The 68,779-nt window shown below is 37.7% G+C and overlaps 6 protein-coding genes, 2 long non-coding RNA genes and 2 pseudogenes across 10 annotated transcripts; 7 read left to right on the top strand and 3 right to left on the bottom strand.

The window, feature by feature from the left end:
* Positions 1 to 4,855: 4,855 nt before the first annotated feature.
* Positions 4,856 to 6,096, top strand: LOC126596822 (guanylate kinase 2, chloroplastic/mitochondrial-like). Its single transcript, XM_050263478.1, has one exon. The coding sequence runs from the start codon at positions 4,931 to 4,933 to the stop codon at positions 5,810 to 5,812; it is 882 nt and encodes a 293-aa protein (XP_050119435.1). The 5' UTR covers positions 4,856 to 4,930; the 3' UTR covers positions 5,813 to 6,096.
* Positions 6,097 to 9,560: 3,464 nt separating this feature from the next.
* On the top strand, positions 9,561 to 12,738 carry LOC126596817 (uncharacterized). Its single transcript, XM_050263474.1, has 2 exons — positions 9,561 to 11,960; positions 12,158 to 12,738. The coding sequence occupies exons 1-2, from the start codon at positions 9,864 to 9,866 to the stop codon at positions 12,596 to 12,598; spliced, it is 2,538 nt and encodes an 845-aa protein (XP_050119431.1). The 5' UTR covers positions 9,561 to 9,863; the 3' UTR covers positions 12,599 to 12,738.
* A 151-nt stretch (positions 12,739 to 12,889) lies between these two features.
* LOC126596818 (uncharacterized) lies at positions 12,890 to 19,108 on the bottom strand. Its single transcript, XM_050263475.1, has 15 exons — positions 18,863 to 19,108; positions 18,705 to 18,778; positions 18,048 to 18,129; positions 17,685 to 17,788; positions 16,928 to 17,054; positions 16,454 to 16,548; positions 15,761 to 15,884; positions 15,466 to 15,546; positions 15,243 to 15,341; positions 14,731 to 14,889; positions 14,567 to 14,627; positions 14,404 to 14,477; positions 14,221 to 14,265; positions 13,745 to 13,915; positions 12,890 to 13,648 (listed from the first exon to the last, which is right to left on the bottom strand). The coding sequence occupies exons 2-15, from the start codon at positions 18,740 to 18,742 to the stop codon at positions 13,154 to 13,156; spliced, it is 1,755 nt and encodes a 584-aa protein (XP_050119432.1). The 5' UTR covers positions 18,743 to 18,778; positions 18,863 to 19,108; the 3' UTR covers positions 12,890 to 13,153.
* A 4,567-nt stretch (positions 19,109 to 23,675) lies between these two features.
* LOC126596831 (uncharacterized) lies at positions 23,676 to 24,865 on the bottom strand. The gene is made up of 2 exons (XR_007614035.1): positions 24,305 to 24,865; positions 23,676 to 24,097 (listed from the first exon to the last, which is right to left on the bottom strand). It is a non-coding gene; the product is annotated as an uncharacterized LOC126596831 (long non-coding RNA).
* Positions 24,866 to 26,963: 2,098 nt separating this feature from the next.
* LOC126595272 (uncharacterized) lies at positions 26,964 to 29,301 on the top strand (annotated as a pseudogene).
* Positions 29,302 to 37,398: 8,097 nt separating this feature from the next.
* Positions 37,399 to 39,412, bottom strand: LOC126596830 (uncharacterized). The gene is made up of 2 exons (XR_007614034.1): positions 39,086 to 39,412; positions 37,399 to 38,965 (listed from the first exon to the last, which is right to left on the bottom strand). It is a non-coding gene; the product is annotated as an uncharacterized LOC126596830 (long non-coding RNA).
* A 2,974-nt stretch (positions 39,413 to 42,386) lies between these two features.
* Positions 42,387 to 46,668, top strand: LOC126597535 (glutamine synthetase leaf isozyme, chloroplastic-like). The gene is made up of 14 exons (XM_050264327.1): positions 42,387 to 42,551; positions 43,587 to 43,856; positions 44,013 to 44,052; positions 44,144 to 44,247; positions 44,332 to 44,380; positions 44,476 to 44,582; positions 44,793 to 44,880; positions 45,010 to 45,138; positions 45,242 to 45,316; positions 45,442 to 45,495; positions 45,578 to 45,615; positions 45,717 to 45,876; positions 45,987 to 46,047; positions 46,220 to 46,668. Exons 2-14 carry the CDS (start codon positions 43,603 to 43,605, stop codon positions 46,357 to 46,359), a joined length of 1,299 nt encoding a protein of 432 aa, XP_050120284.1. The 5' UTR covers positions 42,387 to 42,551; positions 43,587 to 43,602; the 3' UTR covers positions 46,360 to 46,668.
* A 614-nt stretch (positions 46,669 to 47,282) lies between these two features.
* LOC126597173 (membrane protein PM19L-like) lies at positions 47,283 to 49,769 on the top strand. Its single transcript, XM_050263941.1, has 4 exons — positions 47,283 to 47,469; positions 47,624 to 47,843; positions 48,161 to 48,206; positions 49,366 to 49,769. Exons 1-4 carry the CDS (start codon positions 47,343 to 47,345, stop codon positions 49,456 to 49,458), a joined length of 486 nt encoding a protein of 161 aa, XP_050119898.1. The 5' UTR covers positions 47,283 to 47,342; the 3' UTR covers positions 49,459 to 49,769.
* Positions 49,770 to 53,821: 4,052 nt separating this feature from the next.
* On the top strand, positions 53,822 to 57,601 carry LOC126596915 (protein ABCI12, chloroplastic). Of its 3 annotated transcripts, XM_050263615.1 has the most exons (8): positions 53,823 to 54,258; positions 55,143 to 55,259; positions 55,437 to 55,673; positions 55,878 to 56,042; positions 56,187 to 56,262; positions 56,737 to 56,801; positions 56,885 to 57,059; positions 57,147 to 57,601. In XM_050263615.1, exons 1-7 carry the CDS (start codon positions 53,929 to 53,931, stop codon positions 57,035 to 57,037), a joined length of 1,143 nt encoding a protein of 380 aa, XP_050119572.1. In that variant the 5' UTR covers positions 53,823 to 53,928; the 3' UTR covers positions 57,038 to 57,059; positions 57,147 to 57,601. The 3 variants fall into 3 exon arrangements, with proteins under 3 accessions (XP_050119574.1, XP_050119573.1, XP_050119572.1); XM_050263617.1 differs by lacking the exon at positions 55,143 to 55,259 and having other exon boundaries at positions 53,822 to 54,258; XM_050263616.1 differs by lacking the exon at positions 57,147 to 57,601 and having other exon boundaries at positions 53,822 to 54,258; positions 56,885 to 57,060.
* A 1,088-nt stretch (positions 57,602 to 58,689) lies between these two features.
* Positions 58,690 to 64,385, top strand: LOC126595271 (uncharacterized; annotated as a pseudogene).
* Positions 64,386 to 68,779: the final 4,394 nt, after the last annotated feature.

Raw genomic sequence — 68,779 nt, 5'->3', positions numbered from 1 at the left:
ACTTCATGTAAAAATCCTTCTTCCTCATACATTTGACAAACTTGCAAACAATTAGTCCAGCCACCTGGTATCTTTGAAGATGCTGCACAGTAAGAGTGCAATCCTAAAAATCACAAACATGCAAAATTTGAATCAAATATGTAAGTCGTTTAGCATTTTATTCATAAATGACTAACATAACATACACAAAAAAAAAGAAAATTACTTGAAATTGCAACCGTCCTAGCAGCAAATGAACCAAATTAATCTGAATAAAAAACAAACCCCATTAACTAAAGGTTCTCACTTCTCACTGTACAAGACAAAGAGGAACCAGTCCTAACTTTTTTGAGACCTCAACAAAAAGTTGCAAACTTTCAACAGCTAAATAATAAATATTAAAATCAAAAGTCTCATGAGGCATTTCCTTTAAAGATTCCCAGTTCTCAACCCACCAATTTGTTAGGCAACACACTAATTAGATCCAATTGGTATATATGATATACGGCCTCTGCCATGCAAATGGTTTGTTCCACTTATTTTCTCCAGTTCCCAAATCTATAGATACGACCGTAATAAAACATACATGGCCTTCACACAGTGCAACCCTCTAGCAATCTAACAAAGAGAGATTTATGTCAAAAGAGAAAAAGAAAAAGAGCTTTAAATGCGAGTTGTTTGTTGTGGTTTTCGTTTTCTCTTCTTCTCTTATGGACTAAGCATACACCTATCCATCCATCTTCCCTTTATTATAAATCTATTTGCACACACATATATTCACACACACATATATACACACACATATATTTATATATACGGACAACATTGAGTTCAATCCAAATCTATAGTCCTAACAATGTACTTACCACATCAGAAACATAAATCCAATGTAGCTACAAATGTCACGTTGTTTTGTTGCCATCTTAATTGTTGCTTTGGAAAAGCAAACATAGAGCAATAAAATATAAGTTTCCCATACGCCCAAGTACAATTTTCCTTCTCTTCAGGTGCCTTAATTTGTATGGCAAGCCATTATATATATACATACTAATAATAAAAAAAGAGGTATTCAGAACTGCTTTACAATTCTATCATGTTCCAGTTACAACTTCCTATAATTATTGTAAAAGTATTAGAGAAAAAGCATTCTCATGTGCACTCAGAGAGTCAGAGTCCTAGTCCAAGTCAAGCCACAAAGAACATTGTATATTAATATGAACATAGTCATTAGCTAATATCAATTTAATCAGAAATTTTTGTGTTGGCAACAATGTCAAGAACAAAAATCAGAAGAAATCATCTTAGAAGTTATACCCCCTTGTAAAATGAACATAACAAAGTTCAGAATCCCAGAGAATTATAGCATTGAACAATTTAGGCACCAGAGGGACTGAACCAGTAACAGTGAAAGCCTACTATTAGTGGTTTGCCATAAGGAAGAATAAAAATAAATAAATCATACCATAGTGCCTTCGAGATGTTATCTCTTTTCACATCAGAGTACTCATCGTTCAGCTGAACAATGCATAGAGGGGGAAAAACAACATATCACATACCAATGCAATCAAAGAGTCTAAGATTGTAAAGAATTGAATGGAAACATAATGGAAGCAGCAGCCCACAAATCATTTAAGAAACAAGGGCAGAGCAAGCAGACATTCAAACAGAACCCTTATTATCCATTGTCTAGGGCAACCAAACAAAACCCAACAAATCTCTTCAAATAACAAATGGGAGCTCATTTTTTAGGTGATTTGTTGGTTTTTATTTGGAAGCTTAATCAACTGGGAATTTGAGAAAAATGAAAAACCCAAAGCTAATTAAATCCAAAACCAACAATCCACAATGAAAGTGAAAAACTTGGGGAGATGAAATACCAAAAACCCACCTAATTCAAAACCTAAGTAAAACCCTCAATCGAACCCCCAACTAAAAACCTGAATTAAACCTTTAATTAAACTCCAAATTAAACTATTAATAAAACCCAAATTAAATCATCAATCAGGAAAGATAAGAATACAAAAGGGAGTTTAAGAGGTGTACCTGTAGTGAGTAAGTGAGTCAGTGGGTAAGTGATGTTGTGACTGTGAAAGGCTGAGAAGAACACAGAGATGGGATCGAAGAAGATCAAGGATCTGCAACAATGGCGCTGAGATCTCCACTCTTCCCTTTCATTCTCTCATTATCGCTCTATCTCTGACTCCCTCTCTCCCTCTTCATCTCCTATCTCTATCTCTATCTCTATCATCATGGCCTCCCAACTGCGAAACCCTCAGCGAGCGATCCTTACTCCTCCCTCTCCCATTCTCTCTTTCGCGCTGTCTACCTCTCCCTCGAATCGTACACCCCATGTGACTCAATCTGCCTGCAAGCCGCATGCCTTCCTCTTACCAAATCCCTATCTCTCTCCCTATGTGTCTTTCTTCTCTCTCTGCTCGCTCGGTCTCTCTCTCCCAATGGCATGGTCTCACTGAGTCCCACTGCAGCTCAGAAAGAAAGGAAATGAAAGTCTCTAACCCACCCAACCCGTTTGAAACCTTACAAACTAAAATGACCATCGCACCCCTGCCTTTCCACGATCATCAACATGCGGCATGAAGATCAGCATCAGAGAAAGTCAATGGCAGCCTCGTAAATAAAGTGAAATTCAGCTCCAAAGACTATTCATTTGTACAGTGCAATTGAAAAGCCTTCTTTAGACTAAAGTAATTCCCACCTAGTGGGAGTTTACTTAATTTATAAACTAAAATTTAAATAACAATTCAAACGTAATTTAAATAACAATTCAAACGTCTGCAGCTATACCGCTATAACCCAGACTCACAAATGGCTTTCGCCTACGACTCGTGGTTTCAAGATCTATTTGAAAACACTAATTGTGCCTTCGAAAGGTTAACGAATTTTAAAGATTAATTACGAAAATTCAAACCGAATAACTAATCAGTTTAATTCTTAAAACTAACGGAGTTAAAATTAACTAATGAAAATAACATAAACGTGAAATACGAATTTAAATTACAAGATACGTAATGAATAGTGAATTTCCGGGGACGGGATTTCACAATTTGACAAGGAAAAGAAAATCGATGGGAATCAAACTCACTCTATAAAAAAAATAAAAAAAGTATAATTTGATTTATTATTTATATGAGTATTTTTGGTTTAAAATTCTTGGGAGTTTTGCACGTCGCCCATCCGTAGGAAAATTCTTGGACTCACTGGCATTATTTGGTAGCTCTTCCGAACACCTTCAAGCAATCATTGGTTTTTGACATTTTGTTGAGCATGTTTACAAGAACAGACCTTTCTTTTTAGGGAGGTTCATGGAGGCATTGCATAACAACCAGGGTCGTCTTTGAGATTTTAAGGGTCACGTGTGAAATTTATAAAAGGACCCCTTCTTAAGATAGGTTTTTAAGAAAAAGTACCCATGCATCAAAATTTCCTTGCCAAGCTACATGAAACAGATTTTCGGAAGTCCACAAAAAAATTATTGCTAATTGCCTAAAATGAGAAGCAAAAATATTTTGATAAAAACATTCCTTAGTAATATCATCATGACTCTTGAAGTCTTGTGCGATAGCAATACCAAATTAAATACGACGAGTAGTAGGGTCCTAAGCTAAGCCTTGGAAATATTAATGTCATAATGCCCTTCAAATCCTCCTAGTCATTATTCTACTGCAATAATTATTGCTAAGAAGAACGCAAGACAATGTACTGATGCTAGAAAGCAATAACTTAAATAAAAACAAACTTAAGACTCACTGATTGTAAATTTATAAATATCATTAAATAATAAGTAAAAGAAATACAAATATAACCTTCAAAAACTCTAACTTCAATGTTTCACTTGAATATATAGCATTATTATTATATAATAGAATTGAAAAAAAAAATCGTTTTTAGGGTGTTGTTATTAACACTTTAAATATCTCATTGTACACTACAAATTTTTATTTTTAGAAAGAAAAAAAAATTTATACTTACAAGGAAATGCATAATGAGATTTTAAAGTGCTAATAAAAGCAATTATTTATTTAATATATAGCATTATTACATATAAATTTTAGATGGAAATTTTTTTGAGGATTTGGGGCCTTGTGCGATCGCACATTTCATTTCCCCTCAATGCTACCTCTGATAACTACTTTGCCATTAATGGATAATGACACATGACGCAATGAGAGTGGTTGAAAATATAGTTGTACTAGTAATCGTTTTTACTCTTCCAAAATGAGTGGACTTGCACAAAGACAATTACTGTTCATAGTGAATAGTAAGGACAATTTCAATGCCTTGCCCTTACCCTTGCCTTCCTAAAATGAGTAGACTTGCTCTTACGAGAAGAGAGATTCAAAAAGAAGATCTCGAGTGCATAAGCGAATGTTCTTAACCAACTTTAACTACAAGCCACTTGCAATTATTAAAAGGAAAACTAATGAAAAGGGTTTGAAAACTTTGAGTTTTAATGATAAGGACAAAATAAAGGGTAAAGTGAATAGTAGCAGGTTTGACTTTTTAGTGTAAAAATGTGGTTTTTCGTTAAAGTGAACAGTACCGTGGGCTTTTCGTTAAAACTCCCATTATTAAAATCCATTAAACTTCGTATAACAAGAGTAACTTGTATAGATGAATTTACACTATCGTAGCATATCGTTTCAATAAATTTCATATTTTACTAAATTGAAACACCAGGTGATAGTGGACATCTTCCGTATATTTCCTTTTCTCTACACAATACATACCCTTAAATTGCACGGTGCCGCCGCCTGCCATCCTTTCGAAGGCCCCAAGGCCCCAAGCCTTGTTGGTGTTGGTTAGGCTCAGCCCAAAAAGGGATCATATCTACTTTAACCGTTAACCTCAGAGCTTCGATTCCATGCTCTGCTTCCCCAACCTCATATAGTGCACCCCCATCTACCTTCCTCCCTTCTCTCTCTCCCTCTCGATGTTTCGCAGATTCCTCACCTCCTCTCTCTCTCGCTCTTCCCCTCCTCCCCTCCTCCTCCTCCGCCCCAAAATCCTCCCATCCCCCAATTCCCTCCACCGCCCCTACCCAAAACCCACCCTCTCACTTCCCTCCAACACCCGACCCTTATCCTCCCAAATGGGCGACGCCCGTCGACCCGGTTCGGTTCCCATTCCCCACATCGAAAAAGCCGACCGCTCCGAGCTCCTCCGCGCTCTGGAGTCCTCTCTGGGATCGGCCTTCAGCTCCGAGCCGCTCTGGCCCAGCCCAATCCCCCTAATTATCGTCATCAGCGGCCCCAGCGGCGTCGGGAAGGACGCCGTCATAAAAAAGCTCAAGGATTCCAACGAGAACTTGCATTTCGTGGTAACGGCGACGACCCGCGCAATGCGTCCCGGCGAAGTTCACGGCAAAGATTATTACTTTGTGAGCAAAGACGAGTTTTTGACAATGGTGGAGAGGAACGAGCTTCTGGAGTACGCGCTGGTGTATGGAGACTACAAGGGGATTCCCAAACAGCAGATTAGGGATGAATTGGGGAAAGGGTACGACATCGTTTTGAGAGTCGACATCCAGGGTGCTCATACTCTGAGGAAGATTCTTGGGAACTCGGCTGTTTTCGTATTTTTGATGGCGGAGAGTGAGGCCAAGCTTGTGGAGAGGCTGATTGACCGGAAAACCGAGACGAAGGAGTCGCTTCTTGTGAGGGTTGCGACGGCTAGGGAGGAGGTGAAGCACGTTAAGAATTTCGATTATGTGGTAGTGAATGCGGAGGGGAGGTTGGACAATGCGGTGAAGTTGGTGGAGTCCATTATCGACGCGGAGAAAGCTAAGGTGCAGCAGAAGAGTTCTGTGATATAGCTGTGGAGGTAAATGTGGTAGCGGGTCGAATTTGTGTTTTACGAGTTTAATTTTAGTTATAAATTGTTCAATTTGAATGGATTAGTTTCGCGTGTGGCAGAACGCACGCTATGATCCAAGTTCTAATGGTTTATAGGAAGTTGTTTATTTTGTAACAATTTGAATGTGAATTTTAGAACCTAGGAAAATCAACTGCTTTAAGTAGTTGCAGTTCACAGAATCACAATGTGCTGTTCAAGAAATTGGAAGCAAGCTATTATCTTTATCGAAGTTATCTTTATTAAGCATGTATGCACACCAATGATCCTTGAGCACACGGTGTTAGATATGATCGAATTTGATGCCCTAATTAGTGGAAGGTATGTTGATTATGAAATATTCGGGTTCATTGGAGATGTTTATGGCACAAACTTTTAGTAAAATGAGTTCGTTACGAGATAAGCAATAAGAAGTGATATCTTTTTATTGCTGTACAACCCTTTGATAACCATTGTGCTCCATACTGAACCAAAATGCTTCACTTCACGCTGGCTTTGCTAAACGTTTACAGATGTCCTGTCTTTGTATATTAGCAGGACATTTAAACAGGTGAATTAGAGAAATCGATCTATGTTAGCTTTGGCATGTTTAGAGTGAAATCTGGTTTTGATCTCCTTGCTATCAGATATCATCTATGGCCGTCTAAATGCCGAACCTGTCTGCTCAACCTGCCTATTCTGGTATTCCCCATCTTATGCTCAACTGGTTCAAAGAATTATCTGGTTTTGTTTGTCACTTGAAGGCTGCAAATATTTACTGAACCATTATGCAAATTCTGTTAGTTAATCTAGTGGCCATTGACATGGATCTGTTGTGTTGTAGCTAGGCTTGTTAAACATGCATAAAGTTCCTATTTTTATATAATTTCTGCTCATGGGCTACATAGTTTTCCCAATTCATAACCCAAGCTGCTCACCGGTTGGATTTTCTTGGTCAGGTATCGATAGTCCAGAATTAGATTTTGCATCATACATTTAATTTTATATTTTCCAATGTATAGACTGCTATGTTTCATGATGATGTTTAAGTGGTTAAGTTCATAATTCAATCCTACCCCATTGTCATCTCTTTGTTTGTCTTGAATTCGTATAGATTAAACGCTGATGTGTGTTGACGTTGACTTCCTCTTGCCATCCTATAGCTTAATAAGCTTCGAGGCACACTTCAGTTTTTGTTTTCTACTTTGAGCTGGAATTTAGATATGAGAGGGACCTGAAGTGCTTAGTGTTGCTTGTTTTTGCTGTATTCTGTTTGTTCTGAAAATGCCTGAGAACGTTGGTATATGCCGCTATCTGTATTTTTTTTCGTATGTCAGCAACTGTTGCTGCTATTCTATATAGTATTAGTCAGTCTGAATTGAAGATTCAATTTTATGTGATGAGTTGATTTGGTTGATAGTTTCGAACTTTCGATGCTGCCCCTCGGGAAGATTGGTCATGACCTGGCTTAGGTAGAAGAATTTGATCAAGTTGTCTAAAATATGCCTTCCTCCCTAGCACAGCCAAATTGTCTTACTCGAGCATCTAACCTAATCCATAGGACTCATTCAACACCCATGACTTTAAACTCGAAGTCTACCCAAAACAGCAGACTCATTCAATACCCAATTCTAAAATGTTGCTTCCACCACTCATTCCACTATTATGGAGAGATTACCTAAAACTTAGATACAGCTGTGGCGGCATCCCAAAACAATCAAGTACTGTAACTATTTGATTGGTTAGGAATACAACTACAGACTACAGTGGTGTAGTATCATTACGTAGAGGTGTTCCAAATAAACCGAAAATCATGTAACATGATTTAATGAATTAGTAGCATCACGTAGCTGTGTTCCAAATAAACCGAAAATCACTCGGCTCGAGACTTTCTATGTACGTGGAATTAACTAAAAGGAACCAAGTTTAGAGCCAATAAAGATCAAATGCAACCTTTATTAACTAAAACTAAAAGCCACGGCCTTTGAGGCTTATTAGCTGTTGCCCAAAACACTCTTCCACAGAAATTGGATCCGTGCACTCAAACTCAAAAGGGATTGTAGGAAAGCAGGGAGCGGGACCCATCTGAGCCTTCAACTTGACACAAATGAACTTATAACCCTTTTATGCAAGATTTGATCCAGATAGAAGCGTTATTATTCTTTAATTCGTTTAATTTGACAGTTGAAAATTAAGAGGAATGTATCAAAAGTAAAAATGAATGTCTAGATAGAACTAATAAAAACCTTTTTCTGCAAACCATGACCAACTAATTTGCGAATCCTACACATAAGAGGAATATTCTTTTTAATATATCACTATCTTTTTAATAAATTGATCTTAGAGGAACAATTATGCTGGCTTATGCATGTATATGATTAGATGGAGTTTTGAATTATTATTCTTTCTTTTTTTTTATAAACGATACCATAATCTATATTAAACTATAGGAAGGGAGATTTGAACACGAGAAGTATCGGATGTAAGAGCAAATGCTCTGGAGTTTTAAATTAATTAATATGACTCAAATTTTGGTTAGTTTAAAAACATTATGTCCTCATATCCTAACCATTATCAGATGCTTAGTTGGCATAATATATTAATATAGCATTTCATTGGAAAGTTTATCTAATAAGAGGAAGATTAGGAGGAAATTATTGATTAGGAGCTACTATTATATAAAAAAAAGACAGATGCGGATATCTCTAAGAATCGTCAAAACAAAAGGAAAATACTCAGGTCCTTCTTTTTTACAGCTGTTTGACGTGCATAAAATTTCTTTTATGTTTACTAAATTGTTTTTGTACATGGATCAGACTGTGATTTGCAGAAGCGATTTTTTGGAAACATAATGTCTATAGAAAAAAACAAAAAAGTATAAGTCAATGTCTCCAGGCTACGAGACATGGTAAAGTGGAAATTTGAGAGAAAAACACCATGCAAATTCCACCCTTTCTTTCTTATTGGTTTTCTTTCAGATAAAGTGAAAAGTTATATATAAAGGGCACTTTTTGCTTATTGAAAGTAGGTAGGCTTCTCTGTCTATTAGTTGCTTTTATCAACTTTATTCTAATATAATGCCATGTATACAAAACTTATGCACAATATTTCGGAAGAGGATCTGTTCCGGATCTTAGCGTTCGGAACCTCCTCATCAAGTAATTTGGGCCGCTGATTCGTGTGCAAGTAAAATTAGTGCCGTCGGTTGTGTGTGGTGGACCAGAAAAATAAATTAATAGAAACCGTTGAATTTAATTTATGCAGTCCAGATTGTTTGATGAGAAGGCGGATCCTCTTCCCAATATTTCATGATTGGAACAAGACATCATACCAATAGTATCATCATGGTATGAAAGTTATTCTCCAACTTAGGAGATTCAACATTATCACTCACGGTTCATCTTTTCTTCTTCGTTTTCTCTTCAATTCTTAAATATTTCAATGTAGTTAGTATCGTATCAAATCCAGATTGTCCTGTGTGTGAAGCACAATGATCACATGTGCTCCACGACACCCAATTTGTGTTGTCCATGTACTAGACTTGAAAATTCACCATATATTAAGAGAATTGTTAGAATGGATCTCGCATAAAAAAAAAAATACTACTCTAACCAATTTGACTACGATGCTAATCAATAAACTAATTAGTGGAAGCAAGAAAGAGACGTTGAATCTAAGGGAAGAAGAGCAAAAACTGAATTTCCAACAAAACATAACAAACTTAGGAGTTAAATAAGGAGGAAAATTACAAAAGCAAAATATGACGTTCACTCTTTCCTCTCCATTTCCACAGATTAAACGTGCTCCCCAAGCTCATTTTCCGCCATCCTTGTTTATAAATCCATCCCCTCATCCTTTTCTACGGCTTCAATTCTATCATCTACTTCTGCAATACAATCATATTTGATCGAAAATCGAGACCGGGAGAGGAGGAGAATCGGAATTGAGGGTCACGAGTGTTTCCGCCATCTAGAGGAGCTAATCTCGCCTAATCTTCTACGTTTGAAAAACTAGAGAGAGAGAGAGAGAGCAACATGGTTGAGCATAATAACTCAGGAGAAGGTGAAGGAAGCATTCATTTGCAGATTGACGAGCTTCTTCATCCCCGCCTCAACGAAACAAGCAGCACCACGATCAACACAGTGTTCGAGCCTCAGAACAGCATTGAGAAGACAGACAGCAGCGCTACAGCTTCCGTTGGTCCTCCAACTGCACAGCCAGTCCCAGCACCAGAGAAAAAGCTGACCCTTTTCGCGCTCCGTCTAGCAGTGCTCGAAAAGACAGCAACCGGCCTAGGAACCCTCGGTTTCATCTGGGCAACGGTGGTTCTGCTAGGCGGTTTCGCCATTGTATTAGACAAGACCGACTTCTGGTTCATCACGATCATTTTGCTGATAGAAGGGACAAGAATTTTCAGCAGGAGCCATGAGCTGGAGTGGCAGCACCAGGCCACGTGGTCCATAACCGATGCTGGTATCAACAGCTTTCGCGAACTGCGAATCAGCTCCAGTGCCGTGTTCCACAGCATCAGAGCATTTTTCAGGCCTGTGCAGAAACTTGCAGTCAGGAAACAAAGTCAACGCAGCAGAGACATGACGAGGACTAATGGAAATTCAGAGTCGTCGCGAAACTCTGATCTTCAGAGGAAGATAGTCCGGACTTGGACTAGCTCGGAAGTCCCTCTCCTGCCTTACGCGCAATGGATTTTTCGCGCAAAGCATATAAGTAAGCTGCTCTACTGGCTCCAGCTCCTGTCCGCCTCATCATGCGTGGCTCTTTCGCTGGTGAAGCTCGTGAAGCACAACTATGGAGAGGTCGCAAAGGGGGACACTGACAAGAGGAACAGGCAGTCTGCTCTTATTATATTTTATTCGTTAGCATTGGCAGAAGCTCTGTTGTTTCTTATGGAGAAAGCTTACGGTGAGATTATGATAAGCTATTGTAAATTGTTGGAGGAGGTGAACAAGGAGTGTGATTTGGGGCCTTCGGGGTTGGTTTCGGTTAGGAGGTTTTTTTATGATGCGTATTCGAGGTGTGTTGATGGAAGCATTTTTGATGGCTTGAAGATGGATATGGTTACTTTTGGAATAGACTTGTTGGGTTCGAATTCCCCCGATGAGAAGCTCATTGGAGCGAGAATTCTTCGACAGTTTTCAATGAACCATCGGTATTCAGATGATACATTGCAGAAGATTGGTCTAAATATTGCGGTGATTGAAAGATTGGTTGAGATTTTGAATTGGACAGATCAAGAGGAGGAGGAGATCAGAAGGTCAGCAGCACAGATTTTGTCAAAACTCGCTGGCAAAAATCAGAACTCCATTCGGGTAGCTGGAGTTCCCGGCGCAATGGAATCAATCTCATCTCTGCTCCAAACCTGCAGGAGCTCAAGTGGTGCAGCTGACGAGATCAGTGAAAACAGGATCATTTCTGACCACCCAAACTACGGATTCTTGACATTCAACCATTTGGGATTACTTATTTTGAAGAAACTTGCACGTGTTCACGACAACTGTGGGAAGATTGGAAACACAAGAGGCCTCCTGCCCAAGATCATAGACTTTACACATGCTGACGAGAGGCTTCTAAAAGAAGTGACTGATATGCCACACGATCAAATACTGACGCTGAAACGATCACTCCAGTTGGTGAAGAGGCTTGCAAGCACAACCGGAAGCACGGGAAAGAACCTAAGGAGAAATCTTTCGGAGATAGTTTTCACAATCAGCAATATTAGAGATATTTTGAGATATGGAGAGAAACATCCAATGCTGCAACAATTGGGAATTGAAATCTTAACGAGTTTGGCGCTGGAAGCAGATGCAACTGAGAGAGTAGGTGGAACAGGTGGAGTTCTTAAGGAGTTGTTCAACATTTTCTTCAACAAGGGAATGCTGGAGAATAATAAACAGGTGAGGACCAAAGCTGGAGAAGCGCTGGCTATGCTGGTGTTAGAGAGCAAGAATAATTGTCTGCGGATATTAAAATTGGGAGTACTGGAAAACCTCATTGAAGCTCTTGAGGTTCAATTGCTTCGTGTAAATGCTGCTAGGATTCTTAGGAATCTGTGCACCTACAACGGCTCAAACTGTTTCCACCAGCTGAAGGGAATTACAAATGCAGCACCTACAGTAAGTTCTTCCTTGCCACATTACCTACCTCTACTTTTATTCGGCATTAACATATGTTAAGTACGAGTAATGTTTTCTTGCCCAAGAATCTGATATATATATGTTTGACAAATCAACAATAACATGTGACTAGAGTCGCTGTAGGTTTTTTTTCTGCACTAGAGACTCATTTCTTATGCATTTGGCTTCGATTGCAGGTGCTTAGAGCAATCACTTCAGACGAACACAAACTGCAGGAAGCAATGGTAGGACTAGCAGCACCGGTTCTTACATTCTTGTCTCCCGCAGAATCAAACCTCATGTTTAAGAAAGCCGGAATCACTGAGGGAGAAGTGGCAAATGAAATAGTCCAGATTCTGAAGAAGTACAGGTATCCACCGATCAAAGTTCCAAGAATAAGGAGGTTTTCCATAGAGCTGGCAATCTGTATGATGAGAGACAAACCGGAAAACGTCCGAGTTTTCAGGGATTTGGGGATGGAAAAGGAGCTGGATTTTGTGCTAGAGACAACCGCAGAGCTCGAAAGCTTCAACATTTTCTCTGGTACCGTAGGAATGAGCCGGCACAGCACGACGATCCATTCGCTGGTAGAGACTGCTTTGGGGTTGCTAGCTGAAGGGTCAAATGATGCAGCATAATGCAGTATCAAATTCATCACTTATGTTTGCCTTTAAATTCATCAAATTCACTTAAACACATATTTGAACTCCGTTAATTTTTTGGAGAAAGTTCTTGTACTGTAAATTAAACCGTAAACACGATGCACAAATTATCACCATTGAAATTTCTACTTAACCGGAGGAAGTTGTTGCCATATTTCACGACATTATCAATAGCATTCACCCTTACACATGAAGTCCTGATTCCGTTCACCAGCCATAACTTGTTCAAAATTATACGTGGTACATATGAAAGGAAGACATCAGAACACCGAGAAAAACAAAACAATATATTCATTTGTGTTGTAGACACTGAATAAGAATCTGGAACCAAAAGAAACCTTTTTTTTATGTTACAACTAAAATCAATACAATTTTCACAGCAATCTTTCTTTTCTTTTCCGTTTTCCGGTTCGGGTTTTCCTTTTCCAGACGAGCATTTTACAAATCATGAACCCTGATATTTTAGTTACAAACAAATGCAATCATATTGTCTGCGGACAAAACGAAAAAAAAAATAAGGAAAAGAGTCATCTATCGACTGTGGTTGTTTCTAAAGAAGTTAAAATCCCAACGCCGTATCAAACCATCCATGACATTGCTTGCAGGATTTTTTACCACCGTTACTGTGGCTGTCGTCTTGGCTGACAAGTCACTATCTGATGTTCTTTGGATGCTTTCTGATGTATCGCTTTGGCTAGATGGCCCCGCGCTCCCATCCATTATGGATAGAGGCGTTTGTGATGCAGGTTCTGTTGTTGGAACCCTTGTAGGAGTTTGATCTTCAGGGGATTTACTTACTGAAGTAGAAATAGATTCTGTTTTCGAGGATCCCAAGTGCCCAACTGAAGTGGAAGTAGATTCTGTCTCCAACAGCTCTCGCTTCTCTGCAGTAGATGCATCATCAGGCTGGTCATCTTTTTGCGACAAATTTAAAGAATCAGGGGTATCCCAGGGCGGTTGTTCATCTGCCTGAGGGCCTCTCATTTCTAAGTCTTTTAGTGATAACATCACTGCTTCCATTAACATCTGGTAATTTGGACGAGTTAAACGTTAATTCAAATTCAGCAGTCATTCAAAAAGGTCCTGAATCCAGAACTCATCTAGATCAACTATATAACTCACCCTTTCTTCCTCATCGACATCACTTGGAAAACCTTCCAGGTCATCAAGCTGGTATTCTACATACTGATCATCGTCCATCGTGGTTGGAACATGGGGCCCACAAGGACTGCCATTAGCAAATTCAAAGCTAATCATATCAGAAGATGATGGGCCATTATCAGTTTGTCCATCCTGCACCACCATATATAATCAAGACATTTAACTCTGTTATGTTTATAGTTAACAGATAGAACCAGACATGATGACTTCGAACTACTCTGGCACCAATGCACCATAAAATTTGTGAGCCACAACATGTACCAATCTGTCACAAGTATCAGCTACAGCGGCACAAAGGTTTTTTTCTATTAATTTGAGTGATTATTTCAGAATACTGATCAAGTGACCAGGCATATGTCATGTTACTGCATCATGTTAATTACGAGGAAGAAAATTTGGGATTTGGAAGCAGTTTCATAAGAGAAAATGCAAAATACCTTGGATTCGGATTGGCCATCGGTAGATGAAATGCCAGAAGGAACCTGAGGAAAAATCATAGAAGATAAAAAGAAAAAAAATATAGTTAATCCACCTGCAGAACAGTAAACATCATTCAAAATGCTTTATTCTGGATCGTTTTTCATTTGTGCAAACAAATTAAGAATGAACTAATTACTAACCTCCATCCGACTCATGGGTCTTCTTGAACGGAGTTGTCTAATGGCATCCTGTTGGCCGCTGCTAGGTGGTGCTTCTGCAGGTAAAAGTAATCGATAGGAGATTAGCCAAATAAAGAGCCTGTGCACTTGAGAAGTTAAAGAGAAAATAAGGCACTTTAATCACCTGTAGCAGCAGTTGAACATCCGTGATCATAATCAGCTGTGTGCACACTTCTCCAACTACCCTGCAGGTACAGCAGTCAACATTTGAGAAGGGCTGTGAACGCTAAATCTAGCAATTCTTATACAATAGAAACTTACAGCCAAATGAATCACAGTTTTTTTTACCTTACCAAAGGTCTCGTGTAAAGTGTCAAAAAATGTTTCCACAACCTCATCCTCCGGGGGTTGCAAAACATTGTGGAAAAAGATGTTTATAGAATCAAAGTAGAATTGAGGTCGTGGAGAATTGTGATCTCCCTCAAATTTGATGATGTTTTTGTCTCCCTGCAAAGTTCTCATTTACATAAGGATATTTGGAAGACAGAATGATGAAAACCAAGGGAGAGTAGAAGCAGGAGGCATCTCCTTTTATTATTGGGGAGGAGAATCTAACTTGGGAGCTCTTCTACAATTGGATATGAAATACCACTAGACTAAGTGCTAGCTGGTTTGTGTAATGATACCAAACTCATTAGACGTCACAGAAAATTGAGAGTTCTAATTTGTTTCAACTCCATGTAAACACTGTGAGACACTACACGCACCCAAACATTGTACGAGACACAGATTCACCCATAAGATGCATGCCAGAATGTATATCATGCCAAAATTATAGTAATCACATTATGGATATTTACCATATACGCCTCAAATATACGATCTGAATGATGGGGTTGTATGAAATCATCATCAATGGCATGCCCAAACAAAGCTGGAACAAAGCAAGAGCTTGCCACCTAATAAAAAAATATAGTCAACCAGAAATTAAGAGAATGAAATATCGTGACAAAGAACATAAATTTGTGTTTTCTATTCCAATGTGTTTTGTCTTAGATTCAAAAACATTCATAGATAAGGTACCTTAATGGTGTTCAGGTTCATTATGTCAAATTTTGCCTTTTTCTGGATAGCTCTCCGCATGTATTGGATTGCAAACTTCACCTAAGTAAGCGAAAAAAAAGGTCAAGGTCAGAGGTTATAACAGTCATGACTCAGTATGTAGCTACAACTGATAAACAACAAAACTTCATTGCCCATTATAGGCGAGAACTGATAGCGACCATCAGAAAGGCTTTAATTAAAAGCAATCTATTCCCCAATATGCACCAAAATTCAGTTGCAACATCCCAGACAATCAGACATAGGATCTACTTACAGTGAACTTAGGCAAACGAATTTTGTAAGTGTCCACCAATTCCATCATCAAATCAACCAAATCAGAGAATGGACTGTCAAGAACCATTCCTGCTATTGAAGGATCCTCAGCTCCATACAAAAGACTGCCAAATATGTATATGGTTAAAAGCAGATACGCTAACCCTCAAGTAATAACAAAGATCCAAGTATTGATGCAGAGCGTACATCTGGTTTCATATGGTTCATATACTAAAATATCTTATCACCACCTTGCACACCATAATCTCTTCACTTGTTGTTTAACCTAATGGACTCTTCAATTGTTGTTATTATGGTCGTCAATGTTACCCGTATTTTATTATACAATCAGTTGAGGAGGACAATGGCCGCATGCAAACACTTAGGGGAATATTACATATAATACAAGCAAAAGTACAGATTGATTAGATAGTTTCAAAACCACAGGTGCCATGTGAGGCTTTGCAGCCATCAAGTTACGAGCTCATGAAATGGTCATAACTCTAGCCACCATACCAAGAACCAGAAGAAATGATGAACTAATTACTGGCCATAAAAATCTTCCAGAAACATCGATACGCCTTTTTTGTGTTTCAAAATTTATTCAACCTTTAATACAATTAACTGAAAGATCTCCTACATCTACATTCATATATGCACGTTTACAATTAAGCAATAAGTGAATGAGCAAAACCTAGTAACAGCACCCATTGAACGGCCCCACAAACCAATCAAAGATACATTTCCATCTGCTCGCAAATAATCAACCACAGTCTTCAGGTCGTCCTTCTGAAAAATAGTTAGAAAGTCAGGTGCCAATTCCCTTGATTCAGAATGGTAACTACATGCATAAATAAGGAGAAACACAGAAAATTTCATAAAGAAGTTAGCATTCATCTTCACAAAGACGGTTTTGACAAACCAAGAAAACGTATGGAGCACCCTCAACAATATATTAACTACAATTTTGGATACTCAATGGACCAATTCTTAAATTAGTCTCTCTTCTATGTGGGCTCATTATTACACCTTCCATTTCAACTTACAAATTCTTTAAGTCAACAGTAGTCGTCATACAATATAGAAATAACGTGGAACAAACCCATTCCACGTTGTTGTGCTCCGGTCGTTATGATGAATCTGTTACAAATAGTTATTGAGTACTTACTTCATTCCACCCTAAAGTCACATGATCTCCTCCGGAGATTCCGGACCCGGAGAAATCAAGAGTGAAAACTGTAATATTTGATGGAAGCAAAATAATGGCTGCTTCACTGGCATCAGCCCTGCACCCACTGTCAACACAATATGCTGCAGTCAGTCACGTTATATTCTATGGAGGAAAAATAAAAAGGCATAAAATATCATTTAGATCTGAGGGACATAACAAGCATACACATGAGTGATGACATAGCTATGAAGTATGCTTCACACGTGTGATATGTGCAAATAATATCAGTAGGGTTGCTGAGGACCATTGAATCCCAGAGCCCATGTAAAGACAACTAGGTTTTCTCTTTTGCACGTAAACCTCAAGAGAATAACATAATTTTGTATTATATTCTTCTACAGTGAATCATTACTGGTATAAGATTGTGACTGGATGTACTCTTCCAGGCTATATTAATATGAAATTCTAAATCAAAGTGACCATTACGGATAAACATCGCTTGCATATCCTAGGGTTAAAAAGAATGTGAAACCAGAGGTAACTATGACCTTCAGTATTTGTCGAGCAACCTCATTTTCTTGGTGAAGATTAAGGGCATTTAGAATTGTTTCATTACTAGTTACTACATGAAATCCATATTTTAGCAGTAAAATCACAATCTTCCAAGTTCTGAAATGTCAGAAAGGCTGTAAACACTGGATGAAACGCCCATGAAATAAACAATGAAACTCAAACTAAGCATAAATTTTCATACCTGTTTCCATGACAGTATATTACACAAGGCAAAGGCTTTTCTTCTGGACTAACAATGGGCGTGTAATGGCTACACTTCAGGACATCTCCCCGACTATTTTTCAACTGCAGGATTTTCAAACACCATTATATCAAAAGGTGACAAGTGACAACCACAGGAATTCTCAAGTCATAAGCAGGCAGAAAGTGAACATCATTCAGAAAATAATGTGCAAGATAAAAAAATTCTGAGACAAACAATCACAAGGGTTGCATATCCAAAAGGTTTTTACGCCCTCCAACAGGACGTACACTTGTAAGTTCAGAAACTGAAATAAAATACTTAATCTACCTTCCGTGGACATACAGAATATGGAAAGCTTACCTCCACATCTTTTCTTTGGTACCATTTCCCTTTCAGTATGAACTCTTGATCCAACAAATCATTTTGTGGGTCGTACTCAGCCCTGAAACCAAACACCCGTAAACTCATATACTCTTCAAACAGTTACAAATCATTTCGGTTTCTAATTCTGAAAGGCAAAGAAATCACTCAAAGTATCATGTTCAACAAATAAACTTCACAAAATCTTAAATTAACACCAGAACAAATATGGGACAGAGAAATACCGAAATTACACAAAATGATCTTGCTTTCCAACATACGAGGAAGGAGAAGAAAAACAGAAACAAGGTTCAACTCCATCTCTACCATAAAAAAATACGCTAATCAAATCAAATTTCAAATCATATGCTTTCATACTCTATTTCTTTCTACTAAAAAAGAGGAAATAGTAGAAAATTATGAATTCTAAATAAACAAATAGTTGAATTGGGCTAATTCAGCAAAAGGGTTTCTTTTTCCTTGAGAACCCAAACAGGAAAGCAACTAAAGATTCAAACTTTCATCTCCAAATCCATCTTTCTCAGCAACCAAACACAGTAAAAACAAAAACCCATCACAAAATCTAATCCCAAAATCCAAAAAATACAAAATCTAAGAGCTACAGAGTAAACTGAGGGCTAAAGGGTAATTGTTCACCTGGGAGGCCGAATAATAAAGTTGACTAGCTGTTCCATCGATTCAAAAAACGATCTCCCTCTCCGAGCTGTTAGCTGTTCTTCCACAGATTTTACTTCTTTCAGCAAAAAATACAATAAATATTACAAAAAAAAAAATTAAATTACAAAAAATAATACCTGAAGAAACAAAAATTGAACTTGATGGGTGATCAGGAGTTGCAGAGACCAATAAGAAAACAAGAAGAAGAAAGGACCCGCCCGGTGCTGTTGGGGTGGAAATATGAGAAGAATTTTGTGTTTGCTTCCTTGCAAACAAGAAGAACAAAAAATACGTATTTATTTAAGTATTAATTATTATTATTTAATTAATTTGATTGCTGTTGTTCTTTCCTTCCGAGTCCCGACGCATGTCTCTCTCTTTGCCTCTCTGGCTCTTCTTCTTTTCTTTTCTCTAACCTCCCTCGCTCCTCGCACGTGTTACGCATACGTCTCCATTTCAGAGCTGGAACCGGGTAAAAGGGTCGGGTTTTCAGTGCAAATGTATTGAAATATATGCGATGAATTATTAATAGAAACTAATTAACTGTATTTATTTTAATACAAATGAGAGATAGTGGTTTCCTACTTATAATTTTATTTTGTTTTTTTTTTATTAACACCCCACTTATTGTTGAATGCACTTCACATAAAAGTTTATTGCTAAGTGGCTTATATACCTAATATAAAATGACTATTTAGGCCCAAAAAATTTCTAAATACACCCTAAGTTAATTTAGACTTGTATTCTAAGATTGCTTTTCTTCAAGCTCTCAAAGTCACTCACGTCCTTCATTGTAGAACAAGACTCTAACTACTAAAAGCACAAAACGTGGGAAAAGATTATTTTTCATCCTCGTTCTGCAGATCTTTAATTTGCTTGATTCTATGATGAGAGAAATTTTAGAATTGGAAAAAGGAAAAGGAAATTGGTCAGTTTAAAGCCAGCAATACATTTTTTTTACTTTGTAGGTGCAACCTAGAAGAACAACTGATATAATAAAATGCAATGTGTTCACAAATTTGGCTTTGACCATGATAGAACGCCAAATAGTTGTGCATGTGAATTCATATATATTCGGACTGAGAATGAACGATACAATCTTATATGCAATCCAATTATCAAATAATAGATCGGCGGAAGGTATGGGCTATTTAACCCCACCGGATGACAATGTTATAAATTGAATAGAGAATAGGGAAAAATTTGTTTCATACTTGACTCCAGTTCCTTTACTTGTTCATCGCCTTCTTCATTCTTCGTATTGATGTGGGGTTTAAGTAGAGCGTATGGGGTGTACATATAGAATATGGGGTGTGAGGATAGTATTGGAAAACATGTGGGGCGCATTAAGATAAATTTTGATTTAAAAAGTATATGTGGAATGTATTAAGTATGTGGGGTGTAGTTAACAAAACGTAGGATGTGAATAAAACAACCATTTTACTTTTATTTTTATTTTTAATCTGATTTTGTTGATATAAATTCCAATACTATTTCTCTTTTGAAAATAAATTTTTAGAGGATAGTTAATTGTTCAGTTGTTTGTGCGGAACACTCTTTTTTTCCTTCGATCAAATTAAAATTCCTAACAAAATTTTTATCGAGAACTATTAAGAACCATATCCACATCATTTATACGGTATCTCTCCATTCAAAGAATATCGTATCATTTCTAAAAAACCACAAATGCAAATGGATTATAGCTTACGTAGGGTATTAAATTAGGACAGCTTCTGACTTTTTTAATCAAAGATTGAGTAGATAAAGTAAAATAGGTAATGATAACGACCAATTACCAATGTTGGTAATTCATGATGTGAAGTAGCACCCACCTTACCAAATGGTCTCCCACTTTGTGTCACGGGATCATCCATTTGCCTTCAAGTAATAAGCAAATCAATCACTCTAGTAACCACCTTGATCACTTCGAGAAATGATAAGACCAGTGGTCCAAAAACTACAAAAAAAAAAAAAAAAAATGTTAAGAGTAGCTAGTCATTTAAAGGGTCGAATAAAATATGTTAAGAATAGTCGTTTACTCGTACATAAAAGACTAACTCAAGCATAACGATTATTCTCATGTCCAACTCCGACAACAAGAAAAATTTGTCACACAAATAATTGGGACTCGTTTCGAAGTACTTATAAAATGATTGGAATCGTTTTTTGTGAAAATATTTTTTAAACTAATCTTTAGTAAAATTCAAGTGTATCATAGAAAAACACTTTAAATATTTGATACTTCTTCCAAAAAGCACTTAGTGTTTTTGGAATCAAAAATCAATTTCACTAAAAACCCTTTCAGCTATTTTAAAAGCACATTCAAACGAATCTTTAGTTTGTAGAAGATACAAATAGAAAGAAAAAATTAATTGTTATAAAGGAATAATTAACAATTGGAGATTTTGTGTAATCATGTTTAAGGTAAGTGATGTCATGCACATAAACACAAGTATTGTTATTTTCTAGCCCATCATCTGACCTAGTTTGTTGGATTCGTAATCGGATCCTCGCCGAATCCTCTTTGTGAAGATTTCGGAAATCCGTGAATTATATCCGTTTATCGTACATCGTGCTGTCATAAATTATTTTACATATTTTTATTTAAAATTAAATACAAACAATATTTGATAAAAACATTATGTACGATGAACATACACGGTTTACATATTCCTAAAATCCTCACCAAAAAGATTTGGAGAGAAATTAGATTCTACAACTTTAGTTTGGATTTTGCAGATGAATAATTTGGATACAAAATATATATTTTAGAGGTGAAGTCACTTGCCAAATAATGTATTGGCCACCAAAAATAGGATACAATTTAAGGCCAAAACCAACAAAGGTAACGGTCCAATTGCATCCTTTAATTTTAGCTTTAACAAATTATATAAGGGTGGGGTACTTTACTCCATATTGTTTTGTTTTTTCTTCTTAAATAATAGTAGGGTAAATTACATAGTAACCTCTCAGGTTTGAGGTCTATTACAACCCCATACAACATCTTTAAAACATTTCACTTTCATACCTCACGTACTGTTTTATTTCAAAATAATACCTCCGTTACATTTTCCATCCATTGATCTATTAAGCGCTGACATGGCTGCCAAATGTGTGCCACGTGGCAAAAAAAATATTTAAAAAAAAAACCTGAATCTTCTAAATTTTTTTTAAAAAAAAAAACCAAAAACAAAAGCTGAAACCCAGAAAAAAATAAAATAAAAAATAAAACCCTTTAGTTCGTCTTTCCCCCTCCTCCTCCCTTCTCTTCTCCCCCATATTCATCTTCTTCCCCCAACCCCCCACCTGCAACCCAAAAAAAAAAAACTCAGATCCCTTTTACGCTAGGTTCGTGAGGTGAAGATGGGAGGAATGGGTGTTGGATTTAAGGAGTGGGGTGTGTAGAGGAGGGAAGAGGGTGGTGCGGAGGGAGAGATGTGGTTTTCTGAGTGTGTGTGGGGGGCGGGGGAATAATTGGCGAGGTCAGTCACGAAAGGAGGGGGAGGGTAGGGGTCAGTCGACGGAGGAGGAGGAGAGGGGAGATGAGGGTGGGGGGAATAATCAACAGGGAGGTGGGGTGGTTTTTTTCTTCATGGGTTTGGGGGGTTGTGTGTCACATCCCGGCCCGGGGTCCACCACATCCCGGGCCCGCTCCACCACCGTAGCGCGATATTGTCCGCTTTGGGCCCCGACCATGCCCTCACGATTTTGTTTCTGGGAACTCATACGAGAACTTTCCAGTGGGTCACCCATCATGGGATTGCTCTCGCGCGCTACTCGCTTAACTTCGGAGTTCCAATGGAATTCGAAGCCAGTGAGCTCCCAAAATGCCTCGTGCTAAGTAGGGAAGAGAATATACATTTAAGGATCACTCATCTGGGCGATGTGGGATGTTACATTGTGGGCATTTGTTTCAGCTTTTGTTTTCGTTTTTGTTTTTTTTTTTTTAAGAAAATTCAGTTTAAAAAAAATTTTAAAATTATTTTTTTGCCACGCAGCACACATTTGGCAGCCATGTGGCACAAACGTGGCAGCCACGTCAGTACTTAACGGATCAATGGATGGAAAATGTAACGGATATATTATTTTGAAATAAAACAGTACGTGAGGTATCAAAGTGAAATGTTTTAAAATGTTGTATGGGTTGTAATAGACCTCAAACCTGAGGAGTTACTATATAATTTACCCATAATAGTAATGATAATGTCATCCCACTTCATTGTGGCCCATTGGAAACTAGACCCTACAAGAAAAAAGAAGAAAGTCCAATTTCAAAATATTCACTAGGTTTTCTTCGTTGCAAGACATGATAGTCGCGGAATATGAGTAACCAATCAACTAATCACTCATATCGTGCAACCATCCTGTGTTGGAAAATGACTTCTCATCGCAGAAAAGATATTACATGAACACTCTTAATAAGTTATTTAGTGCAAGAATATGAACATGAGTTTTCGGTGAACTTGCATTAGCTATTTGGACCGATTAGTCTAAGAAAGCCTTATAGGAAGATGAATATGAGTTCTTGTTGATAGAGGAGTCTATCATAGTGGTGAACTGATATAGATTAGGAGACATAAGTTGTTTCCTACAGGGATTTTAATAGGGAATCCTTATTGGATTAGGAGAGATATATGTCTATATATATGTTGTAATCTTTGCTCTCACAGATACACGCTCGATTAAGAACCAAGTCCTATTCTTAGTTAAAGCATTAAGTAATCTGACAGAGAGGGGAAGAGTTGCAGTGCACTGAGCTTGGACAGCAGCAGCCATGGCGTTTTCCAATGGAGGTACATCAGGTTAGTGTGATTGCAATAGTTTACATGCAATAGGTTTTGTGCTTTCTTGATTGTGATTACTGCAACTTAATCTTGTTCTTGGCTATATAAATCTTAAATGTAGAACATAGAAGAATGAAGTACATAGAAAAAAAATGAAGCTAAGATAGGTGAAAAACGAGAGAGAGAGGTTCATTTAATTAGAAGTAAAGGTTACATCGATCTCACATTGGATCCGACTAGTAAGTCACTTTGGGCTCGTTTTGAGAATAACTTATTTGTGCTCAAAATGTCACTGTGACGGTATCTCAAATCAGTATCAAATTATCATGTGACAAAGTTAGACACATTAAAACACCATCACAGTAACGTCTCAGATGTAAGTTTCTTTCCATTCAACCAACATATTAAAGTAACCTATTTCCTAAACCAAAATGGGCGCGCACATGTACTACATTATTATCACATTGGCGTCCAAATTTTTTAAACTGTTTTGTAACTTAAAAAGCTGAGAGCTTTGTTGGAGATTCAGAAGTGCAGATGCTAGCAAGACTAATAAGAGACTCTCCCACACTACCACACAAAGCTTGGCTGGAAAGCATGTGAAAAACTCAGCCAACAGATAGCAGCAGATATGATCTCATTCGATCGAAGGAATCGCATTTGAAATGTGCATCTCAAATCTCTATATAAGACACACCATGGTCCCAAAAGTGTAATTTTCATATTGTCTTTTTCTCCAACAAACATTACCAAGCATTTGTTGGATTATTCGAAATGAAGAAAAAGAGGGCTTACTCCTTATTATATATCAACGGAATTGATTTCGTCGTGTTTTGCTGGTTCCTCCACGCAAATCATACTTCCAAACTTCTTTAGGAACCCATGCAATTGGTTCTTCCTTTTGAAATTGGGTTGAATCCAATCAGCGTGTTTTGCTGAAATCTCCATTGTATATCGCCGCGGCGGCAGAGGGATGTGGTGGTTTTGGTGCGGTTTGTTGGGTTGCAACTTGATAGAAAGTTGGGGAATGGGAGAGGTCGGAGAAGCAAATTGTTTTTTTTTCCTGCAAAACCGAGAGAAACCAAACAAAGAAAGATTTAGAAGGATGGATTTGTACCTTTAAATGCTTTGTTGCTTTCCTTTGTCGTGTATTCTCTTCTCTATTTGCCTTTGTCTCGTTGAATTTCCGCAGCAGTTCACTTCTTTGATTTCTCTCCAACTTTCTCAAGATCTCTGCCGTTTGTTCTTCTCTGTTGTCTCTCAATTTCTGCAGTGTACCTCCTCCTATTTTTTTTTTTCTATTCTCCTTTCTTACTGCAGCTGATGCCTATTTATAGACATTCTAGGAGGGCTGTAAAGTTTTTTTACGTGGGGAGATGGAGGCCATCTCTTCCGCCACTTTCTCTTAACCTCTCCCACTAATTGTGCACTTTCTCTTAACCTATCCCACTAAATGTGCAATCTTCCACGTCTTGCATAAAAAAAATAGGAAGCCCTTGTTCCACGTTACTTTCCCCTTTTTGTAGGAAGAAATACATATTTTCTTTTTTCTTTTTTTTCTATTTTTTATTTTCAGTTCCCGTTTCTTCTCCTTGTAGACTTGGATTTCCAAGTCTAGGCAGGACTTCACGTGGGTGGCAGCATTCCTATTTTCTTTTGAGAAGTTTGTTTGCTGCAAAACTCTTTTTTTTATCTAGGGGTTTATCTCATACTAGGTGACTAACAGAGAAGGCAATTCAAATTCCCCCATTTTGGTAGTTTTAGATAAATAACATTCTTCAAAACCTTTTTTTGAATTTCTTTTGATCAGTTCTTCCGCACAAGCTTCTCCCGCACCGTTGTTTTACTATTTGTTATTTTCTTTGAAAAGAAGAACATAACGGTCAGTAAGGCTTCATTCAATTTTTTCCGTTTTGTTTGGATTTGAATGAATATTCCACAAGTTCATTTTTTTAATTCTTGATTTGTTGCAGGTGTCTTTTGGTGGTGACTCTTTGCTTTGGAAGCTTGCCTGATATCTTCGTACAAAACAGTGAGATATTTTTATCTCTTTGGTTTTGATGTGCAGCTTTACTTCCATTCATCTTTAGTTTTTTTGTTGTTCAACAAATATATTACTTTACAATGCAATATATAACCTTGACCAAGCATTAAAACTAGGGAACTTTAACGAAAAGCACATGGTACTGTTCACTTTAACGAAAAACCACATTTTTACACTAAAAAGTCAATCCTGGTACTATTCACTTTACCATTTATTTTGTCCTTATCATTAAAACTCAAAGTTTTCAAGCCATTTTCATTAGTTTTCCTTTAAAACTATACTTTATTTCCTTGCCTTACATATGCCTATCATAAATATTCACATAATCCAAAGCCATTTTCTTGGAGCCTCTAAGACCATCTCCAACGTTGGGCTAAAAGCCAAATTTTTTAGCTCGGACAATTTAGCTTTTAGCTCAGAAATAGTTTTTCTACTTCAACCCTTCTGGTCTAAAATTTTAGCCCGGGATTATTAAAGAATGAACTTAGGCTAATATTTTTTCTTAAATTTACTTTAAAAAAAATTATGTAGACTATTGTAAATTAATTATATGAACATTTTAATCTAAAAATATTTAAATTCCGATAAATATTGCAAAATTACTACATCCATATATGAAACTCATGAAACACTATGGAAGAATATGAAAATCATGATATAGATGTATAAACACAAAATTTGGAAATGGTAGAAAGAAAAATTGGAATAATTGTAGGAGAAAAGTGAATTTTGTATGGATGTTTGAACAAATACATAGGTATTTATAGAGTTTTTTGGTAAATTTTGAGTTAAATAATTTTTTTTAATTATTTTAGTCTTTGGATTTAAATTTGGGCCGTTAGATCTTTTTTTTTTTTTTTACCATTAGATTTGATTATATTCGATCTCAGCCGTTGGATTCAATAAATATATAAATATAAAAACAAAAAAAATATAAATTTGAATCTAGGCCGTTGGATCAACCAACGGCCTATTGATCGCGATCGTCGGATCAAAGTAGCCGTTGGGACGCCTGGGAAAGGTGGCCGACAGGCCCACGTGGGTGGGGCCTTGTCTGTCTAAAGGGTAGAGCATCGCGCGCGTCAGGCGAGTGGGTGGGGGGGGTATTGGTGCACAAACGCCGAGTTTCACTCATTTCGGTGAGGCCCACATCGAATCATGGGCTAAATTTTGGGGGGAATTTGGCTTGGGTTTGGCTTTTAGCCCAAAGATTTGGCTTGGGTTGGGTTAGGTTAGGTTTGGGAGGGGGGATAAGGGGGAATTTGACATTTAGCCCATGGTTAAAAATGGTCTAAAGGGACAAGAAACTATTTTCCTCCACCCATCCGCAACCCTATCGGCTAAGGAAAGGCCAACAAATCTTTTTTCCCATCACCCACTTTTGTTGACCCGCATTTTATATTTCAGGGAATGAATGCAAATGGAAAAATTTGTATCCAGCAAGCTGTTGACAAGGACGGAAAAGAGTTTGCCACGGGTCTAGAGTATAAGAGTTCTTCTCCATTGGCTTCACTTAACTACAATCTATCTTTTGGTGATCCTCCCACTTGGTTTCTCCCTTCTAAAGTGAACTCTAGTCATCTTGACTTTACTTAAGAAGATGGTGCTATCAAAGTTGCTCGGAATCAAGGCGACTTATTTCAGGCCTATATTCTGATGAAAGTGAACAATGAGGCTAATGGAGACACCAAGTTTAAGGTTGACCATGATTTTTTTTCGCTTCTACACAAAATGATTCGGGAGAAGACATAATAATGGGGTTCCGATGTCAAAGTCACAGGTTGTGCTACTTTTCAGGTTGGTGTGCTAGAGTGGACAGAGGCTACCCTATGAACTTATGCAAGTGTGCTGCGTCAAGCAGATATTTATGGCGTTGTGGCAGTGTCTTGTTAACCTTATGGATACTCATCCAATGTATGGAAAGCTTTTTGTGAGTTATAGGGTCCTTTAACCATCACCTTCCATCAGGGAAATGGAGAGATGAATATTTCATTATATGATTTGAAGGTTATAGGTGGTTCACCAATTCTTGGTGCTCCTTACGAAGAGTTTATTCCTCCAAATCATGACTTGTGCAAGAAAGAGTGTACTCGTCTACTTTTTCCTAACTCTTGAGAGTTTATTTCCCAACTGTGCAAGTTTTATGGGTAGAAACAAAAATTTTGGGATCAATGGTTGGCTCATTTTTATCGAGGAAAAATAATTTATGTGGGTTATGGTGAGGAAAATCAACGGATGTTCCCGAATGAGCAAAAGATTTTTAAGGCCCAAGAAATCCCACTGGAAGTCACGAAACAAGGGGCCTTGGCTGCATTTTTAACATTCTGGCTTTGTAGATTTGTTTTGCCATTAAAGGGCAGTAGAATGAGGCTCGAGACTTTCCCCATGGCTTGTTTGATGGCACAAGGCTCTAAAGTCTCTCTTGCGCCCACTGTTCTTGGCTATATTTATCATGGCCTTGGGAATATTGCTTCTTGTCCGAGGGGGCCTGGATCAACATATACTTCCATGCCGGTTCACTATATTGTTGGCTGGTTAGGGGAGCATTTTCCATATTTATACCGACCTCGTCCTGACAGTGATTTTCCTAAGGGTTATCCTCCCTTAGCGAGATATGCGGGTATTGAACCCAGGAAGGTTAGTATATCTTATGCAAGGTTTATTTTCCTGAGTGAAAAATCGATTATTTATCGCTCAACTGCTTTTGTGGAAGAGAAAGGTTGTTCTTTGATGGATAATGAAGACTTATCTGATGACCATTTTGAATTGTTGGTCTATGTTCGCACTGCAAAGGTTCTTGTCAAAATTGGTGAACACCTTTGGATAGAACCATATTTTCCTAATAGGTTTGCTCGTCAATTTGGCTTCGATCAAGGGGTTCCAGCGAACAAATTAGCATTTGGTGTTTCTAGTAGACAAAATTGTAGTGTTGAGGATATGTTCGAAGCGCAGGTTGTGCTTCTTAGGAGGAACACTGAATCTCTTTTTTATGTTCCACGCTCAACTCATCAAGGAACCTGTACATATTGGTATTGCAATTGCAAGTGGTGGAGGACCTCTTGTGCAACATATCTTGGGATTTCTTTGACCAATATTTACGCTATCTTCAATAAATGTCCTTTTAATAAAAAGACAATTTTTATTGTGTCAGTCTTGAGAGACATATCCCCAGGTCTGAGAAAAGAAGTTTTGCTTTCTGAAGTGGGAATTGAGAAGTCTCCTAGCTTGCGACCAGTTGGTGAGAGTCTTAGTTTGTGACAATCTGGTCAGAGTTCTGGTCTTTCTAAAAACAAGAATGCGATAGCTGACAAGAAGTGCAAGGTTATCATCTTTTTCACCAAAGTCTTCTTTAGGGAGTAGCCATGATGAGAATTTTAAGCATGCTCATTATGAGAAACTTGATGATCTTAGTGGTGTGGATATTGAAACTGTAGTTGTTGCTGATGCAGGCAATTTACTTCAGAAGTGATGTCTAAAAATTCGATTACACCATCTTTACATGCAAAGGTGATGAACCAACCTTACGGGGAGAAGTCAGTTGCTTATGTGTCAGATGAAGTTGTCCCATCATCTTAGGCAATGATATATTATTAGTGAAGTAAAGAATATTTTTGTCAAACTTTCCTCTTGCAACTCACCTACAAAAATTCTTGGTTGTCGTGATGAAGTGAATCTGGTGTTTGATGTTTTGCATCCCATTATTAACCTTTTGGAATCTGGTCGAACAGAGCTTGAGTGGTTTGTTTGAAGGGATCAAGCCAAATGTAGTTCATTCCTTGATTTTGGGAAAATAGTTTTTACGACTGTATCTAGTAATAAAACTAGACTACCTACGTACCCTGTAAAGGGATCAAGTCGAACGTAGTTCATCCCTTGATTTTTGGGAATTATTTTTTTTTACTTTTTTTGTTATTATTATTATTTTATGACTACACCCATTTTTAATGATAGGCTGCCTACATACCCTTTTTGAATGATCAAGTCATACGTAGTCGAGCCAAGTTGCAAATTTCTCTTTCATAATACAAGGTTAGATTTTCATTTTTCACGACGTATTGACCATTCATTTGCTTGATGATTAATTTTGAATCACCATAAGCTTGAAGGTAATCAATATGCAGTTCGAGTGCAATTTCAAGTCCGATGATGAGTGCCTCGTATGCTGCCACATTGTTTGAACATAACTCCATGAGTGAAAATGAATACGGGATTAGGCCCCCACATGGTGGGATGGACACAATACCTACCCTTGTGCCTTTTTTCCTTGCTGCTCCATCGAAGTAAAGTTGCCATTGAGAAATGTATGTTGAGAATACTTCTTCATCTGACAAATTGCTCGGTAACTCCATGTTGTTGGGAATAGGATGAGCTGCTAAGAAATCAGCTAGTGCTTATCCCTTTATAGCTTTTTGATAGACATACTTGATTTCAAATTCCAATAGTAGCAAAAACCATTTTGCAAGACGACCGGATGGCATTGGTTTTGACATCAAGTATATGAGCAGGTCCGCTTTAGATATCAAAGTAATATTGTGTGACAGTAAGGGGTGGTTTGGGAGTAAGGTGCTTAAAAAAAAAGTACCCATGAAAAAAAGCTGTGAGAGTTTTAGGTGTTTGGTAAACTAAAAAAAAAGGCTTATTTTGGAAGCTGCTGTGAGAATAAGCTGAAATCAAAGGAAAAAGCTGAAGCTGCTATTTGCAGCTTTGGAAAACTGGCTTTTTTTCAAAGCACACGAAGCTACAGTGCTCCTTTAATGAAAAGACCCACTATCAGACTACCTTTTTTTTTCCAAAAGCACTTTTACAAAAAAGTTTACCAAACACTCTGCTGATTTATTTCACAACCGCTTATTCTCACAACACAGCTGCTTATTCTCAAAGCAATTTTTTTTCAAAGCACAGCAATACCAAACCAGCCCTAAGTAATGTCGTAGCTTTTGTAAGCGAAGACTAAAGCCAAGCAAATCTTCTTGATAGGGGTCTAATTTTGCCTTGCCCCTACAAGCATTCGATTTAAATAGTAGAGCGCATTTTCTTTTCCTTCTTCATTGTTTTGTGCAAGCATTGTCCCCAATGAGCGTTCAAGTGTTACGATATACAAAATTAAAGGCTTCCTTTTAATTGGAGCTATCAACACTGGGGGTTTCAAAAGATACTCTTTAATGCTGCTGAGAACGTTTTAACACGTGTTATCCCACACAAAAGGCACGCCCTTTTTTATCATCCTCGTGAATGGTTGACATCTCTTAGATAAGTTTGAGATGAATCTCCTAATGTATGCCAATCTTCCTTGCAGTCCTCGTAGCTCTCGCAGGTTTCAAGGATGAGACATTTCCACGATTGCCTTGATTTTTGAAGGGTCAACTTCGATTCCTCTGTACCTTACCACAAAGCCAAGAAATTTTCCAGATGTCACTCCAAATGCGCATTTCAAAGGATTCATCTTTAATTGATGTTTTCAGAGTCTGTTAAAGACTTTCTTTAAGTCGTTCAAATGACGTTCCCTTTTTCTTGTTTTGATGATGAGATCGTCCATATGGCATTCGATGGTGCTATGCAACATATCGCTGAAAATGACGATCATGGCTCTTTGGTATGTGGCTCCTGCATTTTTTAGTCCAAACGGCATTACAATGTAGTAATAGACTCATTTCGGAGTGCGGAATGTCGTAAGTTCTTTGTCTTCAGGTGCCATTTTAATTTGATTATACCCTGAGAATCCATCCATGAAAGATAGAGCCCAAAAACCGGTTGTGGTGTCTACCAATAATTCAGTAATTGGAAGTGGGAACTCGTCTTTTGGACATGTGTCATTAAGATATTTGAAATCTATGCAGACACGAATTTGTCCATTCTTCTTTTTTACCAGTACAATACTGAGGAGCCATGTAGGGTACTGAACTTTTCTGATAAACCTAACATTTATCAGTTTGTCAATTTCAGCCTTAATTTCTACTTCAAGCTCAGGTTGAAAATGTCGTGGTGCTTATTTAACATAACGCCTTTCTTTTGATATAGCCAATCTATGAACTGCCACCTTAGTGTCTAGACCAGGCATATCTTGATAACCCCATGCAAACATATCTCGGTAATCTTGGAGAAGACATTTGTAATCTTCTAATTCTTCCGGTGTTAGTAAGGAACTTACAAATATAGGATTGGGCTCATCATTTGTTCCGAGATTGATTTCTCGAAGTTTAACCATAGTGGCTTGCCCCCCATTTCCTATTTGAGGTGGTGTCGGTTGAGCGTTGTCAATAAACTTGGCTGATTTGTCACCATTCCCCTCTTTTTCATCTTCAATGGTGACACAATTTACTTTAGCAACATTATGAACTTCTTTTTATGTGCTTGATTCCTCATCCATTCCATAAGCTTCACTTTCTAGAAGTGGCGATGCTTTGTTGATGGCTCTGAAGCTTGCGCAAGTACGACTTTGCCCATATTTCTTTTTGACAGGAAACAGGTGGGGAATTGTCTAACAGGTGCAATTGGCTCATTATGAGCTTCCTTGCTTCTTTCTTTAATACCAACCATGCTAACTTGAACAACGTCTTGTACTTCTTCTTGTGCGTCATCATTTTTGTCTCTGTTTATCGTCACCTTTTGGCTTTTGACTCTCCACTTTTTGCTTTTATGAGATTTTAGATTGAGAGTTAGTGATTTTACCAAGTCGTTAGAAGACAGAAACTCAAGGTGGCTTGTTATTTGACTCTTCTCTAGTCAACATTGCTTTCTCGAGATCAGTAAAGCCTTCCAACTCATGATTCTTGGTTTCTGAGACAAATGTTTTGAGCATGCCATTTTCTTGGTGCACCGTGACATTGATAGCACTCTTTTTAGCTCAATGCCTCTTCACTTTTATCTTTAATGGAACTTTTGATGAGGACTCATTTCCGTTGAACGAAACAATGCGACCATGTTGACCATTATTCATTTGCAAATTTGTTGAGACTATCAAATTGCCTCCAAGAATTGATTGGTTGATTCTGTGCAGAAGCTTCGTGTAGTTGGTCATGAGTTCTTCAAATGCATTTTGGATTTGCTCCATTGCCTTATTTTCAAGTTCTCTTTGATCTTTTAATGAGCGGTTGAGAACTACTTTCTGGATTTTGGAGTTTTAGAACTGTAATTTTGACTAGCCTCGACGACTTTGCCTTCTCCACAGTTGGTGATTGTGATTCCTTCTGCACCACTACATCTTTTGTTGGTTATGAAAAAGTGACTTTTGACTGTTTATAGAATTTTGCATCTGCATAATTCACTTCTTCACCCCTAAATAGGTTGATGTCCACTAGAACTTTCTCGACTTCGCCATTCACCAAAAACTTGAAGCATTGATGAAGTGTAAAATGAACGACACCATATGTATGAAGCCATGGACGTCCTAATAAAACACGGTAAGATGTGTCAGCATCGATTACATGGAAAAAGGCGTCATAGTACAACTCTCCTATCTCTATTTGTAACGTTATCGTTCCCATTACTTTTTGTCCCACTTGATTGAAGCCTTGAGCAGTTAGCATTGACGGTATCAGTTGACGAACATTCATCCCTAAAGCTCGAAGTGTTCGAAGAGGAAGCAGGTTTACTGCTGATCCACATTCAAGCAAGATTCGATTTATTGATGTATCTCCTACCAGTCCACTGACGTACAAGGGCCGATTATGATACTCGTCTCCAAGTATAAGGTCAATTTCGTCAAATGTGATACTTGTGAGGCAGCAAGCGCAATACTTTGGCTACGTTGTATCCACTTCTGCAAATTTGAAGCTTGTTTCAAATACTTTAGGACTTGTCAAAGAAGCGATGAATGCTTCTCTAAGCTCCTTTGACATTTTCAGAGCATCGTACACACTGAGAAGAGATGGGATGAGCTTAAAATGGTCGAAGATGTTGTATTTGCCATCTTAGGACTGTAGTACATCTTTTGCATGTCTCTTAAAGGTACTTGATTTTGTGGTTGAGACTGAAATTTCTACCGCAGGCTCTACAGTGGTAGTGACTGGAACCTTTCTTGCACTTGGATTGTCAGAATGATTGACTGAATCAACTGCTTCTTTACATCCTTTTTCGTTCTTATACGGGATCTTTTGACCAGAGCCTAAAGTTATTTCATCTACCTCATCATCGTTATGGATTTCACATGAGGTTGCACGACACTTTCCAATTTCTTCTTCGGTTATCTTACTCTTGAAAAGTTTTGGAGGGAGGTAGTCTTTGAAGGTTATTGGTGCTCTGAAAGGCTGCTTGTACTCATCATCTTGAAAGACTCTAATACTTCTTTGAGTACTTTTCTTCTTATTCTTTCTATCCTTTGAGGGTGGTCAACTCCATAATTTTTCTTTTGATCATTTTAAGGAAGAAAGACGTTTAGCGGTCTTTTTCACCTTCTTTTCTCTAACAGTTTGCCACTCGTCTTCGGATTCGAGTGATGACTCCGACGAATCCTCCCAAACATCAAAACTTGGTGCTGTCATGAGCTCGTACAGAGTTGGAATTTTTGGATTTCTGAAACGAGGCATGCCAGGATAAGCATGGACAATTGTGGTTTCATTATCGACATGGAATCCTACAGGGATTGACCCTTTTGGTAATGGAGAAGAGGGTGTTGATTTTCCTTCGATCATGTTGGACATTGCCGTTTGATGTTTCGAGGATGAATCCACCTCGATCTTGTGCTTATTGATCTTCTCTTAAATTATATCCTTAAGGATATAACAATCCTCTATCGTATGGTTGATGAGTTGATGACACCGACAATACTTTGGATCATCAGTCTTATTTACTTCAGCGAGACACTTTGGTTCAGGAAGCATGATCATCTTTGGTGCAAGGAGTTCATCGAAGATAGTTCCAACATTTTCATCATCAAAACTATATTTAACTTATTTTTTTTCCTTAAGCGAAAACCTCCTCATCCATTTGGTTTCTTCTTTTCTTTTTGCATTGTCATTTTTCTTGTCTACTTTGACAAATGTCACCATAGAATCTCCCTTCTTCGGCGTTCTTTTGTTATCTCCTTTCTTGGTGTCAGACTTCTTTTCTAAGTCTTGGATCATCTTTCCAATCACATTTTTCTGGGACATTTGCTTCTCCACATTACTTGCCTTAGATACCAACCCGTCAAATGTTCGAGGCTCTGCAATTCCTACAAATGTTGCAATCTCGGGGATAAGATTGTTATAACATATTTGCACTACAGAAAATTCAGAAATCTTTTCCATGCATTGTAGGTTAAGACTCCTCCATCTTGTGATGAATTCGCTCACGCTTTCTCCAAGCCTTTGTTTCGTTTGAGCCAAATTCATTAATGTGGCCTTTTTCTTTGAATTGACGAATTGAGCTAGAAAAGCTCTTTGCATATCATCCCACGTTAGAATAGATCATGGCTCTAACTGAGTGTACCATGTGAAAGCAAACCCTTTGAGTGACTGAACAAACTGTTGAACCAATAAAGGATTTGACTGTGATGTTTCCCTATAAGCTGAGTAAAAATGAGCTAAGTGTTCTTAGGGAGAACCATTCAAACCATCAAATTTATCAAGGCTTGGTTTTTGATACCCTCGGGGAAATGGCACTGTGTCATAGTGAGCTGGATAAGGCTTCTGGTATCCAAGAATTGGTGTCGTTAAAGACATTTGAAATTCTGATCTTTTTAGTGAAAATTGCATTGATATCTTGATGCGTGAGCTGGCTACGAAACTTTCTCATTCTGTTTCTTTTCTTGCTCTATGTCCAACATTATTTATGCTAGCTTGCAGGGCTAACTGAGCTGCTAAAGTCACAATTTCCGCTTCCTTATCAGCCACCAAAGATGCCATTTCTGCTTCTTTTTCTGCTAGTTTCCATTACATTTCTAGCATTTGTTCTTCAGTGTTTGATGCACCAGTCATCAGAACTTGCATGTTCTTAGATTCGATGCTTTCATTTATTTCCAACCTTTGGAATCGAGTCATTACTCTAGGAATCTCTTCTTGGGAAAAAGATTTGTTTCCTCCAGAAGTGTCTCCAATGGAAGATGAACTCTCAGGAGAGTGGACTGTCAATGCTCGGGCCCTTGTACGCATGATAGGCCCCTCGAATTGAATGTTGTCACCTTCCTCGACAAGTTCATAGGCCTTGGCCTTTTGTTGAACATTTTCGGACACTATTGGTAGGATTTCTCCATCTTCCTCAACAAAGGTCATCATGACCGACACCGTTATATGTAAAGTAATTGGGATTGTTCCGATCATAATTTGAGTGATGACAGGAACCTTGATAGGCGGTGATGATGTCACTTTGACGATCTTGCGTTGAGGCACCATGGTGTCCTTAGATGAAACAGCTCCAAGAAGCTCCCTTGAGACAATTTCGATGTCTTCGAGTAAATGCTCCCTAGCGATCTTCTTCCTAAGAGCTCATGTCGATCTTTTCCTTGCATTCATCAGGGCGTTCTTCGATGGGCATTTCTTCGGCCCATCTTTGATGACTTTGACAGCCACCTTGCATGTCTTTATCGCTACCTTCGTCTTCACCATGCTACAGTTAGTTGGTGCTTGATCGATGGTGAAGATGATTCGGCGACTAGCACGCCTTCCACATCCAAGTTTGGATTCAACAGCAGGGAGTTCATGGAAGTAAACAGTAACTTGTGGCGCCATGCTTCCTGTTTACAAAAAACAAAAACATAGCACATTAATTATCTTCGAATTTAGAGATGAAACGGAAAATGGGTCCTACTGGGTGTGCCAAAAATCATGTTGAGCAAAAATTGTACACAATATGTAAACAAATATTTCACTTGACACAATTTCACTCTCGTTCATTTTTTTGAAGAGGGTTTTATTAATTTGAGTTCAACCTATTCTAGGCTACGCGCCTATTAATGGGAAAGGAATACCCCTTGATTCTAATATGAATAAATCATAAATTGGGGATTTGGGTGTTTATTTGATTTTGCAACTGCACCTAGGTTTAGCCCTAAATTGCCTACGTACCCTCATTGAAGGATCAAGTCACTCGTAGTTCATGATGTATTTGTTGGGGCTTTATGCCTTGTGCAGTTTTAGCTCGTGATGGCGAGGACTTTGAACAATTGAAGCTTTTGATGCCTTGTGCAGTTTTAGCTCTTGCGGGTAAGGACTTTAAGCCATTGGAGCATTTGATGCCTAGTGCAGTTTTAGCTCGTGTGGGCAAGGACTTTGAGCCATTGGAGCAATACGTGGCTTTGTGCCATTTAAGTCTTGTTACGGCTTCATGCCCTTTGATACTTGGTACGGCTTCGTGCCATTGAGATTTGATACAGCTTCGTGCCCTTTGAAACTTGTCATGGCTTCATGCCAGTTGAATTTGGAGTGGCTTTGTGCCATTTAAATTTGGAGTGGCTTTGTGCCTTATGAGAAAACTTTATGGTTGGATGACTATTGAAAAGCTTTCATGGTTTTGTACCACTTCATTTGTCAAATGAAATTAACGGGTATATTTGTAATAAAACCCACTAATATTTAGTTTTGGCATTTGACTTTGGCTTGGTACTATTTCTTGCTCCATGTTTAATTTTAACTTGATGGAGGTCATACTTGTGATAAACTCACATGAGAGGTATTTTATTTTTCCTCTTCCTTTGCAGCTTCCTTCTCCAATAGGTTTCGTAGGAATTCAATCCTATTTGAAATTTGTCTTTGAAAGCAAGAAAACTGGTCCCTTTTTTTTGGTGAAAAAGACTTTTTTTACTTGTCTTTCCTGTTGAGTTTTAAACTTTTTCCCTTCCTTTGCTTTTGGCTTGTAGCTTTTGTCTCCATGCTTTTGATTAAACTTTCAACCAACATTTAACGATGAGCTGCTCATTTGAAAATCACCATGTGCTAAGCTTTTTTTTATATTTTAAAACAAGCTCTCTTTTGTCTATGAACTAATTCAATCATGCCCATGAATTAATTCAAGCTACAACTTCCTGTTTGGATTTGTTCTCGTAGGATCAAACCAGTCTTTAATTAGAGTCATGACAAACTTCACCTCTTCACCTTTTTATTTGCTAGTTGGAAATCATTTCTTCCAATTCTTAATTTAGACAGAATTTGAAAGAAACTTTGTTCAGCAACAAGCAACGCCCATTCTTCTTTGGCTGGGCTTTTTTTGGGTTTTTGTCGCAAGGAAGAACACCAAGGGCTTTTGAGGATAACCATGATCAATAGGTTAAACTGAGATTTTGATGTTTATCTAGGTTTTGATGTCAACGGCGGTGAATGGAGTTCTTGGGTACTCTTGTTCTCTTCACATTTAGACAGAAAGAAAACTTCTTGCTATTGCCATTTTTGGACTGCTTCGTTTATAACGACCGGGTCTTCAAATGGCTTCCATGCTGGGTCAGTAATGGCTTGACAAGACAGCAGAGAGCACCTTTTGCAGGATTGATTTTGGATTCGAGTTTCATCCGAGTGATCTAGATCACTCTTAGCAATTCAAGAAGGCATCATGGCAGGGAGTTTTTGGTCGTGAAACATGGACAACAGCGGCATCGACAGGAGACTTTGGTTTGAACGGGAACCCTTTTGTAATTTCTGCAAGTAATTTTCTTCTTTGTCGACATCCCGAACCACGGACGCTCGTTCTCCTACTTCACTAACCAATGGTCTTCTTCTCTGCGGAACAAAGGAACCAGTTTAGGTGGACTTTGCTTCTTTTTCTTTATCGTCAGCAACCCCTATTCTTCTTAACTCCAAGACAACGGCTGCGACGGGGTTTTTTTCTTTGCTGGAAGCATCCTTCTTTTTGGTGTGACTTCTTTCTCCAACTTTGTGCCAAATTCTTCGAGTCTTATTCCTCTTAATTCGAAGTTTCCCAATGAGCTCCTAAAACAGAGCAGTAGTAACTGCCAAATTCTTTGAAATAAGCTGTTAAAACGAAACAGCAGCAACCACCAAATTCTTTGAAATGAACTCCTAAAATGGAGCAGCAACAACCATTTCAACTTCGGCAGCCATTGCGGTTGTTATTCTCACGGCAGAGGACTTCGTTCATGACCATCTTCTTTTACGCCGTCGATGAGAAAATGGAGCATGCTGCGACGCTAGGCTGGAGGACAGAGAGGCTGCTGTGGCCGTCGGTGTTGTTGAAGTGGTGGTGTTCGGTGGCATCGCATCGGCAAGTTGGGCAGAGATTCTCGGTGGCGTTCTCGTACATCTATGGCTTGTCTCATTCGGAAACCACCCTTGCGTCGTTGATGAATTTCAGAATCATTGCTGGGCACGGTGGGTAGGCATTGTTCCTCCATGCAAATCATACTTCCAAACTTCTTTGGGCACCCATGCAACTGGTTCTTCCTTTTGAAATTGGGGTTGAATCCAACCATTGTGTTTTGCTGAAATTTCCATTGTATCTCGCCGCGGCGGCAGAAGGATGTGGTGGTTTTGTTGCAGTTTGTTGGGCTGCAACTTGATAGAAAGTTGGGGAATGAGAGAGGTCGGAGAAGCAAATTGTTTCTTTTTTTTTTCCTGCAAAACCGAGAGAAACCAAACAAAGAAAGATTTAGAAGGATGGATTTGTACCTTTAAATGCTTTGTTGCTTTCCTTTGCCGTGTATTCTCTTCTCTGTTTGCCTTTGTCTCGTTGAATTTCCGTAGTAGTTCACTTCTTTGATTTCTCTCCAACTTTCTCAAGATCTCTGCCGTCTGTTCTTCTCCGTTGTCTCTCAATTTTTGCAGAATACCTCCTCCTATTTTTTTTTTCTTTTCTCTTTTCTTACTGTAGCTAATGCCTATTTATATACATCCTAGGAGGGCTCTAGAGTTTTTTTTTACGTGGGGAGATGGAGGCCATGTCTTCCGCCACTTTCTCTTAACCTCTCCCACTAACTGTGCAATCTTCCACGTCTTGCAGAAAAAAATAGGAAGCCCTTGTTCCACGTAACTTTCCCCTTTTTGTAGGAAGAAATAAATATTTTCTTTTTTTTTACTATTTTTTATTTTTTATTTTCGGTTCTCGTTTCTTCTCCTTGTTGACTTGGATTTCCAAGTCTAAGCAGGACTTCACGTGGGCGGCAACATTCCTATTTTCTTTTGAGAAGTTTGTTTGCTACAAAACTCTTTTTTTATTTAGGGGTTTATTTCATGCTAGGCGACTAACAGAGAAAGCAATTCAAATTCCCCCATTTTGGTAGTTTTAGATAAATAACATTCTTCCAAACCTTTTTTTGAATTTCTTTTGATCAGTTCTTCCGTACAAGCTTCTCCCGCACCATTGTTTTACTATTCGTTATTTTCTTTGAAAAGAAGAACAGAACGGTCAGTAAGGCTTCATTCATTTTTTTCCGTTTTGTTTGGATTTGATGAATATTCCGCAACTTCATTTTTTTATTCATGATTTGTTGCAGGTGTCTTTTGGTGGTGACTCTTTGCTTTGGAAGCTTGCCTGATGTCTTCGTACACAACGGTAGGATTTTTTTTATCTCTTTGGTTTTGATGTGCAGCTTTACTTCCATTCATCTTCAGTTATTTTGTTGTTCAACAAATATATTACTTTACAATGCAATATATAACCTTGACCAAGCATTAAAACTATACTTTATTTCCTTTCCTTACATATGCCTATCAAATGAATTAAAGAAGATTAAATTGTAGAATTAATAAGGGGTGTGGGAGAAGGGTAAAAATGAGTGTGTAGATAGTACTACTTCTACTTAAAGTTGACTTTTTTTATATACAACAATGTTCACGAATAATATTTTTGAAACGCTGTTGTGCAATACCAACTAGTGGTAATTTTGTTTTGAATGTTGGAAGATGTCACAAGTTCGAGGGCAAGACACTAGCGCTAACTTGTAAAGCTCACAAGATGTTAACCATGTTAAAACAATTGTGGTAATGCTAAGAAACTAACGCTTAAACATAGATTTGGGAATAGCAAGAAAGAATAGGTAATGCATATTCATACAAAAAAACAAAACAAAAGGAGAGATTAGGCGGTCCATTCGATGAATTTCATAGTTAAATTGTATAATAACAAGAAAACACTTGGTCAGCTCATGTTATATAATGGAAGGAATGCAATTTCATTAGTGATACAGTAATTTGAAGTGGGAATGCTGAGTATTCTTACTCTCACATGAAGGTTTATCATCAAACTGTTGTATTTTGATCTTAATTTCGTAAGTTTGATGGATCTGATGTTAAGACGCCATGATCCGTTTACTTACAAGTCCTTGATGATGGTTTATACTGTTTTTGAGTGAGGAGTAGGCCGAAATGGCGCAGATTTTGGCACCCACTTGACAATGGCAGATGAAGATTACAAAGAGCTCAACCACTGCCAGTCCTATGACAGCAAAGATGTGGGGTATCTTAAATCAGTAACAAAATATCATGTGACAAAGTTAGATACATTAAAACACCATCACAGTAACGTCTCAGATGTAAGTTTCTTTCCATTCAACCAACAGATTAAAGTAACCTATTTCCTAAACCAAAATGGGCGCGCACATGTACTACATTATTATCACACTGGCGTCAAAATTTTATAAACTGTTTTGTACCTTAAAAAGCTGAGAGATTTGTTGGAGATTCAGAAGTGCAGATGCTAGCAAGACTAATAAGAGACTCTCCCACACTACCACACAAAGCTTGGCTGGAAAGCATGTGAAAAACTCAGCCACCAGATAGCAGCAGATATGATCTCATTCGATCGAAGGAATCGCATTTGAAATGTGCATCTCAAATCTCTATATAAAGACACACCATGGTCCCAAGAGTGTAATTTGCATAATGTCTTTTTCTCCAACAAACATTACCAAGCATTTGTTGGATTATTCGAAATGAAGAAAAAGAGGGCTTACTCCTTATTATATATCAACGGAACTGATTTCGTCGCACCCTTTGATTTTTGTTTGCATGCTTGTTTGATGTCGTCGATTGATTTTCTTTACTTTACTAAATTAAAAGTTCAGAAACAAGCATGGAGTGTACGTGTGAAGAAAAAAAGCGTGTTAAAATCAGTTCCATGTATCAAATATTATACAACTCAATTATTAGTCCATCCAATGAATTGTATGATTAAATATGAGTTTAGCATAAGTCATCGAAGTTTATACATCTTTTCAAGCTTTTACTTTGAAGTTTGAGTTGTATCTCTAGTGAACATGATTACGTTGATCACCCCTTGTATATGATAATGATATATTTCCTTGGAATCAAGAAGCTAATCCTTTTTTTTTTTTTTTTATACAACAAACCATATGATATTTATAATGATACCTATACGACTAGGTGACATGCATACAATAAAGCTGCGTTATTATTATGTAATCAACCACAACTAGGTAGGTAGGTATTAATCTGACCGCCAATATATATATTCTTCGTATCCGCTTCACGTTAGCAAGGTTAGACATATCTCTTTAGTGGTTAATCAAAATACAAGATGGTTGACTATTTTTATCATTATATTAAAGTGCCGTTCCGATACGAAACCTAGAAGAAATCCGTTCATTACAATTGATATTCCATCAGGAGCTATATAGATCAGAGGTTGGAACCGCTAAAGCTTAGACTGCAGCGTTGCCGGCTTAGTTGTTTGCTTCGTTTGTTGTAATTGAACATGAAATCTCTTCTAATCAAACGAAACAAGCAAGTGATTGAATAATAAACAATGAAATTCAATCCCCCATTGACTTTCTTGTTATGGGGAAGTAAATATATTACTTTACAATGCAATATATAACCTTGACCAAGCATTAAAATCGTACTTTATTTCCTTTCCTTACATATGCCTAGCATAAATATTCACATAATCCAAAGCCTTTCTCTTGGATCCTCTCTTGGAGCCTCTAAAGGGACCAGAAACTATTTTCCTCCACACATCCACACCCCTATCTGCTAAGGAAAGGCCAACAAAATCTTTTGCCCATCACCCACTATTTTATACATAAAACTCCCCCACCAAAAATACATCTCCTCTCCTCTCTCTCTTAAGCTCGTTCCAGCACAACCCAGTTCCTAGCCAAGTTGCAGCAGTCTTCAGGTAAATCAATGGGGGACTGGAAAGTAATGTACTTTTTTTTTTTAATTAATGGCTGATGGGGTAGTCAAGCATTCGGTCAAAACTAACAGTATCTGATACTACATTTTATCATTTCTTGCCTTGTATTTGTAACTCTGCTGCAAAAAGTCTGCCAAATGGTAGAGTTTTTACTACATTTGTTTTCTCTGTTTCTTTTTCTTCTTCATTTTTTTTTTTTTGTGAGATTTATTATTACCTTGTTTATTAATTAGGGCTCTGTTATGTCATTTGGTATATGCTTTACAATGTCAAAGTTGTCAGCTGTCAAATGTGCGTTTACTATTTTTTGTAATTCCTTTCCACTTGTCCAATACGCTGGTTTTATCCACGTACCATTTTTTATCTCTCGCACATTCACACAATTTTCCAATATCAAATTGAATGAATTGAATAAGATTAAATGGCAGAATTAATAAAAAGTGTGTGGGGGTAAAAATGAGTGTGTAGATAGCACTACTCGTCCAACAATACTTAAAGTTGACTTTTTTATACAACAATTTTCACGAATAGTAATTTCGAAACGCTGTTGTGCACTACCAAGTTACCAACTAGTGGTAATTTTGTTCTAAGAAACTAGTGCTAACTTGTAAAGCTCACAAAATGTTAACCATGTTAAAACAATTGTGGTAATGCTAAGAAACTAACGCTTAAACATAGATTTGGGAATAGCAAGAAAGAATAGATAATGCATATTCATACAAAAAAAACAAAACAAAAGGAGAGATTAGGCGGTCAATTCGATGAATTTCATAGTTAAATTGTATAATAACAAGAAAACACTTGGTCATCTCATGTTATATAATGGAAGGAATGCAATTTCATTAGTTATACAGTAATTTGAAGTGGCAATGCTGAGTATTCTTACTCTCACATGAAGATTTATCATCAAACTGTTGTATTTTTATCTTAATTTCGTAAGTTCGATGGATCTTGATGTTAAGACGCCATGATCCGTTTACTTACAAGTCCTTGATGATGGTTTATACTGTTTTTCAGTGAGGAGTAGGCCGAAATGGCGCAGATTTTGGCACCCAATTCACAATGGCAGATGAAGATTACAAGGAGCTCAACCACTGCCAGTCCTATGACAGCAAAGATGTGGGGTTCTCTTGTGTTGAAACAGAACAAGAAAGGACCAGCTAGGAGCTCTACTAAATTTAGAGTGCTCGCCACCAAGGCCGAAGGTTATACAATCAACAGGCTAGAGGGTTTACTGAACCTGGACCTTACTCCATTCACTGACAGGATTATTGCCGAGTACATTTGGTATGCCTCATCTTCTCCCATCTGATATTTGTAATGCATGTTAGCACTCGCAAACTAACTGCACCTGAAAGAAATTCGGCAGTCAGTTGTTTAATCTTTGATATCATGGTAGGTTGCTTCCAAAAAATGTTATGATGTTTTATCATTTTGCAACAGGATCGGAGGGTCAGGGGTTGATGTCCGCAGCAAGTCAAGGGTATGATAAATGTCCATGGACTTTAAATTTTAACTTTGAAAGATTGAGGTTCGATTATTCTCATGCGTATATTTGTTTACAAATGTTTCAGACAATATCAAAACCTGTTGAAGATCCGTCTGAGCTTCCAAAGTGGAACTATGATGGATCAAGTACCGGACAAGCACCCGGTGAAGACAGTGAAGTAATCTTATAGTAAGATCTTCAGAACAAAACCACATTTATGGTTGTATCTCTTCATTGTTACAGCATGAAATTTATATAACTTCTATCTTCCAGCCCTCAAGCGATATTTAAGGACCCTTTCCGTGGTGGCAACAATATTTTGGTAGGTATCACATATAAATGTTAGTACTGTGATGTCCAGTGAATCTAAGCATATAATAAAAAACTTAATTGACATAATTCTATGAATTCACAAAGGTAATTTGTGATGCTTACACACCGCAAGGCGAGCCTATCCCAACTAACAAGCGCGCCAGGGCTGCTGAGATTTTCAAGAACAAGAAGGTTATAGACGAAGTCCCATGGTAATTTCTCCCTTGATAACTTAAGTCTTAGTTTTAAATTGTGTGTGTGTACCTGCCTGTCTCGTAGGTGTTTCGGACTGGAATTATAGTTTTCATCCCTTTGTGTTAATACATAGTGATTAACAACGTAGTCATGGTTGTGTACATTAATGTGTCAAGTATGTGTTTATTTGGATTCGAGAATCTACTAATCTTGACCATTATTTTCAGGTATGGGATTGAACAAGAGTACACATTACTCCAAACCGATGTGAAATGGCCTTTGGGTTGGCCAGTTGGAGGCTACCCTGGTCCTCAGGTTGTTATTCTGTTTGCAAGTATCTGTCAGTTCAGCCTCAATAATTTTATTTCTAGTATTTAAACGTCTGTCTTATAAAATCTTTCGCAATCAATAAGTACCGGGTAATGATGCATCTATTTATCGCAGGGTCCTTACTACTGTGGAGCTGGTGCAGACAAGTCATTCGGCCGTGACATCTCAGATGCTCACTACAAGGCTTGCCTCTATGCTGGAATTAACATCAGCGGCACCAACGGGGAGGTTATGCCTGGCCAGGTTTTCCTTTCTCCCTTCTCTATCTTTTCCTGCTTCTGAATTCAAGTATTGTAGCTATACCTTTTTTCATCCATCAGTAATAATCATCAGTATTATCATGCAGTGGGAGTATCAAGTTGGTCCGAGTGTGGGAATTGAAGCTGGAGATCATATCTGGGCTTCAAGATATATTCTTGAGGTAACTCATCCTAATCATAACTTGGTGGCAGTTTTGCAACTGAATGGTATCATTCAACTAGTTTTGGTGTGTCGATGCGTCCTATGATTCACTAAAAATTGTTTATTTTTTCCCTACCCTGGCAGAGAATCACTGAACAAGCTGGTGTTGTTCTCACACTTGATCCAAAACCAATAGAGGTAATATAGATTTTACCATATACCGATATTTTCAGTATTTGTACACCGATGAATGAACTTATCCCCTATTTTGCATCGACAGGGTGACTGGAACGGTGCAGGATGCCACACCAATTACAGGTAATTAGCCAATACAACATTGATGAAATGGACAATATTTACGTATAATTGGATAGTATGCTTAGGAAAAATAATATATTGAATAATCATTGCTTTCACAGTACAAAGAGCATGAGGGAAGAAGGAGGCTTTGAAGTTATTAAGAAGGCCATTTTGAATCTTTCCCTTCGCCACGGTGAGCACATTAGTGCTTACGGAGAAGGAAATGAGAGAAGGTTGACAGGAAAGCATGAAACAGCCAGCATTAACACATTTTCATGGGTATGCCCTTAACAATTGTTAGCTGTTTCTCTTGAACTTTAAACTATGGAACCAGAAAGTTTCAGATTATAAAATTTATAACTAAATACTCCGTTAACTTGAACTCGTAGGGAGTGGCTAATCGTGGTTGCTCAATCCGTGTTGGTCGTGAAACTGAGAAGCAAGGAAAAGGTACTACCCCCAGTTTCAGTATTTACCATCTTAAGCTGTGGTTAAATGTGTAAATATATTTGTGTTGTCTTTTAAGCTTCATCGGCATGCTCCCAGCATTCCTTTCTGTTATGTCACTTTTATAAACGACCTGCACCACTGAACCTTTCGATTTTGCTGACTCTTGTGTTAGGTTATCTGGAGGACCGTCGTCCAGCTTCAAACATGGACCCTTACATTGTGACCTCACTGCTGGCAGAAACTACATTGTTGTGGGAGCCAACCCTTGAGGCTGAAGCTCTTGCAGCTCAAAAGCTTGCATTGAACGTCTGAAACCAATTCGCCGAAGATAATCCACTGGGGCCTAAAACGCAGCTAATTGGGACAAAGTAGCCAAGTGTGGGCAGCATATTCCTTCACCTTTTAAATCCTTTTGAGAAGTTCCTTTGTAAATAAAGGTCCCATTGTCAGTGATTGTTCATGTCATGCTCAACTTTGTAGAATGTTTTCTTGTATCGAAGAAATCGTGTAGATCGGAGAGCCTTAATTGAATCATTTGACAGTTTATTGGATATTTTATGCAGCATATGAACTCTGGTTTTTGCTTAAGAAATAAAGTTCATAACTGATTCGAACTGTTCATTTTTTAAGTCCTGGTTCGAAGATCTTCCCTGCAAATTCACCAAAATCTGAAAACACTATGTTCATCTATTTATATAGTCACACAGACAGCTAAACCTTGTCATCAAATTCTGGTAGAAGTGAGTGAGATTTCAATGAGGATCCGAATAACGAACGATTCAGATTATGGGATAAATTCTGTAAAGGTTCCAGACGCGTAAATAGTGACACATGAATTGGTTAGCACTCGAGCTCTACTGTGTACAATAATACGCGTTTCTTTTGCCAGAAAAGAAGCATTAAACAGAGAGAAGTATAACTTTATTCTTTTATTTTGTGTGCTTAGCAGGGATCCTTTATTCCATCAAAGTCTAAAGAGCTGCCGTGCAGAAGTGATTATAATTTGTTTATTTCCGTATGTTAATTCTCATATCTCATTTGATTTATTTAATCTAATTTAAAAGCGAAAACTAAACAGCAATGTGTAGTAGAAAGAAAGGGAGTGTGCAGAATTCAAATAAAGGATTCTTTGGCCCTTCCATGAGGCAAACCCAATGAAGGAAAAGAATGTAAGCCATTTCTTTGAATTAAAGACACATATTAAAATTCAGAATATATAGTTCTGTAAGCTGAGCTCTATAAGGGTGACAACATTTAGTTCTTCTCCTTCCATCTCTGAAAAAACTTCAAAGGCCATGGCTAATGGAGGGCCAAAATCTGCAGCATCAATTCTCCTAATTGTTAATCTTGTTCTATATTTCATTGTGATTGTCATTGCTTCTTGGGCTGTCAACCATGGAATCCAAAGGTCTCGCGAAGCCGGTAATTATCGATTTGCAGTCTTTCAATTACTTGAAATCTTCTGGCATGACCATCACATCACATGTGATTGAATTGTGGCAATCACATTGAACAATTTCTCGTCAATTACAACTTAATTGTGATAACTAACAACATTTAACGTGCATGCATGCAGCATCTGTGTTGTCGATTCCTGCTCGGATATTTCCAATATATGTTCCATTTGGGAATACGGCTACTGGGTTCTTCGTGATCTTCTCCCTCATTGCTGGAGTTGTTGGATTTGGGACCTCACTCACTGGACTCCACAACGTTTTCCAATGGGACGGCCCCAGCTTGCACACAGCTGCTGCTGCTTCTCTTGCTACTTGGTCACTCACCCTTCTTGCCATGGGGTGAATACTTCTGCTTCTTTTTGTTCTTCAGTAAATTAGGAAAAAAACAAACGCCCCGACAACGATAGGTTTTATATAAAAACACTTCAAGAGCCCGATTGGAGTGGCAAAAATCATTTTCTATCTACTTGTTATGCTCTAATTGATTCTTAGTTGTGAAATTCTTTTAGTGTTACAAAGTTAGGTTTTGATTTAAAATACGGAGTTTGAAGCTTTTTCTTAAAGTATGACATGCGTAATTGTGATTTTTTTGGTACACTTGATCTGTTTGCTCTCCAATTCATTTATGTATTTCTACTCCACTTTTTCTGTTTCAGATTGGCATGTAAAGAGATTGATCTTGGTTGGACAGATTCCAACTTGGTAAGTTGCTGCTCTTATATATATATATATATATGTTTTTTTTTTAAACAGAAAACCAATATAAGCATAATTACCGTACTTGGCGAGGAAAATTTCCCTCTCACCGGTTGTATATACAATTACATGTAATAACTCTTTCATACGTGACTAGTCGTGTGACAAGAGAGACCGATACAATCCGTTTCACTTGCACCTAAGATTTCCTTGTACTAAGCACTGTGGCACACTACAATTAGTACTAGCAGCCTTTTTGCATAGATGCATACACATTGTCCTTTCACACATAACCCTCACCTACTAGTCGTCACATGATTAATAGCTATAAGAAGGAAGTTGTGTAACATCCCACATCGTCCAGAGGAGTGGATCCTGTAAGCTTTATATGTATATTCCTATTTCTACCTAGCACGAGACCTTTTCGGAGCTCACTGGCTTCAGGTTTCATCGGAACTCCAAAGTTAAGCGAGTAGCGCGCGAGAGCAATCCCATGATGGGTGACCCACTGAGAAGTTCTCGTGTGAGTTCCTAGAAACAAAACCGTGAAGGCGTAGTCGGGGTCCAAAGCGGACAATATCATGCTACGGTGATGGAGCGGGCCCAAGATGTGGTAGACCTCAGGTCGGGATGTGACAATTTGGTATCAAACCCTAACCCTTGCCGTGGTGTGCCGACGAGGTCGTTGGGCCCACTTAGGAGGGTGGATTGTAACATCCCACATTGCTCAGGGAAGTGGATCTTGTATGGCTTATATGTATATTCATATCTCTACCTAACACGAGACATTTTTGGAGCTTATTGACTTCGGGTTCCATTAGAACTCCGAAGTTAAGCGAGTAGCACGCGAGAGCAATCCCATGATGGGTGATCCACTGGGAAGTTCTCGTGTGAATTCCTAGAAACAAAACCGTAAGGGCATAGTCGGGGCCCAAAACGGACAATATCGTGGTACGGTGGTGGAGCGGGCATGAGATGTGATAGACCCCGGGTAAGGATGTGACAAGTTGTATACACAATACATTCATCACATGCAAGAATTTACCGACAGCTCGTATAGTTAGGGAAAGAGCAAGTAGTAATAGTTTTGAAAGTTTTATTGCAGAAACAGAAGAAGCTTAACTAATTACATGACTAATCACGGTGTTATATGTTGTATTAACAGCGTACTTTGGAGACAATAATAATACTTGTAACTGCAACGCAGTTGTTTTTGACGTGTGTCATCCATGCTGGGGTTGAAGATGTTATTGCTTAAGAAAGGAGCCGCACTGGAAGAGTTTAATCACCCTAATTAGTGTTATATTTCACACTAATACACTGCTTGAATGTTGATTATTCATGTATTAATTGTTGTTAAATATCAACTAGTCTTGAGAAATAAGCATCTTGCATCTCAACTCACGTGCAACTAGAATACAAAAGTGCAATTAAACTACCAATTACCAGTTAATGGATTAGATTTCAATCCAGATCAATTCAATCCGATATTATTGGTAAGAAATGGGTTGAGCTATCCTTTGTACTATCTTATGATATTTTCAATAAACATCTAATATTTTAGAAAAATATGTGTATATAAAGAATAATGTTGTCACTTCTCTGTTTAATGTATATATTTTATGTGCACTCAGAATACAAAACAGATTACGTGTTATATTTGATGTTTGAAATATTGATTTAGTGGAAATATCGACATCGATATTGATATCGGTTGCCTTCAACGAAAATTATAGAAGTTTGCAATGAAAAGGGTATATACTCCATTCAAATTAGTCAAAATTAAAGAAAAATTTCTAAAAAAATAATTAAAAATTAGAAATCTGCAATGGATTATGGCAAAATTTCTGTAGTAAATTGATAAAAATGGCCGTTATTAATTGATTTTCTTATATCTTGCCGATGTAAGGTGAAGTTTGCATTTTACCATCCATTTTCATATCGATCCTTAATTTTGCAAATATTTCAATGGAAATATCAACAATTTCGTAGCTATACATGTAATGTACCGGTTTGTATTTGGGATTAGGCCTGGCAATTCCTGACACAACCCGATAACCCGACACGACACGACAAGAAATTAACAGGTGTTCGGGTCGACACGATAACAAATCGGGTCATTATCGGGTAACCCGATAAGCACCTATTAAGATAACTGGTTGGTTCGAGTATACACGTGGGTAACACGATACATGATAAGAAGAATATTAATTTAATAATTTTATAACCTTAAAAATACTATAATTATATATATATATATATATATATATATTAAATTAACTATAATAATTATAATAATTATATATACTATAATAATTATACCCCCAAAATATTAACTATAAGAATTATATATATAATTTTAAATTAAATTTTATACCCCTAAAAACTATAATAATTATACGTACATAATAAATAGATTTAAATCTACTTAATAAATATATATATATATATACCATATGAAACTAATTTCAACGATCCAACTGTCAAACTTGTTTGTATATGCTTCGAGATTGCATCATTAAAAAATCGCAAAAAACAAACATTCAGATATCAAGTAACCGAACAAAACTTTTCAACGGCTATAAAACGAAAAATCACGATTTAACTGTTATTTTAACTCTGATTTTTATGATTTTTTACAGCTACACTCCTTGACCCTATATGAATACAATGAATGAATTTGATCTTCAATTTAAAATATTTACACTAGTGGATATCTTATGTTATACTTAATGAAAGTATGAATATACTCTTAAATGTTAGTGAATCTATTGTTTTGATGGAATACACATTCTACGAAACAAGTTTCAACGATCCAACAGTCAAACATGTTTGTATATACTTCAAGATCGCATATGCCAAAAATTGCAAAAAAAACAAACATTTAGAGATTAAGTAACCAAACAAAACTTTTCGACGGTTATAAAACGAAAAATCACGATTTAACGGTTATTTTAACTCCGATTTAACGGTTATTTTAACTCCGATTTTGATGATTTTTTACACCTATACTCCTTGACCCTATATGAATACAATGAATGAATTCAATCTTCAATTTAAAATATTTACACTAGTGGATACCACAAAATCTTATGTTATACTTAATGAAAGTATGAATAAACTCTTAAATGTTAGTGAATCTATTGTTTTGATGGGATACGCATTCTACAAAACTAGTTTCGACGATCCAACCGTCAAACATGTTTGAATATACTTTGAGAACGCATACACCAAAAATTGCAAAAAACAAACATTCAGAGATCAAGTAACGGGACAAAACCTTTCGACGGTTATAAAAAGAAAAATCACGATTTAACGGTTAGTTTAACTCCGATTTTGATGATTCTTTATAGCTACACTCCTTGACCCTATATGAATACAATGAATGTATTTGATCTTCAATTTAAAATATTTACACTAGTGGATACCACAAAATCTTATGTTATACTTAATGAAAGTATGAATAAACTCTTTAAATGTTAGTGAATCTATTGTTTTGATGGGATACGCATTCTACGAAACTAGTTTCAACGATCCAACCGTCAAACATGTTTGTATATACTTCGAGATCGCATACGCCAAAAATTGCAAAAAACAAACATTTAGAGATCAAGTAACGGAACAAAACTTTTCGACGGTTATAAAAAGAAAAATAACGATTTAACGGTTATTTTAACTCCGATTTTGATGATTCTTTACAACTACACTCCTTGACCCTATATGAATACAATGAATGAATTTGATCTTCAATTTAAAATATTTACACTAGTGGATACCACAAAATCTTATGTTATACTTAATGAAAATATAAATAAACTCGTAAGTGTTAGTGAATCTATTGTTTTGATGGGATACGCATTCTACGAAACTAGTTTCAATGATCCAACTGTCAAACATGTTTGTATATACTTCGAGATCGTATACGCCAAAAATTGCAAAAAACAAACATTCAGAGATTAAGTAACCAAACAAAACTTTTCGACGGTTATAAAATGAAAAATCACGATTTAACGGTTATTTTAACTCCGATTTTGATGATTTTTTACAGCTACACTCCTTGACCCTATATGAATACAATAAATGAATTCAATCTTCAACTTAAAATATTTACACTAGTGGATACCACTAGTGTTTCTTATGTTATACTTAATGAAAGTATGAATAAACTCTTAAATGTTAGTGAATCTATTGTTTTGATAGGATATGCATTCTACAAAACTAGTTTCGACGATCCAACCGTCAAACATGTTTGTATATACTTCGAGATCGCATACACCAAAAATTGCAAAAAACAAACATTCAGAGATCAAGTAACAGGACAAAACCTTTCAACGGTTATAAAAAGAAAAATCACGATTTAACGGTTATTTTAACTCCGATTTTGATGATTATTTACAGCTACACGCCTTGATCCTATATGAATACAATGAATGAATTCGATCTTCAATTTAAAATATTTACACTAGTGGATACCACAAAATCTTATGTTATACTTATACTTAATGAAAGTATGAATAAACTCTTAAGTGTTAGTGAATCTATTATTTTGATGAGATACACATTCTTCGAAAATAGTTTCAACAATCCAACCGTCAAACATGTTTGTATATACTTCGAGATCGCATACGCCAAAAATTGCAAAAAACAAACATTCAGAGATCAAGTAACGGGACAAAACCTTTCGACGATTATAAAAAGAAAAATCACGATTTAACAGTCATTTAACTCCGATTTTGATGATTATTTACAGCTACACTCCTTGACCCTATATGAATACAATGAATGAATTCGATCTTCAATTTAAAATATTTACACTAGTGGATACCATAAAATCTTATGTTATACTTATACTTAATGAAAGTATAAATAAACTCTTAAAAGTGTTAGTGAATCTATTGTTTTGATGAGATACGCATTCTTCGAAACTAGTTTCAACGATTCAACCGTCAAACATATTTTTATATACTTCGAGATCGCATACGTCAAAAATTGCAAAAAACAAACATTCAAAGATCAAGTAACGGGACAAAACTTTTTGACGGTTATAAAAAGAAAAATCATGATTTAACGGTTATTTTAACTCCGATTTTGATGATTTTTTACAGCTACACTCTTTGACCCTATATGAATACAATGAATGAATTCGATCTTCAATTTAAAAAATTACACTAATGGATACCACAAAATCTTATGTTATACTTAATGAGTATGAATAAACTATAATAATTATATACATTAATTTCACAATTTTATACTTCTAAAAACTAAAATAATTATAATATATATATATATATATTAAATTATGTGTTTTAATGTTTTGAAGTAATATTTATGTGGCAAAGTGTGGTATGTGCAAATTTAAGGAATTTTTTTTTTTCTTAACGGGTCATAACGGGTTATAACGGGTCGGGTTACTTTACCCGTTGGGTAAAGTGACTCGACTTGTTAAGGACCTGTTAAGATAACAGATGTGACACGACATGACCCGTTAAGATAATAGATATTACACGAAAATAACATGAACACGACAGACACGACCCGTTTGCCAGACCTATTTGGGATAGACCGAAAAATATCTTCATTTAATGGTTATATTAACCTCCCTAGGCTGCAAAATTTTCTCATAAGCTGAGATAAACCGTAAATTCCCGCCACTTTGGAAATTAACCAACTGTACAGAAACATCCCTAAAAAATCCTCCCTATCTCTCCCACACTCAGCTTCACCCATGAGCTTCGCTTACCGTGCCGTCACAACGGTAACATTCCCCTCTTTCCCGCTGAACCCTAATCCCAAAACCCTAATTGCCCCAAATTTCACTCACCCGAGCTCACTGAACAAAACCCTTATACAAGCAAAGCCGAGATTAAGCCTCCAAATTCGAGCTGCGGCGAGCGATAGCAGCCAAAGCCCGTGGTGGGTGAACGTTTTGCCGACCAAAGCTTTCGGAGCCGAGAAATTCCTCAGGCTGATTTCAGGCGCGACTGCTAGCCCCATCTGCCAGTACGTCTCGGAACCCACCACGTTCCTTCATTCTGTGGACCCCAGAATCAAATTGGTATGCTTAATTTTGATGGGTATTTGTTGGTTTTTTATGATAAATGGTGGGTTTGGTCTAATTTGGTACCGTATATTTAGCTGAAAAGGATGAATTGGTGTATGGGTTTTGGATTTTGATGGCATTTAAAGTTCAAGTTTTTATTTTTGATTTTAGGTATTTCAGTTTGTTTCGTATTGAGTTTCTAGTGTTATGTGTTTGATATGTATATGTTGCGGAACAATTTGATAAGACTGATAAAAAATGTTCCCTTTTCTTCTTCTTCCTGATTTTAATTGTGTTACAACATAGAACTTTAATATGAAAGAATGTTGTTGTTCACTTGTCTTTTCTTTTTTCTGTACCAGAGAGAGGGTTAGGGAACATTAAATGGTTGTTTCCGTGTCCAAGTTTCGACTTGGCCTGTCAACATGCGAGGTTTAGGAAGAACCGATTTGTGTAGTGTAAGAAATTGCAACGGCAATGTCCTTTAAAATTGTAGATGACAGGAGTTGAACTCCATGCATATGATACACCTGAGATCTCCAACTATTATTGAAAGGCGGCGACTCTCAAACCTTAAGAGATGACATTTCTATTGAAATGATATACTAGCTAAGTCAAGTAGAAACATCATATGGAATGAGAATTTTTTAGATCAACCAAAATTTTGAGCACAATCAAATGGTTTCAAAACCGGAGGCTGTTTATGTTGTTAAATGCACTTAACAATCAGATGGTAAAGATATCCTTCTGCATCCTGGGCTTCTGTCTTTTGTTAAATGCATACTTGTAAATAACACCTCACTGTTGGTAAAGTTTACATGATAATTTTTTTTTTGGGAAAGGGCATATGGGGTTATGTAACTTCTGTTTTATTACCTTTTCTCATTTTGATCATGCAGGTTTGGCTTTTGGCTCTAGTTGTTTTACCAGCAAGGTCACATATAATACTGCGCTTTGGATTAGTAGTATACTTGGGCGTTTTGTCAATATGGATTCTTCCGAGACACACATGGATGGTACATGACCAAGCACCTTCCTATGAGTCAGGAGCTAGTTTTAATTGTACTAACTTCTTAGTCTTTAGTATTTTATTAACAAGGCCTTAGTGATGCATCCAGTATTTTGTTATTCCTTCTTCCTTTGTTGAGAATTGATAATCAATATACTAATGCAGGATATTTTCTTGGTTACAGGATCAACTGGGAAGAGTGTCCTTGATTTCTGGAATTTTATTCATTATGCTGGGGCTGGGTTCAGATGGTGTACCACCGCTTGTTCAGTTGAGAACCCCACCTCCTGGAATGATGGGATTATCAAATCTTCCTGCATCCCTGGAAGGTTACTCATATTTAATTATGAAGCTAGGTCCAATACAGTTTACAAGGAAGGGGTTGTCTGTAGCGAGCACAGCTGCTTGCTTAACCTTTACTGTAAGTTGTTCCTATCTCTGCTCAGTGCACCTTTTGCCTCTTATTAAATAACGATATGTTTGGGTGCCCATTGATATAATCACATTATAAGGGTGTGTTTGTATATGTAGGGACACGAATTTTGAGATTAAAGTGATGTAACCATACAATTGATGAAGAAGCTTTTATTTATACTGATAATTAGGGTTTGTATTTTTGTGATAGGTCTTTCAAAGTGCGAGCCTTTGCCTTACAACCACAACCCCTGAAGAACTTGCATTTGCTTTGCGGTGGTTTATGCTCCCTTTGACACATCTTGGTGTGCCAGTGGCTGAAATTATTCTTACCCTCATGCTTTCATTGAGGTTCATCAATCTGGTTTTTGATGAGGTAAGGGGATTGGTCAATAAGATTTGTGTTCAGTGATTCCAAAATTTTCAGATGATTTTCTTGACAGAGGATTAGTGATTTAGCTCTAAAATCTACTCAAACTGATATCCACTCCTTTGGAATATACTTCTCATGCGTTTGTAGGTACGGAATGTTGCATTGGGGATTGTATCTCGTAGGATAAACTGGGAACAGCTGACAATGGTGGAAACAATCGATCGTAAGCATACATCCAACATATGAATTTTTGTGTTGTTATTGTTGGTCTTCTCCTCCTTAGCTACAAATGAATCTGAGTTGTAGGGTCCTCAAAGCAGGAAGAGTTTCTGCTATCTAAATTTATCATATTTGTGTGTTGTTCACACTGTATAACGCTTATAGCGCCCCCCCCCCCCCCCCCTCTTTTGTTTATGGATATTGTCTAGTTTGGTCTAGTAAATATATTTTCAGCTTGACTGAGTAATCTTATCAATCTGATACCTTCATCTTTTATGAATTCTGTGCTCTGTTAAAGATGTTTCATTGCCTACATGTAGAACTACCTCATGCTCTTATCACTTTAGTGTAACTGTCAGCTTAGATGATGAGGGACAAACTGATATTAAACATTTATCTATTTGAACACCGTCTTATCACCTTTTTCTTGGATTGTCATTGGCGACTTTCCTTATATGATTTGGTTCTTACTTTTCAGTTTTATTTGCCTACTTCCGTCGGATCTTCACAAATATTTTTAGCCATGCAGAGCAGATTTCACAGGTTTGTGCATTAACTCACAGAAGTAAGAGAGAGAAAAAGTAATTCTGGTATTGCATGTTTCACCAATGTTATGGCTTTTACAGGCAATGATTGTCAGAGGTTTTAGAGGGGACAGCAATGCTCATAAGATTTACTTGTTATCAGATCCATCCATCGGGACTGCAGATATCATTTCCCTGTTATGCCTGGTTGGTGTAATAGGTGCTTCTGTATGGTTTGGCTACTTTCTAGTCTGATCTGCTGTGAAACTTTTCATCGGTAATCCCCCCTTTTATTTCTCCGCCTATTGGACAGGTAGTTTTAGCTTTGCCCTTGTGTCTCTGATTCGATCGATTTGTCCTACAGGGGAAAAATATTGTTGATGACATAGTACCATATACCGACACACATATGAGCCGGCTGTAATTTTGGTAGAACTGTATTATCAGTAGATAGAGTTCTGCAGTCTATGGAAGAAAATTCATCAACGTTCCTACAAAGAAGCGGTGAAGGTCCTTCCTGGTTCCTGGAATGGTGATCAAGAATTTACACAGAGTGCTTAAAGGATCGGAGACACCTCGAGGGTTCTGGCCGTCCCAACCAAACGAAGATCAACATCGAACTAAGAGTGTGTTGTATGGTTGAAACTTAAAACTTTGGGATTGGCTTACCGACAATGTTTCCTGGTAAAGCCTTCTTATGCATTGAACCTTTTGGTTGTACATGGTTAAAGAAAACAATGCACAATCTCAGTAATTTGTGCTGCTGAGGATAGTTGTTTGATTTGAAAGTAATTATTATCAGATACTGATTAAAAGCGATTAGTGAATAATCAGAAATACTTAAGATAAAACGCAATTTTGAGTCATCGATCGCACGACGGCATGTCCCCGATGATAGTCAAGGTGACAAACAATTGAACTAAGAATTATTCGATAACCAAAAGTTTTGTAAAAAGGATCATGAGTACATTCACAACTTTTACTAACTTGCGCGTGGACGTTAAAAATTAAAATGCATAAAACGTCTCTTACCAAACTCTAAATCTACAAACTCCTTAGTCGTCGGCTCCCTACTCTGACTTGGGACCGGTGGCAACCCCTCTCTCAACTTTCTAATCTTTCTCCTTTATCTTCTCATGAATTATTGCTTATCTATTTCTCGTCTTAGTATTTCTGTCAACAATTGCCTCCTTAGTGAGGTGTGTGACTCTTTCTCCGTAAGTAATTTAATTTTGTGTTGGTATGTCATTAACTCCTTTGGATCTACTTTGTTAGAATAATTATCTTCGTTGACAGTGTTCGCACAAAATTCGTGCTAGTAGGAGACTAGTTGGTTTGTTGCTAGTTACTTTTCGGACTCGGCGTTGCTCGTTATCAAAGAGTGTTCATTATATTCAAGGCTTTGTGCGTAGATGTTTTTATCAAGAATGATATTTCTCTAGTTGTGGAGTGCCGTTTCAATCCTCTAAGTTTGGATGTGAATGATTTCGCCCTCAAACTCACAAGAGCACACTGGTAATTAGTTTTGCCAAGTTGGCCCTTTATTTTATATTAAAGTTTTGTTAGATTGAGGACTTCTTAAATGTTATCTCGAATGTACTCTTTGGTATTTGTGTCAGTTCTTAAGTTTATAATAGTGTTAGTAAATAGAATATAGTAAGAAAATTATATTCGCACGCGTCTTAGAAAAACATTTTCACGCATGCATGTCAATAATTAGGTATTTAAGCCCAAAATATTATGATTCCTATATAAACGCATATGATCGTACTTTTTATTATATTTTCATCTTTTGTCATAGGAAAATCTCAGATTAGTTGCAATCCATACGGCTCCAACTTGGCGCACGTTAGTGAAAGTTGTGGTTGTTCTCGCTATCATCACCACGGTGGCTGCCAGAGGCAGAGATGACTGTGAAGGCAGCGGAGGTGAAGATACCAGCGGTGGAGGAGATGGCAGTACTGGCGGAGGAAGTACTGGTGTTGGTGTGCCTAGCACTGGTGCAGGAGTGGATCGTTTGGTACGTAATAATGCCACGATACCTGCGTATGGTATTGTCCGGTGCATAGCGTTTCATTACTTGCTGAATGCGTTGTGGCGGTGCTAATCATACTGCGGCGGAGATGGACATGTTCATGTGTTGTTTCAAAGACGGCTTCTTAAATTCCAACTGTTACAATTTATATTATCTTAGCAAATGTAGAAATTAATAATACGTAGTCTTATGTTCGTGACACGGCAATTAGAGGTTAAATACTGATGAACGATCACCCTTGAATATAATTCTGAAACGCCAACCGTCCTTTTGATAGATAATAGAATGAAAATTGTATAACTAAAAATACAACCTGAAAAATTGTTTACAGTTGCAGAAACCCTAACAGGAAAAGAAAATAAAACCGGAAAGTATAAAAATAATTCAAATATGTTTTGACCCACTAAACAACCTCATACGCCCGAAATTTATCATCGATTGTTGCCAAGCAACAAGTTTGATTCGTCTCTTCCTTTTCAGAAAGGTTTCGAGTAAAAAAAATAAAAATAAAAACTTTTTATGATTCAACAATCAAAGGAATCCATAATATAAAGAGTGCACAAGTTCGTTCATTGTATCACTGAGTACTAGTCATTTACTAAGTTTTAGTTGAATTGATAAACTGACGTTGTAATACTTTTTAGATAGTTCTTGATACTTTTGTTCTTTCAAATTGGTCCCTGTTGAGTGTTGGAAGTTTTTTCTTTCCTTGCATCCAGTTTTTGCTATTGCTCCCTGGAATTTGACTACATGAAACTTAAAATTTGGCACTTAATCTTTTGAAACTCGATTTTTATTTCACTTTTACCTAGATTTTTATTTAGGCTTTTTTCTCTTTTAATGTTTTATTGATTAATAAATTATTAATGGTTGGTTTTGACCATAATATCCTCTCTCTTGTTTCCACACTCCACATGAGCAATTTTTTTGCCATGTCAGCTAAAGCCACGAAATAGATGAAATCTAGGCATTGTGGAACAAAAATCAACCGGTATAAATTCACTCTCTTAAGCCCTGTTTGACACGACGTATATAGTACTAGATAAGATTATTAATACAGAATCGGATGTTTGTAACTCTCTCGTATTAAATTGGATCGGACTAATTTAATCCGATCCATTTTTTTTTCTTGCCAAAAGATCCGATCTACTTATTTAATATGACGTTTGGCGCTCTCTCGTACCCCCATTGACCCTTGGCAGTCCATTACCATTTTACTAAGCACAATATCTCGATTTTAAAACTAATTAAAAATAAAAATTAGGCAGCTGATTAGTGGAGGAAGATATTTTTATTTTTTCTTTTATTTTAATATTATTAATTAATTTGGAGGGCAAAATCGTCAGAGGAAAAAAGTCAAACTTTAAAGTTATAGTTGCGACGACGAATCAAACTGGCGCTTTTATATATCGGAAGGCAAACATACACACACATACCTTCAATCTTCCCACTCTCTCCACTGCGATCCCCACTCCACTCTCCTTTACAGTTTTATTTGATCGATTTTTCCAGAAAAACCCTAGAAATTCACTTCAAAAGGTTGGATTTTTATATTTATTTTTCAAGATATTCGGTTAAATAATTCTCCTTTTGTAGTGTTTGCAGGCCTCTATTTTTGCCTTGAGCTTCAGTTCAATTGGTGTATGAATTTCGTTAATTTATTTGGGTTTTGTTTTAGGGTTTTGGTGGTTGGATAAAACCCAGAATTGGGGAACAGAGCAGTGAACCAAAGGTACCAATTTTTGTGTTTTTCACTTTCATGCATGACTTATATATTTTTTTTTATGATTTTTTTTTTGTGTGTTGTTATTAATTGAGATTTTGTATTTAAGTAGTGAAATTTGGTCTTATTATTTGTTCTTGAATACTTTTTAGGGTTTCTGAAACGTTGATTTGATTTGAGTGTGGTGAATTTACTGTTTGTGGGGGTATATGTAAGTATAATAGACAAGGGGGTGTGTGTTTGTGTGAAGTCAGAACCAAGAGCATGTTTTCTGGGGTTGGGGTTGGTGTTGCTGTAGAATCTGACTTTGGTGAGGTAGTGACCGGAGAATTGAGACTTCGAGTTGACTCGGGTCTTTTTCACTCGGGAAGAAGGTTATTCAACTCGTTAGAAGGTTTCTACCTTTTGTTTTGTATTGTTTTTGGTTCTTCTGTTGGGGGAAGGGGGAGAGTACATACGCTTTTGGGTATGAACGGGTGGATGCGATTTTCATCGCCTGGGGTTGGTCTTAACTTTTGAGTGAAAGGCTAACAAACCATGCCAAGTGCAGTTCATGGTTGTCCAATTTTTTGAGGCAAGTTATTGATCAGCTCACTTGCCTATTTGAATGAGATAAAAGGTGCAGTGGTAGTTATGATAAGTCTGATATCTAATGAGATAAAAGAAGAATATCAATCTGGAAGTCTCCAAAGAATTGCAGTGGAAGGAGCTGATGAGAAGGATGATGTAACCGGAGCGTGGGAGGGAGAGATTCTCCCTTGCTACCGAATATAGATTTAACTGGTGTCATGGGTTCAATACCTACATGATTCAAAAAGTAAACTAGTTGTTTAATAGCGAATTGGTGACAAAAGAATATAGCGATCAATATTGTTTGTTAGGTGTGATTATTATTATTTTTTTTTAAAAAGAGAACAAATGGTGGCAAAACACGGTTATTCATTCTTTGCGGGCCCGGAGAGGCTATAGCGATCATTATTGTTTGTTAGGTGTGATTTGATGCCAAGAAGATGGCAAGATGATGTGTCATGGAGGTCTCTTAAGGGACATGCTCTGTTTTTATCATTTCTTTTATTTTACAGATAGAGATTAGAACTTATATTAGTACTAATTTATTAAATCACAAAATTAATTTGTGGCATGCATCATTGAAGGACAGAGACAGTAACAGTTGTATCCATAGGTGAGGAGAGTTGGGATCATATTGGCAACTTGTACATGGACTTGTTGGTCTAATCATGTGAAAGTCTTCAGGTCGTTTGCAGTGAAGGATGAGATATTCTGCTTGTTTGAGGGAGCACTTGACAACTTGGAAAGTTTGAGGCAGCAATATGGACTAGCCAAGTCTGCAAATGAGGTGATTTTGGTGATCGAGGCTTACAAGGCCCTGCGCGGTCGCGCACCTTACCCCCCCAAACCATGTTATTGGCCACCTCAGTGGAAATTTTGCTTTCATAGTATTTGACAAGTCCACCTCAATGGTGTTCGTGGCGTCTGTAAGTCATCCTTCCGCGCCAACCAAACAATGATCTGCCTTGGTAAAGCTAATGGATTTGATTCACATCTAACAACAATTGGGTTTGGTTGTAATTGTGACAGGACCAATTTGGCAAAATTCCGCTCTCGTGGGGAATTACTGCTGATGGATATGTGGCCTTTGCCGATGATGCAGAACTGCTTAAGGGTGCTTGTGGCAAGTCACTTGCTTCATTCCCACAAGGTGTGTAAAAGTTTTAGTGGATGCATCAGGATCCAAGGGGCACCTAAGTCTTTGAGTTTTCAGTCCACCAGTAATTTGACAAATTACAGCATGATGTATGAGGAGTAGTTGAAAAAGAAAATGACCGTTCTTTGTTTACAATGGTGTTATTGATTTGTACAGGATGTTTCTACTCCATGACGGTTGGGGGACTGAGAAGCTATGAGAATCCTAAAAATAAGATCACTGCTGTGCTTGCTACTGATGAAGAGATATCGGGTGCAACATTTAAGGTAAATAAAAAAGTGCCTGCTTTTCCTTTTAGTAAGAGAACTGACTAAATTTTCAAGAGCACCTGTTGATGTTATGTAGCGTCTGGGTTCCAGCCTGATTATTCCTTCTGTAAGGTCATTATAGTGGATAGGCATAATTTCTATTTTGATTGACTTACGTCGCTGATGATAAATAGGCTGAGTGAAGAGTTAGATTATATGATGCAAGAACTATATTCATTATTTCATATTCAAACAGTATTGCAGTTGCATCTCAACACGAAGAGCCTTTGTTGGATACGTTTCACATCATCTGCTTAGTCTTTGCAGCGAGTTAGCTGATGATGTATAACAGTATAAGTGTTCCTGATTAAGGCTCTTGGAATTGAAATGCTAAAGCTTCCTCTTTGACGACACTATAGTCTGAGCAAAAAGAGAAAGTGTATGTTTTGAAGATGAAGATTGTCCATTGATTTGAGAATCATTTACAAGATCTCATGAAGCCAATGACTAGAGCTAGGTATTCGTGATTGCAAACCCCCTCGTCCATCCCTATAGTTGTACCATTTATTGACAGGGACTAGGACTAGGACTAGGACCAGATGATGACAATTCACACCAACTTTAATAATGTTGAATTTCGACCGCATATTCGTCTACTTGACGGGGTGAAATTTCAGGTGGAAGGGCCAGCAGTTTTTGCAGCCACAAAGTAGGAGCTTTTTCCTGATAGAGTGCTGTGTCGTCGTTCTCTTCAAAAGCTAAACTTCTATCCGTTTCGATGGGGGAAGGTTTTTACATGGCGCTGGATGCAAGACACATCAGGAGTACTTGAACAAGTGAGTGAATGTTGATAAGAGTGTGTGTGTCTCCTGTAGTTTCTGGTCGTTGTATTCCAAGCTTATACTACTAGGGGGCGTTTGTTGCACCGGACTATTTCGGACTGGACTAGCTGCAGGGACTAACCTGGACTGGCTTAGACTAGACTAAGCTGGACTAGCTTAGTGAAACGTTTGGTGCAGTGTCGGACTAAGAAGTAGGATAATAAAATTCTTTTTCTTTTCATTTTCTGGAACTCTCTATCTGTTTTTCTTTTTCTTTTCTTTTGTCTTATTATATATTTTTTTCTAGAACTCTCTTCTGTTCTCCGTCTGTTTTTCTTTTTCGTTTTTTTTCTTCTCTTTTCTTTTCATTTCTAGAACTCTGAAATCCCTTCCCCCTTCCGTTTCTTCACCTGTATTCCCCAAGTTAGTCACAGTGCACAGATTGATAATTACAAAATGGAAACATGCCTCACCTTCAATTCTCAATTCCTAATTTTTTTCCCCAAATTTCCAATTCCCACCAAAAACCCCAATGATGCTCCTTCCAATTTTGTCGGCTGTCACAGTGAGTTTTCCCGTCCGACAACCTCTCTCTCTCTCTTTCCTTTGTTTTCTCATCTAAATCCATCCGGCCAAATCCTTCTCTCCCCCAATTCCGTCGGCGGCCATGGCGAGTTTTCTTGTTTGGATGGTTCTGGTTCTAAGATTTTTGGGGGTTTTGGGTCGTAATCGGATTTTGGGTAGTTCTACACTCCTTTGTGATGCAAGCTTGTGGTGGTGGCTCGAGGGATTCTGGGAAGACAAGGGGCAGTGACTTAGTCCTAGCTAATAACAAGGTTTCAGTCGGGACTAGCTAGCGACGCTTAGCGAAGTTCGGAGTCGAGGCGAGTCCGACTTAGCGTCATTTAAGTTAGTCCCTTGCTACGCCAAACACATGACTACACGGACTGTTAGTCCAATCCTGTCCAATGAATGCTAACGATGTCAAACAAACGCCCCTCCAGTGTACAGCTATGCTTTTGTTTAATTAATAATAATGTTGTACGGCTATGCTTTTGTTTTATACATTTCCATAATTCTCCCTCCTCCATATATGGTTCTTCATTCCTCTTTTCCGGCATATACTTGTTAGATGATGGATGAGCGGAAGAAGGTTAATTTGTAGAGCTCCTAGCTAGACTTCACTTTCTAATATGATCTATTGACTTGTTTCTTTCATAATACAACACCCAACTGAAACATTGTGTGACTCAAACTTTTTTTGCACACAAAAAATGGTCCAGATCACAAGAGCACCCTTCTTTGGTTTAATGGGAGAAAACTAGAGCATTAGAAAAATAAAGAGGATGTTTGTAAGAGGAATGATGATTGATAGGCATAAATAATTGTACGAAACGAGTTCACTGTCATAGTGGTTTCATGGACTATTAATAAAAGAGGATGTGAAGCAAACTTATGAATGACCTTGTATTAATAAACTGAGACATCATATTTAAGTGAGCCCCTTTTTTGAAACCCTCTTTCTAAATCGACAAAAAGAATATACAACTTATGTGTTTACCCTGCACTACATTTGAAAATGTGGTGCTCTTTCTCATCCTCACAAAGAAGCTCTCTCTCCCTCTTCAACATCTCAGAGAAATACAATAATCAGTGTAGACGTAGTCCAAACATTGAGGTGAACCACGATACATCTTATGTTATTTACTTGCTTGCAGATTCACGGTCGGATTTACGTTGTTCCAAGACCCTTCCAATTTTGTGCATCAACAACATTGATTGTATTTGACACACTTCCTCGTTTGAGACTGATGCATATTGTACACTTACATTACTGACCGATGCCATTAAAACTAAGGAAAACTAATTATTATTAGTATGTAGAAAATGTGCAAACAAAATTTTTAAAACTCTTGTATGCTAACTTTTCTTGGTCAATCGAAATATTCGGTACAAATTTGACTGCGCCCTTTTTCCTCCCATTTATCGACAAATCATTGTACATGCACCGTAGATTTACGAGTGGCCATGACGTACGTATAGTTTGACTCACCGCGCGGAAGGACATATGGCGGCTACTTTGGCGGCTACTTTGGTTACCATTGCTGCATTAGCTGTCAGCCTTGAGCTGCTCTCTTTCTCATTTTCCTAATGAAATTATAAACAAACAATCTGTCTTCCATTTATAAATTTGAATTGTAGTTTCTCTACCCTCACCAATTCCTCAAAAGATTCACGCTTCAACACTCGTCAAAAAAGTCTCTAATGGCACCCCCACCGCAAAAGAAATAGCTTCAAAGCTCCTCCCTTTTATCAGAATATACAGAGACAGCACGGTGGAACGCGTCATGGACTCTCCCTACGTGCCCCCATCTCCTTGTGACCCAGAAACCAACGTCTCCTCCAAGGGCATTACCATCTCACAAAACCCTAGCATCTCCGCTCGCCTTTACCTCCCTCTTCAAAACCAAAATTACCAACCCCCCGAAAACCCTATCCCAGTTCTTGTGTGCACGTTCAAACATACATTCTTGTCAAACGTTTATTCTTGGTTTTAACATCTGGTATCAGAGCCCCATCACGATGCCTGATCGAAGTTTGAAAAGACCGTAGCTAGAACAACGACATGGCAACGGAGAGTAGTTTCGTGCAACCTGCGATACCAATGTTTGATGGACACTATGATCATTGGAGTATGCTCATGGAGAATTTCCTTCGTTCCAAGGAGTATTGGAGCCTGGTGGAGACTGGGATCCCTGCAGCAGCAGAAGGAGTGGATCCCACTGATGCACAAAAGAAGATGATCGAAGATCAAAAGTTGTTGAAGGCAAAGAACTATTTGTTTCAAGCTATTGATTGCTCCATCCTAAAGACGATTCTGAAGAAAGAAATTGCGAAGGACATTTGGGATTCATTGAAGCAGAAGTATCAGGGAACTGCACGAGTTAAGTGTGCACAGTTGCAAGCTCTTCGCAAAGAGTTTAAAGTGCTTCATATGAAGGTAGGCGAATCTGTGAACGATTATTTCGCATAGACCCTCACCATAGCCAACAAGATGAGGGTTCATGGAGAAATAATGGGGGATGTGGTGGTTATTGAGAAAATTCTGAGATCTATGACTCCAAAATATCACTATGTTGTATGCTATATTGAAGAGTTTAACAATCTGGATGCCCTGTCCATTGATGAGATGCAAAGTAGCTTGTTGGTTCATGAACAACGGATGAGTGGGCACACTGTGGATGAACAAGCACTGAAGGTTACCTATGACCATCAATCAGGGGGAAGCGGAGGAGGACATGGTGCGTTTCGAGGACGAGGTCGAGGAAGGGGTAGGTATGGCCTTGATAGGTCTACCATTGAATGCTACAAGTGTCACAAACTTGGTCATTTTCAGTGGGAGTGTACCAAGAAAGACAAAGATGGAAAAGTCAATTACGCAGATACAAGTGAAGAAATGCTATTGATGGCTTATGTGGATGTCCAGGAAGTTGGCAGAGATGAGCTTTGGTTTATTGACTCAGGTTGCAGCAACCATATGAATGGGAAAAATGAGCTGTTCTCAGAGTTTGATGGAAGCTTTAGAGAATACGTGAAGATGGGAAACAACTCAAGCCTTGATGTGCTGGGGAAAGTGAATATTCGAATGTTGGGTTAATGGCCTCTTGCAAGTGATTACAGGAGTATTCTATGTGCCGGAATTGAAGAACAATTTACTTAGCATTGGTCAATTGCAAGAGAAGGGCCTTACCATCCTCATGCAACGTGAAAATGCAAGATTTATCATCCTGAGATGGGTTTAATCATGGAAACTAAAATGTCTTCCAACAGAATGTTTATCATTTTTGCTCGCTCATTGCAAAAAGAGCAACAATGTTTCAACTCAGCCATTGAAGATCAATCACAACTTTGGCACCGTAGGTATGGTCACTTAAGTTGGAATGGTCTCAAGATCCTTCAACAGAAGAAGATGATGCAAGGATTACCATAGTTCAAGGCCTCTACGAAAGTGTGTGAGAGCTGTTTGGTGGGAAAACAACAAAGAGATCCATTCCTAAAAGCAAGCATGTCGTGAGTTTCTCAGATTCTTCAACTGGTACATGCTGATATATGTGGCCCAATTAACCCTACTTCAAACAGCAAGAAAAGGTATCTCATTACCTTTATTGATGAATTTAGCCGAAAGACATGGGTGTATTTTTTCGTTGAAAAATCAGAAGCCTTTGTTACTTTCAAAAGTTACAAGGCTAAAATTGAAAAAGAAACTGGAGCATGCATAAGGAGGCTTCGTACTAATCGAGGGGGCGAATTCACATCATGTGAGTTCACAAACTTTTGTGATGACAATGGGATTCAAAGGCAGTTAACTGCTACGTACACTCCCTAACAGAATTAGGTTGCAAAAATGATAAACATTTTGTTGATTCGAAGTATGCTTTCAGAGAATAAGGTTCCAAAGACATTCTGGCCAGAAGTAGTGAACTGGACAATTCATGTTCTAAACAGGAGCTCGACATTTACAGTGAAGAATATGACTCCAAAAGAAGCTTGGAGTGGATCTAAACCATTAGTGAACCACTTCAGGGTTTTTAGATGTATCTCTCATGTTCATGTTCCTGATAACAAAATAGTTAAGCTTGATGACAAGAGCTCAAAGTGCATCTTGCTTGGAGTAAGTGAGGAGTCAAAGGCTTATCGACTATTTGATCCAGTTTCTTAAAATATAGTCGTGAGCCGAGATGTAATTTTCGAAGAATGGGAAGACATTGAAGAAAATGGAGAGGAAACTAAAGAGACACTAAAAGATGGAGATTCTGACCAGATTGATAGCTCAGATAACTCATCTAATAAGCTAACAAATGAAGGTTCTAGCTCCCCTAGTGAAGGACAAATCAGACGACAACCCATATGGATGAGGGATTATGAGAGCGGGCAGGGTCTTTTTGAGGAAGAAGACATGGCTTATCTGGCCATGTTTGTTGACAGTGATCCCATTTCACAAAAAGAAACCGAGAAACATGCAAAATGGAGAGAAGCAATTAACTTAGAGATTGAAGCCACAGAGAAAAATGACACATGGATGCTAACAGACCTGCTACGTGGGGGGGAAATGATTGGTGTAAAATGGATTTATAGAACGAAGATCAATGAGAAAGGTGAAGTGGATAAATACAAAGCTCGCTTGGTTGCAAAAAGATACAGTCAAACTCATAGAGTCGACTATGCTGAGGTGTTTGCACCAATTGCTCACATGGACGCCATTCGACTTGTAATCTCACTTATAGCACAAGAAAACTAGTCCATTTACCAGTTAGATGTCAAATCAGCCTTCTTACATGGAGAACTTAGAGAAAAAGTTTTTGTTGCACAACCTCCTGGCTATGTACAAAAGGGACACGAGCAGAAGGTATACAAGCTTAAAAAGGCTCTATATGGCCTTAAAC

This window comes from Malus sylvestris, chromosome 13 (genome assembly GCF_916048215.2).
Source record: "Malus sylvestris chromosome 13, drMalSylv7.2, whole genome shotgun sequence".
In the NCBI taxonomy this organism is placed as follows: domain Eukaryota; kingdom Viridiplantae; phylum Streptophyta; class Magnoliopsida; order Rosales; family Rosaceae; genus Malus; species Malus sylvestris.
The sequence above is the reverse complement of the archived record's forward strand: the minus strand, read 5'-3'. Positions and strand labels throughout refer to the sequence as shown.

Excerpts from the sequence above, each read along its gene's own strand:
- LOC126596822 (XM_050263478.1), top strand. The coding sequence starts at position 4,931 with ATGTTTCGCAGATTCCTCACCTCCTCTCTCTCTCGCTCTTCCCCTCCT.
- LOC126596817 (XM_050263474.1), top strand. The coding sequence starts at position 9,864 with ATGGTTGAGCATAATAACTCAGGAGAAGGTGAAGGAAGCATTCATTTG. Across the intron at positions 11,961-12,157 it reads TTACAAATGCAGCACCTACA|GTGCTTAGAGCAATCACTTC; the intron begins GTAAGTTCTTCC and ends CTTCGATTGCAG.
- LOC126596818 (XM_050263475.1), bottom strand. The coding sequence starts at position 18,742 with ATGGAACAGCTAGTCAACTTTATTATTCGGCCTCCCAG. Across the intron at positions 15,885-16,453 it reads TCAATGGGTGCTGTTACTAG|TCTTTTGTATGGAGCTGAGG; the intron begins GTTTTGCTCATT and ends CATATTTGGCAG. Across the intron at positions 13,649-13,744 it reads ATGTCGATGAGGAAGAAAGG|ATGTTAATGGAAGCAGTGAT; the intron begins GTGAGTTATATA and ends CCAAATTACCAG.
- LOC126597535 (XM_050264327.1), top strand. The coding sequence starts at position 43,603 with ATGGCGCAGATTTTGGCACCCAATTCACAATGGCAGATGAAGATTACA. Across the intron at positions 45,139-45,241 it reads GGGAGGTTATGCCTGGCCAG|TGGGAGTATCAAGTTGGTCC; the intron begins GTTTTCCTTTCT and ends ATTATCATGCAG. Across the intron at positions 45,877-45,986 it reads GCATTAACACATTTTCATGG|GGAGTGGCTAATCGTGGTTG; the intron begins GTATGCCCTTAA and ends TTGAACTCGTAG.
- LOC126597173 (XM_050263941.1), top strand. The coding sequence starts at position 47,343 with ATGGCTAATGGAGGGCCAAAATCTGCAGCATCAATTCTCCTAATTGTT. Across the intron at positions 47,470-47,623 it reads CCAAAGGTCTCGCGAAGCCG|CATCTGTGTTGTCGATTCCT; the intron begins GTAATTATCGAT and ends GCATGCATGCAG. Across the intron at positions 48,207-49,365 it reads GTTGGACAGATTCCAACTTG|CGTACTTTGGAGACAATAAT; the intron begins GTAAGTTGCTGC and ends TTGTATTAACAG.
- LOC126596915 (XM_050263615.1), top strand. The coding sequence starts at position 53,929 with ATGAGCTTCGCTTACCGTGCCGTCACAACGGTAACATTCCCCTCTTTC. Across the intron at positions 54,259-55,142 it reads TGGACCCCAGAATCAAATTG|GTTTGGCTTTTGGCTCTAGT; the intron begins GTATGCTTAATT and ends TTGATCATGCAG. Across the intron at positions 55,260-55,436 it reads TTCCGAGACACACATGGATG|GATCAACTGGGAAGAGTGTC; the intron begins GTACATGACCAA and ends TCTTGGTTACAG.